This window comes from Synchiropus splendidus, chromosome 10 (genome assembly GCF_027744825.2).
Source record: "Synchiropus splendidus isolate RoL2022-P1 chromosome 10, RoL_Sspl_1.0, whole genome shotgun sequence".
Taxonomy (NCBI): Eukaryota; Metazoa; Chordata; class Actinopteri; order Syngnathiformes; family Callionymidae; genus Synchiropus; species Synchiropus splendidus.
This window is the reverse complement of record NC_071343.1, coordinates 14809462-14881037: the sequence shown is the minus strand read 5'-3', so window position 1 is coordinate 14881037 and position 71576 is coordinate 14809462. Positions and strand designations below refer to the sequence as shown.

General features: G+C 43.0%; 4 protein-coding genes across 6 annotated transcripts in view; 1 reads left to right on the top strand and 3 right to left on the bottom strand.

The window, feature by feature from the left end:
• Window positions 1-26561: 26561 nt before the first annotated feature.
• On the bottom strand, window positions 26562-53248 carry zgc:162707 (UPF0524 protein C3orf70 homolog B). Its single transcript, XM_053877306.1, has 2 exons — window positions 52752-53248; window positions 26562-31052 (listed from the first exon to the last, which is right to left on the bottom strand). Exons 1-2 carry the CDS (start codon window positions 52933-52935, stop codon window positions 30391-30393), a joined length of 846 nt encoding a protein of 281 aa, XP_053733281.1. The 5' UTR covers window positions 52936-53248; the 3' UTR covers window positions 26562-30390.
• Window positions 53249-54516: 1268 nt separating this feature from the next.
• ehhadh (enoyl-CoA, hydratase/3-hydroxyacyl CoA dehydrogenase) lies at window positions 54517-63222 on the bottom strand. Its single transcript, XM_053878115.1, has 7 exons — window positions 63026-63222; window positions 62183-62286; window positions 61605-61774; window positions 61405-61516; window positions 60578-60682; window positions 56326-56667; window positions 54517-56238 (listed from the first exon to the last, which is right to left on the bottom strand). Exons 1-7 carry the CDS (start codon window positions 63097-63099, stop codon window positions 54989-54991), a joined length of 2157 nt encoding a protein of 718 aa, XP_053734090.1. The 5' UTR covers window positions 63100-63222; the 3' UTR covers window positions 54517-54988.
• A 1080-nt stretch (window positions 63223-64302) lies between these two features.
• tmem41aa (transmembrane protein 41aa) lies at window positions 64303-66199 on the top strand. The gene is made up of 5 exons (XM_053877404.1): window positions 64303-64496; window positions 64746-64896; window positions 65006-65167; window positions 65263-65401; window positions 65466-66199. Exons 1-5 carry the CDS (start codon window positions 64330-64332, stop codon window positions 65687-65689), a joined length of 843 nt encoding a protein of 280 aa, XP_053733379.1. The 5' UTR covers window positions 64303-64329; the 3' UTR covers window positions 65690-66199.
• Window positions 66200-66501: 302 nt separating this feature from the next.
• The window catches only part of igf2bp2a (insulin-like growth factor 2 mRNA binding protein 2a), a 53280-nt gene continuing 48205 nt past the window's right edge, over window positions 66502-71576 (bottom strand). For all 3 annotated transcript variants that reach the window (XM_053876831.1, XM_053876830.1, XM_053876832.1), the window contains 2 exons: window positions 70483-70596; window positions 66502-70282 (listed from right to left, as the gene is read on the bottom strand). In XM_053876831.1, coding sequence (XP_053732806.1) covers window positions 70184-70282; window positions 70483-70596 — 213 coding nt within the window. In that variant the 3' untranslated portion in view covers window positions 66502-70183. The remainder of the gene's footprint in view (window positions 70283-70482; window positions 70597-71576) is intronic.

Genomic DNA, 71576 nt, shown 5'->3' with positions numbered 1-71576 from the left:
GCGTAGCCTGGGGATGTCAGGGGCCGTGGGTGGCAGCTCACACTCTTCAGAGCTCCAGCACTCGTGTCATATCTCATGTTGGAAAGGGCATTCAAATGAGTTGTTGAGGGGTGAGTGATTTTTCTGCCATGAAGTTCCGTACGATGTGTTTAAGTTTATGTGTATGTGTGCTTACCTGGTAGTCTTGTTGCACCAGGGTCAAATGACAACATGAATTTCCTCCCGTCAATGTGGCTTAGAATGGAGCGCATGCTCAATATTAACATTGGAACATGGCAAAAATTTATGTCAGAAACAGATCGAATTCAAATGGCTCCTCACATCCTTTTCTCTGCCAGTGCTCATGCTGTTGAAACGTGTCGTTTCGTGGGAACATATGTGTCAGATCAGCCAGACATCTGCTCCCTGATCACGGACGATGATTGCTTTTCAACCCAATTCCCTACAGAGACCCTCCGTACTGGAGATCCATGCAGTCCTGGTGAGAAGCCAGAGATTCCAGTTGTGTTTGCATTTTAGTGAATCAAAATGTCGCACAGAGAAGATGTCTTACGTCACGCATCAGGTTCAGTGAAATGGTGTCGCAGTGAATTTATCTCAATTATAAACTTAATAAAAGTGACATCAATCTAGTTTGCGCGAGTGAGCAGAATTCCCCAGGTGAGTTTTATCTATGAGCTCTAAATAAATAAAAGAGTGGTTAAATAACACGCTTATAAATGTTGACTTTGGTAGTGTTTCTGCTAGAAATGTTCCTGAGGAAGATGGTGCGTTTTCCTGTCCAGCTTTGGGTCTTGTTCAGGAGTGAAAGAACCAGTATTCGTATTTGATGCCCCATGTGTCATGAGGATGCTGCTTCACTCTGTCCTGGTGAATCCACCCGTTGATCAATCCGCTCTGCTACAAGTGTTCAAAATGGCATTAAGCTACTGGCCTGTCTGGAGTCTCACCTTGCTCCAAATCTTCTTCGGAGGTACAGATTTTTTTTGCTGCTTCCCAGACATCGCTTGATGTTCTGTAATATACCCGACGGTCAGCTCAAACATCAAATAGCTCTCTCATGTATAGATCACCCCAATTTGCCATCTGTTTTCAGCAAGATATTGACGCATAAATGTCGCCACTAATCTGTGATCGAAATCCGCTTTGGTCACACAGTCAAGGGGCTTTACTTGCAGCATCCTGTCTTTCACGCCTGCTGCCGCTTCTCGTACTTGTCAAATGAATCTCTGTCTTCTGCCATCACGTCATGTTGTTTGGGTGATTTGAGCATATGTGTCAGCTCAGCCACAGCGAGCCGGTACATCTGCTCTCTGATCGCACCCGATTTATGCTTTTCAATCCGCAGCCTTCGTGGGTGAGTCTGTGAAGCCGAGTACTGAGATTGCAGTGAACTTCCTTCACACTCATCTGTTTCATTTTGGCCACAAACCCGACTACAGAAGTTTTTCCGTGTGGATTTGTCTCGCTCGGATACATTTTTAGGAACAGAGAGACAGGATGGAGTAGGTTTTTTTTTTTCTAGTGTGTTCTCTCAGGCATTATTGGAGTGAGGCAAGCAGAAGGCCTGAGTGGAAAACTGTGTAGTGAGTCATGCAGTTGCCAGGAAAACTCCCACCGGGACTCTGCCAGGTGCTTTTTAAAGGCAGGTGTTTGGAACATCCTCAGATGTTCCACTGGGGCGTCTTTTACATTGATTTTCCTGCAGCGGAGAAATGTTTCTAATTGACTTCATCTCGGGTTTTTCCTTGTGGCGCATAAAAAACGTGCTGCTGCTGGTGGCAAACATCGGAGTAATTTGATTTCCCTGGAGGTCTGCGACGGGAAAACAAAGAATCTTAGGCACATACTTCTGTTAAAAATGAATGGATCAGACGGCTGTTTGTTGACTTTGGAAAACACAATGACCTGCAATTGTAAACAGAAGAGATGAGTCATTTCTCTCTGCAGCGCTGTGTTCCACTTGTTCCTGATGAGGATTTATTTATAACTTCAATATTCACAGCATCCCACTGGAATTAACCCTTTTTTGATAAACAAATACTGTTTAATGAAAAATTTATCGAAAGATTTGACATCAAACCTGTTTATTTGTTTAATATCCGACACAATTTAATAGCTTAGTATAAGGTCTTGCAGTGCAGCTTGGGTCTGGAAGTGGTCAATCTGTAATAAAGCTGGTATGGATTGGTTGCACGCACTGAGGAGGTAAGATACATTACTATTGTGGTGCTGATGCAAACTTGATGATGTAAGTGATTTAAAATACAGGGATCCTTCCTGTTGAAGGGTAGAAATATCACTGATATGTTCAGAGAATTGTTTTTCAAGGTCAAGTCAAGGTAGCTATATTGTCAATTCTGCGATATGTGGAACATACAGAGGACTGAAATTGCAATACTTAACAGTAAGATAGTAAAAAAAATTAAATGTAAAAATAAAATGCAAGGTTGTGTTTGCTGCTGCTTTTTCCATTATTTAAAACAATGAGAACAATCTCCTAAAGTGTTCTTCTGGATTTCAGAATTGAACATTTAAATAGCTACAATGTTTACTGGTGGAAAAAGGAAGGTGAAATGAAGACACTATATAGCTGAAAGTATTCGCCTACATGCCTTGACTCGGAGATGAACTTGCATGTTCCATTCTTAAAGGGTTTCATATGACGTTGAAGCACACTTGAGCTTCAATTCCTCAGGGAAGCCTGTTCACAAGGTTAAGGAGTGAGTTGACGCTTCCTGACACACGTTTGTAAGGTCTCCTCTGATGCTGTACAAGAAGACTCTCAGACTCTAGTCAGTGTTCAGTCAGGTTGAGGTCAGGACTGAGGTGCAGGCCGGTCCAGTACTTTCTCCCCAAACTCTCACATCCATTTTATTATTTATCTGCAAACTGTTTCCACAAAGTTCGGAGCATGGATTGGCCAACATCTCTTCGTATGCTGAAGTTATTTTCACTGGATTTAAGGGGCCAAAGTCAGCTCCTGCAAAACAACCCAAACACTAATACCTGCTCCACCGAGCTTTGCTCCTGGCACAGTGCAGTCCGACTTTTCTCCTCGTAGCCGCCTAACCCAGGATTATCTATTGGCTCGGCAGATGGAGAACAGCAATTGATGATCAGAAGTGTCTCCTCTCGTCTGCCATTGCTCTGGAGCAGATCTGAAGGCCACATTGGAGGTCTGTAGCAAATGAGTTGGTGGCCTCTGCCTCTCATCCAGCTCGGTCACATGGTCAACCATGAGTTGCTGTCATTCCCAATCACGCCGGAGTTCACTGGGCTCCTGACAGTCTGCATGCCTAGGGACATAGTGTCATAAAGCTGTGTGTATGTCAGCTAGCTAACCAGCAGTCCTCAATATATGAAGATAATTTGACTCTGCTCCCATAAAATGCAATTTCTACCATAAGGAATAATGCGAACTGTCCCGATCCATTACCGACCCAAATATATACAATATATACAGTACCTCAGAAAAAAAAACAATGCAGAGATTATTTTGGTTTATAGTTTCAGTACACCTTCCCACACTTTAAAACATATTCAGACATGAATAAAACATCTTCACCAGTGTAGCAGAAATGGTTCAGCTCCTACACAGCTGCCTCTAACCCAGAGCACTGAGGCGCCACCGTGTTTATATGTGACCTGACCTGGTCAATGGAATTACTTTATTTTTTCACACCAAGTTGTCGAACAGTTTTCTTTATCAGAATATCATAATATATTTTTTCTGTCCAAGTGGATTGGACGAATCATGAGTGTCAATGTCACGCTTTGCGTTCACACCTGATGACCTTTACTCGGCGCAGAATTGAATCTTCTTATCGTCTTCCTTCCTCCAGGGAATGAAGCACAACTGAAATGTCGAGCCCAGTCACCGAATGGAGCTGTAAGATAAAATATTAATCACAGGACTCATATTTATCTGCTTTTTACCAGTGTATTTCACCTGAGCCTCGCGCCTGACACCTGAATATTCCTTCACGTTTTTGCATTTGTACGGTTCAGCCGCATAATTTGGTTTGCCTCCCCAGATTTTTACACTCCACTTGTGTTAAGAGCAGCCCGGCGACACAGCAGCTGGTAGTTATCCTTGCTCACTCATTCATGCAAAATACCTCCTCTCTCTGCTGACTTTCACGTCTCCCAGCATCACTCCTCCTCGCCTTCCGCTCCCATTCTCTCTCCGAGCCCACTCTTATCTGCCATTCATCTATTGCTGCCGCGACAGTGGCTGTAATGTTCCAGTGCCTGTTGCTCATAGGCTGCTGTCAGAGCCCCGTCTCCCCCCTGAGCAACAGCACAGATTAAATACTTAACTTTATTCATTTTTTTCCCCTCCTCCTCTCACACTCCCTTGCATGGCATTAAATTTTCATCCACTCAGTGTTGTGTTAAAAGCACATTACGCAAGACTCTAAATATACCCCCACCCAGGCCGGAACTGCTTGTCCCTTGCTGCCTTTACATCTGTGTGTGTGAGTGTGTGTGTCTGTGTGTGTGCAGTCTGCGCATGATTGTGCATGGATGTAGGGCTTGTGTAGTGCTCTGATGATGCATCTCTCACACACACATCAAACCTCAAGAGAAGGGCTTCCACAGTCCTCAGGAAACTCCCTCAGGTCGTAACCGGAGACGAACAATGGTGGTGGGTAAAACAAGGACATAAAGACTTCTTCCTGCTTTGCTTCCTTTTCACATTGTGGGTAAACAGATGTTGCTTTAAATTATTCCTTCCCTGGATCTAATCTGTGACACACAAGTAGCCAAAAACCATCATATGATGTTATTGAGTTATTACTGTGTTATTATGATTCAGTAAGTTTTTTTTTGTAATTAATTTGTTTGGCATGAAGAATTCAGGAGACATTTGTTGGTCGATCTGTTTCCCAACTGTCAAGTAAGGTTACATGCTTTGGGTTCAGGTGTTCTAAATCTCTCCCACCACTGATCTAGAAGCTCAGCTTCCGCGTAATCTCATGTGATGGAATGAAGGAACCATGCTGGAACATACAAGGTGCAGCATGGAGGTGTTCTCCCCCAAGACGTCAGGATCAAAAGTGAAAGTGCTGGATGACACCTGAAGGAACGGACCAATTCGGGATGGAGGGAGATGAGATGTGCTCCTCAGGATTAAATCCTGAATTCCATGGGTCTCTCACTCGCCGTGCTTGTTTTCAGTTGGGCAGCTGTTGGCTCTGTCCACATCACTGAAGACCTTTGACTGAACTGCGTCAACATCTCAGCCCCAACTGTTTTCTGAGCCGATTATCAGGACAAATTCCCTCTCCACACTTCGGAGACGACAGGATTCTTTTATTGGATGATCTTATAAGTGATAACTTTTGACTCCTATAACATTAACCATTATTAAAGATTGAACAGACACAGTGCATCATGGGACTTGCAGTACAGGGGGAGTGGTGTTTACCCACAGCCCATTCATAATAGATGTAATGAAATTTTGGCTCCAATTATGTTCCATTCCGGATGTGGCTCACTGGATTTGAGCTTGACTCCCTGGAGTTCGAGCTGCAGCTGTATTTTGTTTGTTAGAGCTTCACCCCATTCCTGGTGACTGACCTTCACTGACAGACAATGTCTGTTTTGGGGAACCTTGGATGGGGCTTTTACAGTAAGTGGACATTTGTAATCTTTAAGGTAAAAGCACAGATTTTTCTTTAAATGTGACCATGCACCGTGAAGGAGCTTCACACCGCAAAGGCAGGAATTCAATTTTTGCAGTCATAACGGTGGAAAGAAGTTTCCACAAATGTTTCTTCTCACTTTCGTTGACATTCATTTCAAGCCCTTTATAGTTTATGAGTATTTTTCTGCTTTGAACTGCAGTTATTTACAAAACTCAGCCAGCCTTCAACAGAGGCTTCGAGTCTTGCATTCGTGAAAGATTTACTGCGACAACCACTGCCACCTACTGAGTGACTCAACAGTGCAGCAGAGGTTATATTGTTTACTCCTCATGGCAGACTTTCCATCAGTTTGATCCAGCTGTGTCCATTTCCCGTGAAAACAAAAACTTCTCCGGGAAGCTTCAATGTGATTACTGAGGGCTCTGGTGTATTCTGCACCCATCACTCGCGGTCGTATTGATCGTATTAGATAATGCTTGGGTAGAGTGGTGCGTCAGAGCGGGAGGAACTTACTGGCCCGTCTGCTCCGTCTCTGCACATGCTGGCTTCTGTCAGTAGCCTGCAACAAACGCTGACAACTGAAGCATTTGATGTAGCCTTGTGGATGAAAAGCGTCAGTAATTGGCTGCTGTTACATGCGATGTGCCACTCTGACAGTGGATGTGAGATAAAGGGAGTTGGCTGTCATCGCGGAAAATCTCTGCCAAAGACCAATTACGTTTATTGTTATACAAACAGACTCTGCCCATGTTTATAAACAACGTCGTGTCGTGTTTTTCAATTTGTATTTATTACAAAATGTTCACTGATAATTAAGACCAAGGACGATGAATTTTCAAGTTGTTTTTCAATATTTTTTTTAAATTTTTGTTGTCATCCCAAGTGAGTAGAAAGTGTTGATGGTAGACTCAGGACTGTAGACTGTCTCTCACCGTCAAAAGTAGTACTTGTAGCCATAGAATATTTTCACACTGTTTCTTTCTGTTATGAGTTTGTTCTATTGCCACATGGCACCAGTGACATCTGACAAGTGGCGCCGTGTTCCAGTGCTGCCTCTGCAGGGCCTCTCCTCTCTTCTGAGCAGGAAACTACACGGTCCCTGTGATGAATACTGACAATGTTAAGGTTGGATTTTCAAACAGTTATAGCTTTGACAGATCAATACTACGCCTGCCATGCAGAATTGTCCGATCTCAAATGTTTTATTTCATTTACCCCTAATAGACGCCTATCCCCATCCAAGCATTTTATGTTCAGTTGTCAAGGCTTGTTTTTTTTTTTTTGTCCCGCCTTCATTGTTGTGTTGTTTGAGGCCTGGATTCTGCCTGATTTTCTGAGATTTCTTTGTGACTTATTCCCTGCTGTGAGGGACTTTCTTCCCCAAATAGCGAGTGTCAGAAAGATTCTGCAGACAGGTTTAGCAGAGTCAGCTGCTCCTCTAAGGCCAGTGGAAACTCTGGATCAGTCCCCAACTGGCTGTGTGATGTTGACCTGTGGCTGGGATCATGGGGGTCGTGTCATGACTCCGCTTCCAGGCTCCGAGTCCTGGTTTTGCTTCTCTCCCTCTGTTCCTTTGGCACACGGCTGGAGCCGATTACCCCCTGATTACGGTCTTCAAGAACACCTGGGCTCCAGCAACGTGTGCCAGATCGTTGTGTCTTTGTTTCCTGCCACTTCTCCTAGTCCCTGTGTGTTTCCACGTTCCCTATGGTGATTCCTGTGATTTTGGACTCCTCTCGATCCCCTGTGGTAACTCCCGGTTCTCGTGTGTCTCCCTGTGTTCGGCTTCTGCGGTTCTCGTGTCTCTCCCTGTGTTCGGCTTCTGCGGTTCTCGTGTCTCTCCCTGTGTTCGGCTTCTGCGGTTCTTGTGTCTCTCTCCCTGTGTTCGGCTTTTACTTCTGTGCTCTTGCTAGTTCTTTTGTTACATTGTTTAACCCTGCTGTCCTGAGTTAGTGTTTTTGGTTTCTTGCTGTTTGCCGCGTGTTTCTTGGTTTCCTTTTGTAGTTTATTCTCAGTTTTCATTTGTGATTCAAGTTCATTTATCTCCCGGTTCGGTGACGCTTTCTGTTTTGACCTTTTAGTCATGTTTGTGCACTTCTGTTAGTTTTGTTACTGCTTTTACATTCTGCGTTTGCTCTGTTTCTTCCCGGTTCGGTGACGCTTTCTGTTCTGTTCTTGTTTGTTTAATTATTAAATATCTAATTTTTACTCCGTCCTGCCTCCAGTGCCTTTCACCACTCGCACTTGGGTCTTGGTCACGTCCTCCTACGTGGCTTTAGCTCCCTCGTCCCTTCGTATCCGTGACAGGTCGTGCTGTTGAAAACAGTGTGACCATGTATCTGAGAGTAAAATCCAAATTTTGACCTCACAATTTAAAGTCAATGTATGTTCTTCATATGTGCATTGATGATGTGTTGAAGTAACCAGGGCAAAGTGCGGCCCGATGCCAGTATTTTTGTGGCCCGTTTGACATCGACTAAAACTATAACTAATATGTCGGAATTTTTCTGCCTTTTTTTCTTCTTACACTTTTAGTCACCAACACTACTTCAGCATATAGCATGTTCTTGTTTAAAGACCACATTTTTCTTCTTTCTATTGGCCATTTTTGTGTTTATCTTGTTCATCAAAATAAATTGAAGGAATACTGAAAATATATTTTGAAATAAATTGCCCTGTTATCTTGAACATCTAGTTGCTTTATATTCAAATTAAGTGCATATTAAATGAATATTTCAATAGGTTTCATGGTATATTTACACTTGTCAATATTCTTAGTAACATTTCATCTTTTTAGGTTCATTTTGTCCTTGTTACTAGTAGTATTACTAGTAATAGTATTAGTAGTATTAGTAGTAGTACTACTAGTAGTATATATTTCGTATATTTCTCCGTCATGGTTTGCACTCATCACTGTCATCGATGATGGCCCCTCACAACAGTTACAGTTTCTAGTGTGGCCCTTTAGGAAATTTAATCTCATCTCTGTCGTCAGTGGTTTCATTCTGGCAGTTCTTGGGTGAGGAGCGTGACCGTTGCTGCGCAGTTCGGATTGTTGAACTGGATGACTTGGTCAATAACTTCACTTTACTAACTTCTGAGTTTTTATATCGGCCGACATTGCCATGATTTATGGCCAGAAAACAAATATTCATTCAAACTAGGTTTTAATGTGGTGTACAACTGTTAAACTGCTGCTGTGCATTATGGGACTTGATAATTCATGAGGGAATTTAAGCAACGCAACAAAACGCTGTTGTAGAGAGTGCAATGTGAACTCACGGGTGAAATGAAAAGTTTGACCTTCCTGCAACACTTATCCTCTAGATGCAACCTGAAATGCGAGCACTCAACTGTATGTGGTAGGGCTGGCACTCCTTGTATATAAAAGTGATAAGGGGCTACTATATAGACGAGTGTGGTCTCCCCTGTGGCTAATTCTTCTGCTTGAGCACCTTGCGTATCCAGTGTACCCCTCTCCTCTTCCCTCCGTCGCTGAGTGACAGTAGTTTGGAGCACGCTGGTCTGTTATCTCTCCCCACGGGTCTAATTTGTGCAAGCTGCTTTTGAATTGTTGCAGTGGAGATGCAGGAACAAAGCCAGCTGAGGAGGCTGAGGCGTGTAAGACCTGCTGTTCCTCAGTTCTGTTGTCGATTCATCTGCATTCTTCTGTTCTTCTCCACACGTCTTCCTCTTCCACCTTAACGGTCGGTTTGTGTTATGACGCATGGAGGAAAGGCGAGGACAGGAAAACGGTCAGTGGGGTGAATCCCAAAACAATTTCGGGGGCATGATGTGTGAGGATCGGACCAATAGCATCGCCACCACCGCAGCATTTCTCTGTTCATTATTACTTATTCATTTTCTGCTTTTTATCCTAAGGCTGAACATATTTTCATAATGCGGGAGGAAACCGGAGACACCCAAGGGAAAAAAATTTGCAAGGAAAAAAACCATAAAAAGTGAGTAGCAAGCTGGACTTGAACTTAGAACTTTGTAGCTGCCAAAGAGTTTATTGAGTTTTTACTTTTCCTCAATAGTTACGGCAGCAGCCTTGAAACAGCCATGACTCAGTTGTTTATCATGTTGAGAGCCAGAGCTCAGAACAAAACATCTTAAGAGTCTCGCGTAAATGTGACATCGTCCTGTTTTTGCGGCACACTCTCCGCCCATGGCTTTTCTGTCCCAAAGTGAGTCACTCACTCTCAGTGCCAGGTGCGACCGGGACCAGCAGATTTAAGGTTTGCTTTGACCTTGCAGCTCAGTCACCATTTCTCCTACATTAGATTACATTACAAACTTGACTATTTATTGTATTATATACACCATCATGGAACTAGTTGAACATCACCTTGACAAAATCTAGTGCAGTGATTCTTAACCATAGGGCCGGGGCCTATGGTTGGGCCGTGAGCGCCTCCTAGAGGGCCACTAAAAGTTTATTTGTTTTACACCTTGGCGCCTCCAGGGCCGCGAGACGCTCAGCTCTAATACATTATGGTGGCAGTAGTGTGGCGCTGAATTGACTTGACAGCTGCAAATCTGTGACAGTTGCCAACTATGGAGAAGTTCTTGAAAAGAAAATAAGATAAAGAAAGTGATGCCGCCCCCAACAGTAAAAACTGTTCATGAAAGCACCTGTTGAAGCACTTTTGAAAATTAATTGGAACATTTTATAGCGATACTTTCATTTACACTTTACTTATATCTTCTCTGAAGTTTAAATAAAATTTATTATTTTTTTAATATTTAGGCATGGTTTTATTACATTTATTTTATTTAGAATTGTATTCAGTTTTTCTAATATTCTCAACTGTTAGTGTATTTTTTTTTTCTTTTTTTTATTTCGTAAATTTGATGAATATGATTTGCACCTAGTACTGCTGCTGGTTGGACTTTTCGATGTCAAATACTTGCAACGACCACATGGTTTCATGTCATTTCACAAGGTTTTGGTTTGTTTACGTGTAAATAGGTTAAATATGGTAATTGATCCCAAATGAAATCAAGAGTAATGAATCAGTTCTATCACTTGAATGGGCCCCCTGGCCCATTTGTTCGGGGAAAGGTGGGTCCCGAGATCAAAAAGACTAACAACCCCTGACCTAGTGGACACACTATACTTACCGGGATCTACATTGGAAAAGGGACACATTCTGATCTTGTAAACACACTTGAACTTTAGCGTCGTTTCATTCAGTTAAAAGTGGATTTCACTGTCCTTCAGATGTCTCCAACAGAAACATGGGTCGGTTTTCTTCTCAGGTTTTACTGCCTGAAACGCTTCCCTCAGCGCAGCTCTCATTCATACACCTAAGCCACCATGACATGCCAATTCAAGACTCCCAGGATGATGAATTAGGAGCGTAAGAGGGAAAGCAAATTGCAGCTGTGACCACGCTCAGCATCTCAAATCCAGAAACACAGGGACATCAAACAGAGAAGCCGCTCACACTTGTCTCTTTTTGTTGCTCGGTAATGGCGTCTAATTCAGTGTGAGAAACGTAAATGTGTGTCTCTCATCTCCACCTGTGGCGTCCTCCATTTTGGAAACGCTGAATGACCCCAGGCTTGTCTCGTCTAATGTCTTGCTGACCGTGATCAGACGCAGGCGTCTTTCGCTGCGCATCCGTCATGTCAAATGCCAACAAGCATACTGAATGTCATTCCTCATCCTTGTGCCTGGGGAATGGGTGAACGGATTAGTTTGTTGTGGACCACAGACGTCGGTGGATAAGTGGAGCCCAGAATTAGATCATCTCTGAATGTGGTTACTTTTTCAGTGGTGGGTTCTCATGCAATGTTTGCGATGCCATCATACCTTCATATCAACTTTCATATGTTTGATATGTTCATAGGTCAAAACTTTGCAAGCTTTCTATTCTCCATTCCATGTCCCAGCCAAAAACAATGTTTTAATAATATTTTAAAAAAGGAGAGTTTGTCTGTTTGTCTACGTTTATGTGGCTGTCATGAGGTCAGTGTGGTACTAAGAAATGGACTTTATATTCCACAAAATAAGATTACATGAATGTGTTAAACAATCTATAAATTTGTAATGGAATTACATTTTTTTATATTTATATTTATTTATATTTATATTTTTGCTAACATTACAGTTGAAATATTGAAGTATTTAAAGACGCTATATCATGTTTTCAGAATCTTAGGCATATGAGGTAATTTACTGTTCAGTTATATTTGAAAAAAAAATGCTAACACATTTCAGTTTAAAACACCTTTGCAACAGCTTTCTTTTTTTACCGTCTATGTTTACATGAGAATTTGTGTGATGTATTTGAACCAAGTTGAAGTGACAGCTCCTTACGGCAGTGAAACTCCCTGTTCGATGTGATGTTAAACATAAGTCATAGACAAAGACAGAGATGTGTATGGTGTCAGATTTTTCCTCCCCTGCTGCGGCTAGTTCAGATTCTGCATCCTGTCCTCACAATCTCAGTCAGTGCTGCTGTACTTGTTGTAAAATACGACACACATTATACACACCCCCTGCTGTCTAGCTATCCTTTTACCTCTTTCGATGACTGAAACAGCTGGAACTTAATGAGAAGTTTGAATTTATCAGGCTAAAAACACACCTCGTTCTTGGAGCCATGGGAGAGAACGTAAATGAAAGCCAGAGAGATACCAGGAGGTCCATTACGTCTCTTGTAATGATCCGTAATCGTGCAGAATAAAGCATAAATCATAGAGACATCCAGCAGTAGAACAATCGGAAATTAAATTGGGTAATGGAGTGTAGTGGGGGAGACAAAAACAGTGTGGAAAAGCTGGCATCAAATTTCACCATCCTGGCAGCGCTGTTGACAGTAACAGCAGACGTCACACTGCGAGGCTGAAGTGAGGCTTTCCTCTTCTGCTGCCATGGGCTTTATTAAGGAGGAAAAGATGTGACATGGGTTGGATTTCAAAACAACACGGTATCATGTGTCAAGTCCTCTACTCCATGCAGAAAAGTTTACCAGTCACATTGACTCAACCCCTTGCATGTCCTCCTCCTGTGGAGCTGAGCAGATGTTGAGGGCATCATCATCATCTTGCATCACTTCTTCTCTGCTTCTTGTCTCAGCATGTGCTCCTCTGTTAACACTTAACGTCCATTACGCTTTTAGAATCTCTGAAAACTCTCTTTGCATTTCCTCTCAGACCACTATTGTGAACACCTCCTTCGAACAACATCGTGAGTCAGAGCCAACGGAAGCAGTCTGCTCTTTAGAATATCATGCAGTGATTCATAGAAAATCTTTACAGCAATTATGAAAAACACAAAAGCGCGTGATGATGGACTGGAGGGGTAATGAACAAACATGGTGCTGATACTTTAAGAGACGAAAGTGGAGTGCAGGGTTTTTATTTTGCTCGGAAGATCGATGTCGAGTGAGAAGGATGACGGCGGCTCCCCGGCGGTCACCAGACATGCCGTGACTTGACATTTTGTTAGCTTGAAAGGACAGACTGTGTGTGTGTGTGTGTGTGTGTGTGTGCGCGCGTCTGTGGAAGTGTGTATTTATCTCCACACCAAGACCGCAGGTACTTGATGTCATGTGTGGCGATAAGCTCCATGTGTAGCCCGAGCCATGAGGGTGGAAATACCCTGGAGAGATCCCATTACACACACACACACATATACGTTTGTATTGCTAACCTGTGGGGATATTATGTGGTAATGCTTTCCCCTGTCTCCTACCCAGAAACCATGCAAAACACATGGCTAACCTTAACCAGGACTCTGAACCTAACTTAAACACACCGACAATGCCCTAGCTATTTTGACGTCTTCATTCTTAAATTCAGGCTTGTGAGGTCCAGCCAAATGGTCCTCACATAACACCCCCACAAGGAAAGTGTCAAGAATCCCCACAAGGTGGGATAAACAAGTACCCACACACACACACCTTCACACACACTTTAGTCATCACTGTAGTAAGTGCTCGATGGTGGAATTAAACACACACACACAAGGAATAACAATGACGAGAGGAAAAGCAAAAGGTGAGTCAAACAAAGCACTCACTCACAATATAATCGAGAGAAACGAGAATGCAGAAAACAGAGCAAAGAGAAACAGCTAAGGAAGCGGCAGAAAGAAGATCAAGCACGCAGGGAATTTAGAAATATATAACAGAGGGCCGAGAGAGAGTTTACCGTGAGGATGAGAAGCAACCACCTGGCAGCGCAGACTGGAACCCAGGTGTAGAAATCAGTGGAGTCTGATCAGTGGAATGGGATCCAGCTGCGCTGCTGTGAATCTGATGAAAGAGAAGAACAGGAAACGACAAACAGGAACACAGGAAATAACAAAATAAAAGCACAAGAGAAACGAAATGTGACACTATTGAATATATTGTGAGAATTTTCCTACAGTGCTGTTTTTGCATTGTTTCCTTCTGACTTCATAATTTCAATGTCCGTTCTGTTATTTTATAACTCATTCGTCAGTCAAAAACTGTGTACTAGTTACTCTTGTAGTCCTTTTGTATCTTATTTTGAGAGTAGTTATGTTAGTTATGTCCTTACAATGACTGGGTTACTGAGTTCAGCATCTCAGCTGAAGTGCTGTGAAGTCTGTACGTGGCAACATGAGTGACAGAGTCATTGTCCGTCACTTGTCACAGCGCTGACCGCTCATGCCTGCAGACACAGCAAGATGGACTGTCAAGATGGACTAGTGAAAGTCTACAGTCGGAAATCTTCCTCCGCCTGAAGTTGGTCTCTTTTCCAATATCAGCTCCTCTGCCGACACTTGTAGGCGCTTGAATCTCAGATCCAGATAGCTGCAGTGTGTTGTAACCTTCTACCTCTGCCATGCTATTTGGGGCAGCAGTGCCCTCGAAAGGCTCGGGGGACTCGGAGGAGAGCCTGGTGGGTTCCCTCACAGATGACTGCTGTCTCTTAAATAATTCACAGAATCCACAGGAGGCTCACAGCAGTGAAGGACAGAGACACTCACCGAGCAAAACTCTCACTGCTGTCTAAACCTCGAAACCTTCACAAACTTCTGGAAGAAAAAACATGCATGTGTGATATTCTTGTATTTCAGATTCCACCCGAAACCATGCAGGATTCACTTTAAATTCAGCAGCATGAGTGTTGAATAATAATCATTTGATACTGAATATGGACATAGTGATGAGACTGTTGTCCATATGTGACTCTTCCTTTTCACATTAGAGGCGCTTATTACGTCCATGTTTGCACATTTGTGATGGGAACTCTCCAGAGGCTCGCAGGCGCTGTTTTGGATGAAGTCACAGAGAGGTGAACGATGGGCAGCATTTTCACCTAAATATCTGTCGATGTCTCTCTCCGACACAGCGGGGAAGATTTGTTTACTTCTGACATTGATTCAGTTAAACAGCCTCAGCTGCAGTGGTGCATGATTTATGCTTCCCCCCCGCCATGCATGACTCATTGTTACTGTTAATTGTGACAGTCCTGCACCTCACTTTTATGAATGGTAGCTAGCCTCTTCTTCCCAACAGACCCTTTAATGCGTGAAAGAAGAAAACTAATGTGATTGTGGTGCAATGCATCCTTGTGATCAAAAGAAAATATTTCATCATTTATTTACATCCACTACAGTCAAACACTTCTCTACTGCGTTTTACGGTTTCCTATAAAATGTTTTATAAATTAGGGGATAAATATTTCATTTATTTATTGAAGTACGGAAGACTTATCCAAATGGTAGTAGTAGTAGTAGCAGGAGTAGAATAATACACATTACATTAGGGCACTGGTAGTTGTTGCAGCCATAGCAGTACAAGCATTTGTTGATGATGGTTGAAGAAGTCATAGTATAGTGGAGGTATTTGTCATTGCGATGGAAGTCAGATTGTTAAAGTATTTGTATCCGATCTATGTTGTGGATCCCATCCTAGTTACTATTGCAGTATTAGCATTACTTGTGGCATTTGTTGTAGTAGCAGTATTTCAAATTGATGTGGTAGTTGTTACACTGTTGGTGGTTGAAGTAATACTTATAATAGTAGCAGTAGATGTGCTTCCAGATGGTCATTATGTTCTATAATGCTATAGTAGCATATTGCAGTAATATTATTTTAAGTACTAGTAGACGTATGATATATGCATAGCATATATGGAGCCATGCATTGGTTTGTGATCTCTATTTACTCCAAACTTTGATAGTAGCCCACAAATCTTACTGAGTCACAGGTGTCACCATCTGCTTGTGCGATTTTATTTATTTCTTTTTCTCTCTTTCTGACTTCTGGCATAGGCTAAGTACAAAATAAAAAAACATATGCAGTGGAAATTTATTTGTGTGCCATAAAAAATGTCCCAAATAGCAAAGTATATTAATTCACCATTGTATTTTGGTCAGAATGGTAATGTTTGGTGGGAGTTGAAAGATGAACATTGAAATGATGTTCCTGTTACAACACTACATACGTTTAATTATGGTCAGAATTGGAATTTCAACGTTGCATCACTGTTAATCTTGACAAGCACTTTCGGCATTGATTCAATGTCTTTTTGTTATCTGGTGTAGGATCACTACAAGAAGCAGCGGAAGTATTAGTATAGTATTAGTAGAGCAGTACTAGTTACAAAAGTCGCCTTATTATAAATAAACAGAATTGTATTTTATCTTTGACACGTCAGCAGCAGCGGTACTAGCCGGATGTGCACTATTATATAATAGGTTTATTTGCAGTTTAATAGCTGGTGCTGTTTGGAAGTTGTTGCAGTAGCGTTGGTAGTATTAGTACTAGGTGAAGAAGGGTGCTCGATGGTGGAAACAGTTTTCTTAGCTGTCATGAAGGAAGGTTAGTGAGGAAGTAGCAGTTCTGGCAATAGCAGTGGCCTCAATAGAAGCAGGGGAAGGAGGAAGAGGAGAGATGCTGGAGGTGGCAGTGGAAGCCAGCGCAGTTATAGCAGCGGATAAAAAAGACGTGTCATGTCACGGTGAGTTCCACTTCACCGATAAGAGCTGTGACATCTGAGTTCAGTTGGTTGAAGACGATTTGAGTCGAAAAACCTTGTGAACTGGTCTTCTCGACTCTGACTGCCGCCCAGCAGCACCTGGCCTCTCATAATCCCACAACAAAGAAGAAAATGATATTCATGCAGGGTCTGCTGCAGCCCATCAGCCCCCTCCAGCGAGGGGCTCAGCTGTCATTTGCATGCTAATAGTGTTAGAGGAGGAAGCCAGACAGGGCCCGGGCGGGGGGCCCCGGTCTAGTTAATGATAGGAGCAAGGGATATACAGTATAAATATATACAAACCTGCTGTGAGGAGAAACCATCTGCCACTCCTCATCTGGCCCAGACAGCAGGTTCATGTACACACACTTTGAATTCACCAACATGGACTCAGACACCCCAGTCTGCTTTTGAAAGAAACATTACTGCTATTTCCCAGCGCTCAGGTGGGGTTTTCACACTATGTACTTCAAGTGTTACGCTAAAAAGTAGTGATACTGCAGACATTTGTAGTGATATTGGATGTGAAATATTCATCTCACCAGCGATGCGTGTGTCATGAATAAGTGATTCCAGCACTCAGACGGATATCTAGGCCTCACATCAGCGTTGTCAGAAAAACACACAAAACCAGCCAAATGTGTTTCCGTCCCTCACCGAGACAGACAACACAACATCATCACACTTACAGTAACAAGAACTGTCATAATAAAAAGGCATTTCATGACACACAATGCTACATCAAGTGCAGAATGAAAATACGAGGAGCAAACACGAGGAAGATAAACAGAGCAGTCACACTTCAAAACACACACCTATTTGCACACGCCACACTGTCACCCATAGATTTACTCTGAGCTTTACCGGAGACTGACAAATACATGCATGTAAAGACTCACAAACACAGGGTGACACACACAGGAAAACACAACCAGAGAGCCATGAAGATGGACAGACAAACAGAGAGATATCGCAGGATCTTCGATCAGAACAGCACCAAGAGCCCACTCCGAGAGTCTAATGCTTTGTTGTCGTTCCTCGCCGACATCCCTCTCCTGGATCTTTTGTCATTCATGGAATCCCAAATCTGATCCCGCGGCTCGCTCCCCGCTCAGCTGCTAGATAATGGAACAACCCTCCTCAAGCGACACCTTTTAAGGTTGACAGGCAGCAGGCAGACGCTCAGCGGCGAACGCTGAAAGCTTCTGTCCTATATTTCTCTTATTAGCTGCAAGCAATCTAGGTCCATGTCCGCCCCACTTCTGCTCCTCTATTTTGGGAATTCTGTTGGAAAAGTTTTCAAAAGAACAATGTTGGTTGACTTCACTTGGCACCTGCGGTTGTGGCGCAGAATTTGTTTTTCTTTGGGTTCACGACTGAGAGAGGGAATAAATGTGATTCGCTATATATATATATATATATATTATATATAGGAGGATTCTGGGCTCAGTGCGTTACATTGCGCCCACAGTGACCTGAACTCACCTTGATGGAGGAAAATGAATAAGTTGCAAGACTGAATTGATACTTACATTTGTAGGACTCTGTTTATGGATCAGAGTCCAAAATTCAGTCAGTTCTCTTCAGGAGCAGCAGCCTTAATTCCAAACCAACATAGGTCTTTTGTATTGTGTGGCAAATCTGTGTGTGAACGACAGTGTGTGCTCATTTGTCTTCCACTGGAAGGTAGCAGATATTGACACATTATTAAAATGACATTACCGCCTGCCTCAGTAGTAATGAGTTCTGACAACCACATGCTGAGAATGGCTGAACGTGTTTGCCCGAACACACACACACACACATTTCTTCTTCACACTATTTCTGTGAGGACCTCTCATTGCCATAACCCTTTCCCCAGCCGCTCACCCTAAACTTAACCATCCAAAACAAATGGTTAACATTAACCAGGACTATGAAACAAACTTGCACCCAATTATGATAAACTACTTTTAGTGAGGTTTTAACCCTCTAAACCTTGTGAGGACAGGCCTGATGCCTGCACGCGTTCTCACCATAAACCTAACCATCCAAATGTCTATCCTTAACCAGGACTATTAACCAAACTTAAACCCAATGATATTATTATATTGAAATTTTAATCCTCAAATTGAGGATTGAGGGACAAAATGTCCCCAGAAGGATAGCTATACAAGTACACACTTGTTTGTTGCCCCATCTTTGTGAGGACCACTCATTGCCATAATGCTTTCCCCAGCCTCTCGCCCTAAACCTAACCATCTAAAACCCAAGGCTTAACCAGGAAAACACACCTGAGGACCCCACAAGGGGGTGTTTTTCCCAAAACTAAAGTATACACCAGAGCAACCTAGTATGGTAGTGAACTATAAATGATGTCACCTTGATGCACTGCACTGATGTTGCGTAACACACAAATATTATTGATACGAATAGCTTTACTGGAGCTGCTGAATGGAGCTGATGAAAAACAGATGTGAGTTAGAAAGTCATTACCTGCATCAGCAGATAACTACATCATCGTTGTGGCCGCACTAATTAAAAAACCCGACGATCTGTTTTCACTTTTAATGAGACTGGAGAAGAATAGTGTGAAAAGTTCCCTCTCACACAAGCTTGCTTATCTGATTAAAAAAACAGCTTTAAAAAAAAAGGCTGTTAAATTCTGTAGTGGCCTCAGGAGTTGGAGTTTGACCTGCGATTCAAAAAAGTGAGGCGTCAAATAATCATGGTGTTTTGCTGACATATAGTGAAACCTTGCCAGCTGCTGCTGAACTGCTGTCTAAGTGTTTCCGCTGCTTCGACAGCGTCCACATCAAAAGTCACGTCATATTTTCTCTGCGCTGGTCGAGCGCAGACTTAAGTGTGAGATCAGCTGTATTTATAGTGTTGAATGCAGTGATGGCCTCAGTATCGGGGAGCAGGACAGGAGCGGGAATGGTAAAGAGGACTGGGGAATCCCAAGATAGAGAGCCGAGAAGAGAGGACGGATCAATGTTTATTTTCAGACTCAGTAAAAGGAGGTACTCCAAGTGAAACTGACTCTTCATTTTTATGGGCAAAGAGCGGCACAAGGACATATAGATCTCCTTCTTGGCCTTTTCCGCTCTTGGGCTGCTCTGAAGTCCTTCTGCCCCCAGGTCAGACTTCGGTGGATCCAGCCATCTGTGCTTGGTCTGCCGTTCTTCCCCCGGGAAAAGGCAAAGGGAGGGAATCCAGATTATACAGGAACCAGCAATTACATCATACATTTTGTCATTGAAATCAAAGCACTGAAGCACCAACATGGTGTTTAACCCTGTTGTAAATACAATGTACTGTAAACAGACCGTTGACTTGACTGACACTTTACTATGTCAAAAAGTAACCCTGTAAATGTGAGAAATTATAACCGAAAATGAAGGTGAAAAGACTTTTATAGTAAATCTAGTATACAGAAACTGGTCGATGGGTTGGTGAGGCTTCATGAAACAGGGTCCTCATTTTCAGAGTCCACTCTGCTCTAAAATCTCTAGATTTGAACAAACATTTCAAAGAAGCCTTTTATCATTTTTTTAAAAGCAAGAGCACCACCTTCTGAGCATTTAAAATGAGCACACTGTTTTATGGAGCTTCACAAAGCATCACGAAACCTAATAGTCCTTCAAAAAATTCCAGGATCCAATGTGTGATCCAGATCACTCCCAGAAGTGAATCATTTGTTCCTTGTATCATGTCACATATTTCCTGAAAATGTAATCAAAATGGTTCAATCACTTTTCACGTTTTGACAACCCAACGCTGTTGTGAACACCACCATCTTGGTGGAGGTGAGAATGTGAGAAATGAACAGAAAAATGAAAGCAACACACAGTAGTCTAAAAAAGTTCGCTTTTATCTGTGAACTTTTTACACTGCTAAAAATTAATAGTGAATTATTAATGACACTGTTAAAAATCAACTCCACCAACGAGCTAAAAAATTAAGAAAGCAAATGTAACTCTGACCCTGTGAGACTTACATAAACTTGGGGAAAGTGATTGTAAGTGTGGTTCTGTCTTTTCTTTTCCAAAACACTCTTCAACATGGAAGTCGAACATGTAGTTGACACGTGCCTTCCAAGGCAAGAAAATGAGCGGCTCCTTTTGACTGGGTTTATTGAGATCCTTTTTCTGACAACAAAATAACTGTGCAGTAAAACAAAAACAGCAATAACACGGTCAAAAACTAGTATGCTTCCCTGGCTTTCATAACACTGCTAACGTCAACACGCACACGTCACATTGCGTACGCCTTCTTCAGCCAATGAGAAGAGCTGTCACACCAACCAATAGACACTCCTGTAAGACAAACCTAACATTGCACACCACTCATCCACTGTGCATGACACACAGAATGACTCCATCCGTGATCAGTTTATCACTAGAGGGGTTGAAGTTACACGTGTGATTTCACTGTGTTGTACCGTAGTCCTCCACTGGCTAAGAACATATTTTGCTTCTTGTTTTGGTTGTGCTTGTTTTAACCACCAACTGACATCAAATGTACAGTAATATCTGCGGCAACATTTTGGGCACAGGTTTCTCTCATGCTGTTTTCTGCGGCGGATGTTCACCTTAACATCACTCCTAGCGGCGAAACATTAACATATGGTTCCACTCTGCTCTGTCTGGTGCTCTTGAAGCGGATCATTAAAACCCTAATTTTTGGGAGGGGAACCCCTGAGAAAAGCTGCTTTAAACATGCAACAGCCCTCCTAACATCCCAAGCACAACAGAAGCACGAGCTAATACAAGCTAATCCACGGCAACAAAGGCAACTAATCACATTAAGATGCACCAGAGTGAGCTATTCTAGCTCGACACAAAAGGCACTCGCGAGCTGTTGACCATGATCAGCGGCGGAGGATTCACTCTGCTGCCTTCAGCGACAATAACCTGCGCACAGACGGAACGTGCTTAAGCTGAAGCCCGGCCCCGGGTTTGCCGTCACGCTGTCACTAAAAGGAGGAAAAATGGCTCTAATCCATTTTGACGTGGAGCGCGGACAGTGTCGGAGGAAAAGTAATGAATATTTCAGAGGCGGCGAGTGTGGAGCTGCACTCCTGGTGACACTAGTGTTTATGAGGCTTAACAGAGGGCCATTGATCATCCGCTACAGCCACCGATTTTCACTCTCACCTGCATCAGCCCTGCTGGAGAGACACAGTCCAGGAAATTGGTCCAACAAGTGGGTTTGGTTCCACACATCAGATCAGAGAGGGAGATGATGAAGAACAGGAGAGCGCATTGGTGCTGCTTGGTTCAGAAGTAGATTTAATTCAGCTTCCACCAGCTACAGGTGAGTCCTGACTTGTTCAGGTCATTGAGAGGCTTTCCACACCTTTGTAGTTCACAAGCAAACTCACTGGACGGACTTCGGTTTCAGTGGTCTCCTTCCTCAAGTTTCTGGTCCTAGTCGATCAAAGGCCCATTTACCTTTTTTTTCCCTTTTTAAATTATAATCATACATTTCAAACAATGTTACTGTGACTGATCACATGCCTCCCTGCGTTCTTTGCATTTGTATTGCTGTTCACCAATATATCCAGCAGGGGGAGCAGCCCAGAGTCAAAGGTTTATGAGAACACAAACTCCTAAACAAACATGGCCACTGTGGAAGAAGAACTGATCATGTTCCTCTTGCACAAAAGAGGAAACGGAGGCGGTGGTCGGTGAGGCCAGTAAATATATCGAGACTGGAGGAGAGAGAATTTCCTCCATTGTTATGTCTTTTTTGTGTCTCATTTGATCTACGTATCAGGTAGTAACAGCAACACTGCCCCCCACGGTTTCCAGTGGTACTGCTCCGTAAGCGTTGTAGAAACATGCAGAAACACAGACGGAATGAACGCAGAGCACGGACAGAAGTCTGCATCCAGATCTGAATGCATATGTAACGTTGAGGAATAATTGGCCCTAAATAATGCACTGATATTTCGGAAGTCTCTCTGAATGGCACTTAAAGGTTTTTGTCCCTTTCAAGGTGTTACATTGTTGCTTCTCACACCTAAGCTTTCTTTGCATTTATGGGAAAAAAACGTCATACTTTGACAGCATATACTCCTATACGTATACATAGCCATTCTAAACTTGGACTCTCCGGGAAGGTTTGAGCCTGTCAGGTAGCAAACAGGAAATGAGATGAGCGCGCAGAGAAGGACGGGTAATAAAAGAAAGGAATATCATTCTGCAGCTGCAGATAAAAGCTATAACTCAGTTCTCTTGCTGCCTTTAATGAAATAATATATTAACGGTTGGCACAGAGCGGGTCAGAAAAGTTTGTTTATTGGATGATTTTTGTGACACAGAAGGTTGAAATGGATTCCAGGAGAGTTAGTACAATGGGTTTTGTCAGATACCTATTTCATTAAGAACTTGACTACCTGAAAGCATGTGTGCACCGAACTCACTCTGGTGGCTAGAATTGAATCGCTATTTAACCGAACATCCTTTTCCTGTCTAAAATGAAACTTCATCACCTCTATACCAGTTTATTTTGCGACCAACAGTCAGGACAGTTACCTGGTCAATGCTTTTTATTCTATAGAAAAATCAGCTTTACTTAAAATATTGTCATTTTTGAGATGAAAAAACATATTTCTCATGCCATTTTATCAAGTCCATTCAAGTCTCTTGAGAATCTAATGAAGCCACTTTGTTTGCCAAAAGATTTCAGTTGAGTATTTTTCCAAATCATTTTCACAAGTAAGCATTTGTTGTTTCACTATAATTATCATAGCCAAGCTTTATTTTGTTTCATTTTTTGCTCCACATGAACTAATAATACTTGGCTCATTGACTGTAAATGAATTAATAATTGCTTGCTACCGTTGAGGTTGTCAAGAAAAACAGAGCGATGGCACTGCTGAATATTTCATCCGTATTTGTTTGGGAACAAAGATTTAAAGTCTCATTCATGAAAAAGAATGATTCACACATTGCATCAAAATGTGTCGGGCACGAGGCCACGTCGCTGCAAACCAGTCTGGAGAGCCAAGATGGGTCCTCTCCAACAATGAGCATGGGAATTACTGTCGGAAGAGACAGAAGACGGAAGCCTGCTCTGGTGAATCACTGCTGTTATGAAGTGTGTGTCTGATACAGGATTCCTATTTTTGATCCATATTATCCACCGCACGACAGATGGCCACGCTAGAGACTATTGCTTCTTTCTATCTCTATCTCTATTTTACTTTGCAACACTGAACTTGTGCTGACTTTCAGAATAAACATCACAATATAGTGACGCCTTTGTTGTGCTGCAAAGTCAATATGAGTGGCTTAAATGGCTGAGCATCTTTACCGGAAATATCCAGATTAATAATTCATACTCATATTGATAATAAGTGCGTCATCTCGCCAGCAGACACCGCACTTTTTGTTTTTCATCTCTCCATCCTCACGTTCTCAAATAGACCTTGCAAATCAATGTATCAGTCATGACAGACTGCCGGGCTTGTTTTCCCATCCTGTCTTTACCTGGGGTTTTTGATTCAATTCTTCTTTCAATCATTTACTTTTATTTCACCAGCAAAGTTCAAACGAAATATTAATTCCACGCCTTCTCCAGCCCTTCAATCTGGACCTTTAGAAAAGTTTGAATATTGAGCCTCACAGCGCAGCAGCTGCCAGCGTACTCGCACCCTGTCCTGCAGACGCTTGCGTGTGCTTGCATCATCGTGTTTCTAATCGCGCCGTCCTCACTCCGTCTCCTCTTTTTTACGGAGCGTGTGTTCACGTCGCCTGATTAGCATCTCACTCCGGCAGGGTTTTGTGCTGTACAAGCAGAAAAGAAAAATGCGAGAGAAACAAGGGGATAAAAGTGTGAGGAGAGCTGGTCGGCTGGAAGTCAAGGTGAGGACAGCGTTCACAGGTAATGGAGCGAGATAGAGAGGAGCTGCGGAGTCCAGAGGGCACGGAAGGTCTTTTAGAGTCTCAGCAAATCAATGTCGGGAAGTGAGGCAGCGCTGTATTGTATTTCTCTAGATATACAGTAAGTAGATACATCACAATCCACAGCAGAGATGCTTTTTCAGTCCTCCGCCTAAACACGTCTGGAAATACATGTATTTACCCTATCAAATGATGTATTTTAGCAGTAGAAGAAACAGGAATCAATCACACCAGGGGCCATTTCTAACTGAGACCAGAGTGCAAAAGCAGTGGTAGTAGTCTAAAAGCAATGTGCAAGCAGTGACCCTTTCAGTTATTGAAATTTTTAGCACAAGTGTCTCTGTAGTTTGCTTCAAAATACATATATTGCCCTCCTTCTGAAGTACCAACATTGCTTTCCCGTCTTTCATCAAATTCCTGTTGACCAGCATCAATTTTAAGTATTCTCCATATGAACTCTTGACATCTATAGGCTGTGTCTCATTTCTCACTACACGTGTTTACGTGTAAGTGTAGTGTGTCCCAATACTTGCTGTTCACCACTTGAAATGATCCCTTCAAAGCGGGGGGAGCTCCGGGGCTGACTTGAAACAAAGTGGGAATATGAAGTGTGCATAGATTCCCAGGATGCCAAAGTACTTTATTTCAAAACTGTGTTGGATATTTTTATTTCAAAAATGTTGGATAGGACAACAGGGACATTTTAGTTAAGAGGACTACTCTTCCGTTTGTTTACTTTCTCTCATATCATATTTTAGCGCCCCAAATGGTCTACCGTGTCCGACGACATGAACAGTACAACATATACGTACAACAGTATGTTTTCATTTCTTCTTAACAAACAACAGTGGGCTAGCATCCAGGCTAACGTTCCTCAATCCTCATACCTCTTACAGATCTATCACCGCAACATAGCCGCGAAGCTGGCCTCAGCTCTGCCCATTTCTTCTCCGTTGGTTCACCAAACCAAGTGAGATTATCAGCGCCGATGCGCCGAAGAGCTTGCAAAAACACTGGAGCTGGCATTTCCAAAACGGCTCCAACACCCAATATGCAGGAAACAAAACAGCCAATGACATACGAGTGACGTCATCTAGTGTTGTCCCAATTCTTAGGGACGTCAGTCACTTCACTTCGTCGTCTGAGGGCACTTCATAGTGGAGGGCGCTGAAAACCAAGTGCTAGTGTTAGGGTGAGAAATGGGACGCAGCCCTTGCTAGCCTGTCGAAGAACAAAGCCTGTGCTAATCTTTATATGTCATGATATCAACAGTTCCAAAGACTTTAATGTTTGATTTCAACTGCATGTAACACTAACAGGCTGCATTCGGCAAATTGACCCTTGGACCTTGAGTTAGCTGCAACATACGACAGATAGCATTTGGCGCCAAGGTCCTTGAAAGCATAACCATAGATGCGCTCAGTTTATTTTAACAGGCTTTTGAGTGAGTGAAAAACTTCTGTTTCTAATGCCATTCCGGCTTGATATTACTGCTTGTTATTTTACGTGATGAGTCAGATATTAATATCATTCATGTTTTGTCATCGATTCATGAAAAGGGCTGAAAATCGTTGAGCCGCACCCCTCACGTAAACGTCAATAGCAACTGAACATGATCGCACCTTTTCCTGCCTGGCCTTCCCCTTAAAGCCGCAGTAAAATGTTTACAAGGCTGTTAAAGATTCTGGTATTACTTCCTGTGCGTAATTAAGCGGCATCGATGCCGGAGGAGCTCCACTTGAATTATCGCACTTACTCGCACTGCTGTGATTGATTAAAGATCTTCGCGCTTGGATAAATGACGGCACGCCTGCTGTCCACTCTTTACTCGTGTAGCATGACACTTCACTAAAGGTTTCTGGATTTGACCCATAAAAAACAAGCAAAAAGAGAAACAACATTTTGTGTCTTACATACATATATAGTATATAGTATATACATATATAGTCCAGTCCACCCACAACTCATGGTTAAGATCCTTCACTTTTTGTCCAAATCAAATTTTCCTGGCAACAAACCTTCGAAACTCCGCTGGACTCCGCTTTCTTTTGTTTGTTTCTTTTCCTTGTCTGGCCTTGTTGGGATCAATCATTTTCTGTGCTGCTGCAGGTAATTCTGCCAGGATCATCAGCCAAAGAATGACGCTCGCGCTCCTTTAAAAATGTTCCCTTCATCACTTGGCGCTGGGCTACAAACCACAGGCGAATACTCTGAGGCAGAGAGATTTCTGCTCAATAGCTTTTCACTTCTATGGTCTTGGATGATCACTCTTTCTCCCGGCAACTGACAACACACAGTTGAGGAGTTCATTTTGGATTGATATTGACGTGAAATATAAAAACGTGGCCTTGTCTAAGTGTCTAATTGAGGTTATACTTCCGTCTGTCGTCTCATCAGTTTTTCAGCACTGGTGACGCCAGAGATTAAACGCGTGACAATATTCACCATCTAACGCATCTTCCTAACGTGGAGCTCAGTGCGACAGCCGCACACTTTTTTCCAATGACTCAACCAGAGTAGATTAAACAACATCAGCAGACGAGCAGTGCCTGCGGTCACATGCTTGCCTGCACATCCACAGAGAGACGTGTCTTTATGCAAGTGACGTTTTGAATTTTAACTTAGTGTCGTAATGTTTTCCCACTGAAACAGTTTTAGAATAACCTTTATTTCCTTTTGCAGCTGGACTACCTGAAGTTGCCATGATGTTTCAGTTTGTGTTCCATACTTTTCACGATCAAAATAGCCACTTTACAAACATAAAATGAAAAAAAAAACAATGGAGTTTCTTTTTTTTCATCTTGGTACTGTTACAAATCCCTTTTGCCTACGTTCACATTATATGTGTATCCGTCGCAGGAGCTTCTTTGCTGTGCATATTTAATTCACACTTATTTCTTTGTTTCTTTGAGCTTTTTAAAATTTTGACATCATTGCCTGCGAGAGCTGAGCAAATGAGCAAAACAATTCACAATATTCACAATATATTTAAAACATTGTTTTCAATATGCTGTTTTGGAACAGCTGTAAAGAAAATTATAGAAACTACAATTTCCCACAGGTTGACACAACTTTAAAAAAGAACATAAGAATACTTTACATTCAACACGTAGAAAAACATAACAGTGCTCTCGGGTCCCAGGTATCAGCGTTATGCTTTGTGGGAACCAGTTAGCTTGGTAGCTAATGCGACAAACAGACTGTGATCCGCGGCAAATGTTGCCGAAACATATTCCAGCATCAAACATGAGAGCTCACTCCTGCGACAACAGAATGCATACACTGTATTTTGAAGCGGAATTTTCCAGTCTTTGCTGTCATCAGTCAAATTCAGAACATGGCGACCTCTGGTGGTCATGGAGGAGAGGTGTATCCAAGCGATCGATCAGTCCGCGTTTAATATAAGAAACAGGGCAACAGCCAATAATCAATACTGAGCAGAAATTATTAAGCCCCACTGCCTGCTACTATTACTCTGCGCTCTGCTAGCAACACCAACAGTGTTGCGGTTGATGAGCTCTTTGTTGTTCAACTCCATTGTGCCAAAATCAATTTTAATATCCTGGGAAAGAGCTCTGTGCACTTGCCGACCTCTCTGTTTCGAAAAAAAAAACAAAACAAAACAAAACAACTGAAGGCGAGAAGGTCAGTTTGCCAACCCTTTCCTGTTTTGGGTTGCAACCAAATGTCATTCAGCATTTCCACGCTGTCATCTAACCTGAGCCAAGGTCTCTATTTTGTCAGCCCGGACACCAGAAGGTCGCTGCAGCGACTGGATAAACCTGCCCTTTACGGCTCATGTGAAATGACATTTATTTAAACAAAGAATTCAGGTTGATCATGGCTCTGAAAAATGAGCTTGGTAACCTTATTATGGCATGATGGAGCTACACGCTGCCTTAAACTGGTTACGGAGTCTGGCACGTCGGGCACCATTTAGCTGATTTAGGAGAATCGCACTGAACACGTCTCTGGGTTTCTGTTTTGACAGCTGCAAAATGTTGTACATCCTGGACAGTTATTTTTACCCAGACCAGACGCGCGGCTAAAACTTTAATGCCCCTCCCAACAGCAGCAGGCCGTATTCCCAACCAGATATGTTCACCACCGACATCAGTATATCAACGTCTTGATGCTTCCAAGAAAGACTCCAAGAGAAGAAGCAGTTTATCAATATTTATTTATATGAAAATAATATAACAGTAATAAGAACGTAATACAATAAGAGTAACAGTGTTGAGTGGCGTGTCTGGGGGGCGGGGGTGGGGAGGGAGCTGTCCCTGAATACGAAACATTTGTTTTGAACAGATGCAGGATTTGTTTACTCGCAGCTCAACCTCCAACAAACATTTCCTCACATCCACATCAGGGACTTGAACAGTTGTGTGAATTAATAAAACACATCCTGTTTATTTTGTTTTGTCATGAGAGTTGTTTATCGTAGACTGGAAAAGGTCAAAACAATTTCTCATAGCCACTATTATGTTGTATCTCTTCCACTTATGAACATCTTCCACAACATCACAACACCAATCGTCTGTCAGGTAATCTCTCGAAGCCGCGATACATTTATCACTGCAGCACAGAGCCGAGTCTGGCACCACAACACATTTCTCCATCGACCCTCAAATGCAATTTTACACTATATACTTGGATATCTTCCCGAACCACCTGAGCTGCCGTGCTCTTTGAACATCTGGGCTGCTGAGGGACGTAACCGTCTTGAGCTGGACGCCCAGTGATGTAGCAATACCGACTGCCCTCGGAGGCGACTTCAGTCGAGAAATGTGCTTGTGGGTAAATGATTGTCAAAGAGCGACCCTGCTGCCTACCTGTCGCCTGTGCTCGTGTCGGTAAAGTGCAGACAAACTGTGGGAAAAACAGCCTTAGAAAAGGTGATAAGTGTGAGTGTCGGCTGCTCCAGGCGGGAAAACCCGACGCGAGAGTAAGCGCCCGTGTCCTGATTCTGGCGTGTTTTGTAAGTATTACTCAAGTGTGTGGGCGCAGACCAGAAAGACACGAGTCTCCGCCTGAGCGATTCACTCGACACTTCATTCACTTTTGGGCTTGAAATAGAGGAAACAGAGTGCCTATGCTCATGATGTTTAACTTCTACAGTTTCACTTCCGAGAGCGAGCAAGCCAGTCTGGCAGCCTGGCAACGGTTCGGCTCCCTTACATCCTGCGCCCTATTTTTCTTGAAGCTACAGTCGAAATTTGATGATGGAGCCCAAGGAAACTCGCAACTGTTAATTGACTTCTTGGAGTCATTACGCTTTACATGTTAAAACATGTAAAACTAATAAGAGTAAGTGCTTTTCCGACACTTCTCAGCATTGTTGCTACAAATCGATTTGTAAGTCCCAAAAAAATGAATGACACTATTTCTAAAACCCAAATATAATATAAAACGACATAAGATGACAGAATAAAATGCATTTTTAATCTGAATGTCACGCAACATTCTGTAAACAACACATACGTTTTCTATTTTTGGAGGCAATTTAAAACTGCTGTTTTTGGTTTTCTTAAGTTTAAATGGCCACAACTACATCACTGAACGACTCCATGTTTTGGACGGGAGCGACCATCCCTCACAGATTTGTCAAGCAGAGGCGCAAGTGTTTCTGTTTCCAGTCAAAGTTTCTTCTGGTTGTCTTGTGCTTCCTTGTTTTCTTGACTAGTCAGTTGTGTGATCCATGCAGGGTGGGAAGAGGCCGAGTGTGTGAGTGAGTGTGTGCAGGCGTGCAGTCGTTTCCCACCTGCAGGTAAACATAATGAAGACGACCAATCACAGCCCCGCTGAGGCCTTCCTGGTTCCGCAGTTTCCTTCCATCATCGGTGCTGCGCTCAGTCATTTGAGCAGACGTGTCTGGGTTACACAGTTGTTTCAATCTTTTCGATGATCTCTATCATGGACTTGGACGGGGAAAGCAGGGAACAGTCGTCCTGATCCCAGAGGCTGCCCGGACTGGAGTTCCCGTCGGTGCTCAGCTCGTCGTCCTCCTCTTCGCTGCCCTCTTCGCAGGACTCCAGGTAGTGAAGACCCAAGGCGTTGATGCCGGAGTCCTCAGAGCTAGACGGGGACGAGCAGTGGTCCATTTTCGGGCCTTTTACTTTGTCCACGAGGGAAGGTTTCTTCAGCTCGGCCTGGACTGGGGGTGGTGACGTGGTCTGAGGGCCAGGCGGCGTCGGCTTCACGGGTGGTCTGGGCTGAGCTGGAGCCTGGGGTTTTTGAGGAGTAGCAGGAGGAGTGGGATGGTGGGGAGGGTCCGGGAGTGCAGGCAGGGGGCGCTGTACGTAACACATCTTCCCGTTGATGCGTTTGACAATGTAGTCGTCCACAAACAAGTCGGCAATGACGCAGTATTTGGGCGACTCTAGGTGAGGCGGGGACTGAAAGCATGGCGCCAGCTTCAGAAAGCGCTCGGCCAAAGAGGCAGACAGGTCAATGGTGTCGCTGTACTCAGTGGCGGCCGACGGGACGGCTGTGCTGGGCAGCTGGCACACGTTGGTCATGGGCTGGTAGACGTACTTGCCTGTGAAAAGTGACGAGGAAAACAAGAGTTAAAAAGAGCTTCTAGTCAAGTCAAGTCAAATGAGAAATATTTAGTGACCATGGATTTACATTTGATAATGGAGGTTGTAGTCACCAATAGCTTGGCAGGAGAACCAAGCACAAGTGACTCAACCAAACCTGTCTAGACCTGTTGTCTGATCCACTCATGTTGCCCAGTCTTGGTAGCAACTAAAACATGGAGTGGACGAAGTAGAAAAATTCCACTAAATGTCTTCTTTTAAGGATCTGGGCTCCGTGGTGATGACGGTGCCAACCAGTACGCACCGCGCACGAAGCTCATGATCATATGAGGTCAACATACTCCAGAGTGACATGACATTGTATTTCAAGAATGAAAGCCTGAGAAACGCCATCTTTGCTTTGACTGCTGCCCCCGCAACCCGATCACAAGGGAAGCCAGATCTAGTTGACCCTTGAAAAGATCATTATTCTCAGACATCCTCAGGTGTTTGAGACAAATACAATTCAGGCTTATTTTGGATAGATGCAAGGTAGCTGAGCAGAGGAGGTCAATGTCAGAGAAATATTTTAGATTTTACAGCCTAATACGACCTTTCTGAAGCTACAGTTGGCAAGTGCAAATAGAAATTCCTCCAGCCTGAAGAGATGAAGGACAGCCAGTCCGCAAAGGTTTCTCATGAAGGTAGACATTACAGACGTCAGTACGCTGACCTACATGTATAACAGCGAGAGGTGAACAATGCGTTCATCAGCTCTGGAAGGACGAGTCTTCTGTGGACGTTGGGAAGTGGGCAGAAGAAGGACAGGAGTGGAGTGACTAATCATCAGTTCTGTCTTGGAGATGGAAGCAATTTTCACATCAAAAGCTTTGGAGGGTGCTGGCGGCAGAAGCGTTCCCCTCATCAGAGGTGTAGCTAGCTCCAACGCCGGGAATAATTTCAAACCGTCGACAGCAAGTGAGACGAAGTTTTGACATGATGAAATAACAAATTGGATTGAGCCGACATCAGCGAGCGGCAGCAGAGACGGGAAGGCAGTTTCAGGTGCATTTGCAAATATAGAAATGACTCTCGACTCACATCTCTGTCTGAGCAGCGCTTGATCCGCTGACGATTGTTGCTAACAAACAGCTGAACCTCCAGGTAGCAGGCTGCCGACTGCAGCTCAGGAGTCTTTAGGAGTCTCTCCGGAGAGACAAGAACTACACAGGCTGAGAAGCCCATACATTACGTCCTGCCTGTCAGTGTCCTTGACTTTCTCCGACTGAGTGGGCGACTCATTCAATCAATTCTTCTCGGTGACACCAGAAACGTGGCTTCAAAAGCAGAGAAGAGTCTTTGTCTTTGCAAGCAAACAGGCCCAGTTAGTTTCAGGAGGAGAAGCCGCATCTTTCCTCCAGGCCTGAAAGTGCTAGAGAAGCACAGTTGGTGAAGGAATGGAAGAGTGACGCCGTTGCAGCAGAATACCACACGGTGATACTTCAGCAACACTGGTGGGACGTGGCTTAGTGGGCCTCCCTCAAGAGGGATTCATTTTTATCTCCCACTGAAGTGAAGGGAGCTTGGCAGTGACACAGATGAGGCGCTTTATTCTAGGATAATGTTAATGTTAAAAAACTCATATAAAGGCAAATATACTCCAAAGAATGGCAGTATGGTGTTCAGTAAAGTACATGGAGAAAGTTTGCGGGTATTGAGGGTTTTTTTACGTTCAAAATAAACAGGTTGACTGATGACTCTAAGCAGTCTGTGGATGTGAAAAGATGAATACAAGTTTTGCCAGCGTACTTGTTTATCTAACCCTGAAACTTGCAGTCTAGAGTCTGACGTTCAGCAACCTGGATCAATGAGTGGCGCAGATTAACTAACATATTCATGAGACAATCCCTCTGGCCCCGCAGCCTCTCCGCTAATGGAAGATAGAGAGGTTTAACGGAGGATTTAGTCATTTTGCCAACAATGGGGGGTTGGCTTCCTGCAGAAGAACATGATTATTCCACATTCCGCTCAGTTAGACCGAGAGGGAACGTTGTCGGAGCGGCACATTAAAAAGTTGTCTTTTTCTTGGACCAACGAATGCTCCATCTTGTCGATACTTGGGCGCCTTATTGTTCCCGTTTTTTTTTTTGTCACATTAACACAAATGTGTCTACTGAGAAAGATGAGAGCAACAATACTGAGCGTACTGTAGCAAAACAGAAGATTCTTCTGGGGTAGTGTTCAGACCGAGGATCATCGGAAGTGACAGCCAGTAAACTCTGCCAATGCAGCAATATTGATATTCAGCTGAACTCAACTCTCTGGTGCTCAAGGCCGAACATGACATTGTCAGCGTGTCACAGTCTGGTAAGTGTGTGAGTGTGTGTGTGCATACACAGTGAAAAAAAAAACAGAAGTCCAAAAAAAAAAAACATGACAGGCTAATGCACAATCCCTGCGGCTCGGGACATTCTTGCAAACTCACTTCTCTATTCAGGGAATATGCTCAGTTCAAGAGAAAGAAAAGAACAAGAAAAGAGGAATAAAGCTTCTGAGTCAAGATGGACTCAGTGACCTGAACACTCACTGCTGCCCACTACACAAGGGACAGGAGAATTTTCAGAGGATCTTTTCTTCTTGAGCATTTATTCACCAATAAATAAATAAAAAATCACCCTGTTTTAGCAAACAAAGCTTAGCTTTGGCTGACGTTGTGGGAGGTGATCACAGTGGAATTTAAATAGAGATCGAAAAAGAAAAGAAAAGTATGTTAAGGAGAAAAGCTGAATTTACGGAGGTGTATCCATAGTTTTCAGATTTACAGGGTTCAGACAGTCATAAGAGAGTACTTAAAGTGCAATACATAATAAAACATATTGATTTTATCATTTTGAAAAGACCATTTTAATATTTAGAAATAACTGATTCCGGGGGGGTTGTGGACATTTCACATTGTCCTCAGTCTAAAGTCCCAAACCAATTGTCACTCCGCAGGTGTTGCAGGAGACCATGACCTTCAGTGCCACTCTCACTTGTTTACCCAATAAGGCCAAAATCTCATCTCAACACAACACAGGTCTGAGAGTTGTTGTCCCCACAAGGGTTTCTACCAGTTTTGTATCTAAATTCAGGTCAGAACTAAACAGTCACCTTGTTTTTCACCCCAAAGCCTGAAGTACCGTCAGTACGACAACTTGAATTTTGGAAGAAAAACAACCACAAATAATTTCTGCATTCTGCAGCCGTGAAAAGTGTTAAAAGCAGATGGCAATGTACATTTTTTATTGATAAATGAAAACCAATTAATTGTTATTGTTATTATTACTATCATTAACAATAATAATTATAGACAAAAAATCTAATTTCTGCTTGGAAAAAACATGGATGTTTGAGAAAAAACATGAAAACAAGATTTAATACTATTTCCTGTCCTGTTCTTTAAAATACTAAATAAATAAAACCCATCAATATAGAGAGAGACAAAGATCGATTCAGTGAACACTTGAAACTCAAGGAGGTAGTGCTGATAAGTAACTGTGATTTTAGCTATTGTGAAACAGTTTCATTCAGAGATCTTCACCCTAAAAGAACAAGGGGTTGTGACGTCAAACATCTTTGAAGCCTGAACATCAATATTATATAAAGCAACAAGAGATCCTTTGTTCTGCATTCCACTTTTTATTCCCCACAAATCAGTTATCAAGTTTTCCTAAAATAAGAAAAGTTTTTACACCTGTTTTTCCCGTGAGACCCTGAGGGAAAATTAGTCTTGCGTCTCTGGTCTGGTGGTTTGTTTTGCTGCAGCTGAAACAAAGTACAACAGAAAGTACTGATGACTAAAGTCATCGTTTTGCAGGGTCTTTAGTGCTGCAAACCTGAACCACACCGAGCTGCCTTCAGAGGAAAAGTAAAGCATGTTTTATTCTAAAGGTTACCAGCTATAAATAGAAGCTGTCATGAGGCACTGAAGACTCAATCGGGTCAATCACGACATAAAAGAAAAAGTCTTCCATTTAAAATGCAAAGATCTGAAGGGAATAATCAACCGTGGAAACCGTGGGAAGCAGGAGCCATAACTCTGGGCGTTGTTGGTGACATCCGCGCCAGGAAATGACAGCTCTTAACTTTATAATAAACACAGGACGTGGACAAACTCTGGGGGCGGCAGGTAATTATACGTCAGCAGCTCAGACACAAATATACCCAGATAAAGAAACACTGAGCACTGACATGAAATACAAAGCACTTACGGGAGTCTTCCGCAGCGTGTTTCTACATCAACATTAAAGTGAACTGACATGACGGGGAGGACTGATGAGGAGGTTGTGCAGTCATCACGACTCACACTTGACGAGAAATAAATAAATAAATAAAACTGAAAACACCCACGATGCAAGGCTTCTCCAAGCACGGTTGTCGAATAGCAGCATTGCAGATCAAAATACTAGAGTAGTGGTTGCTAAGCATGATACACTAATATGAGATCACCTTCATGGTCCTCGGTATATCACAGATATTTTTGTGTTATAGTAACACAAGGTATTTCACAGTGGGTGTAGTTTAGATTAGGGGTGGGGTCACAATTCAATAGCGTGGCGATATTTGGCCCACGATCACGATCACATCACCATGCACGATCAGATATATTGCAAGAAATTTCATCACCTATATATCATGATATATGTGACTTAAACAGAATAAAATGCTCGAATAAGCTCAAAGAAATGAGCATCTGCATAGCAGCTCACTGCCTCCAGTCTGGTGGTTATAAGCACTGTACAGATGGACAAGTTAAAGTGCATGAACATTGATAACATGACAAAGGTGGGTGCCGCTCGTGTTAGTAAAGCTAATGTCCAAGTATCATTTCATTTCATTTCCTTTTCAAAAAGGAGCGTGACTATGAGGCGTCTTTGAAAACATAACTACTACTATACGTTGGTGAACAGGAAATACAGATATTAAGTTTGAACAACTAAAAATGCTGGGTAACACTATGTAACACTATGCACTATGTACTAATAAAATAATGTATTTATTTGCCGTCAGTGTATCGATTATTTATTGCGACAGAGAGTGCAACAATACGTTAATATATTATAGATTTTTCCCTCACCTCTTAGATGTTTGGATGCAGTTTATAATTTTTCTGGCATAAAAAAAAATGAATATTTTTTCAACCAAAACACAATAACAATGCACATGAAAATAAAATACACTAGAAGAAGTGGAAGTCAGGAAAGCTAGGAGGAAGAACATGTTTTCAGACTATAAATTGAGCTTCAATTTTTACTAAAATCACCTTTCTACAGCAGCACAAGCTTGAAGAAAACCATCTTCACTCTTTCAATTATTTAAAAAAACCCAAACATCACTTTCTGTTGAGACAATCAGCCGCGAGTGTGGCGTGGGCCCATCATTTTTGCCCGACGTGCTGGGAAGGAGGGCTGCTGTGCATTTCCCGCGCCTTCAGCATTGACCGCTAATTGCCTCCGCTGGCGGCGGCTTTCCTCTCATTAAGAGGAATATACGTTAAATCTCACCAGTTCAAAAGGTTAATTAGAAAGTGAAAGCTCAAGAAGTTCATTCCTTCACAGCTCAAGATGAGTTCTTGCGGTTTGAAGGCGGCCACATCTGAGGGCAGCTTTAATTCCAGGATGACTCAACACACTGTTTTTTCAGAGACGCCGTTCAGACTAGTTTAAGATGAAGAACACTGAATCCATCACGAACAGATCGGCTCGGTCGTCTTCAGAGCAGCTCTCTAACAAGCCTCGACTGAGAACGACTGTCAAATGGCTCGACCCATTTCCACTTCTTCATACCAGGGAGGTGTGGAAAGGAATATATGATGATCCGAAAATGTGACGCCACAGCCAGAGTGTGATGGAGGAGGAGGAGGAGTGGAGAGCTTTCACCATTTCCGACGGCTTCTTTGCTCTCTCTGGGCGAGGGCTGCCCGCCGGTGATGCTATTTTGAACCGAGGTCTGGTTTGATAGTCACTGAATAATGTAGCAGTGCTTATTCGTGTGTTTTATGCTTCTCGCAGAGATCAGCGTGTATCTGCTCCACTCCACATGAAGGATGAGCCCACATGTAAAGCTTGATAATCAGCTGTAAATCTGATTTGGTCACTAAACTCTGGCAGTTTCACACAAGCTTATCGATCATCTGCTGATAATGTTGTATTTGCATTTGAACTTGGCGCTTGTGACGACAGTCTTATATAGAACACCACTGCCTTTGATCTAACTGCGATGGAAGACTTTCTGTCTTGGAGAGTTCTGAAGTTCTGGGACTGGGCCTGAATCGTTGGCAGTAGGGGTCAAAGTCTACAGTTAAAACCACAAACACTATTATTTTCAGCAATAATAGATAAAATCTTGATTATGAATCACCATTCCTGTGAGGGAAGACATCTTTTGTGTATTGCGTTACTTAAAAAAGTATTAATAGTAAGGATGCACTGGTACTGGTATCAGGTATGTCTGATATCAGACTTGAGTACTTCATAGAAAGGCCACCGATACCACGAAACTGATACCACTTTATGGCAGCACAACAATTTTGTAAGTAGGAAAGTTGAAAAAAAGCTTTATTGTGTTCTAGTAAAATTAGAAATTTGTCTTCAGTCACCGCTGTTGACAAGTTTAAAACCACACTCACACATTAAAAGCAACACTAACATGTTAAACATCAGATGACACCTGAACGAGGTAAAATGACTAAAATCTAAAAAACATATTGTAGTCTTTCTTGTTTTGTTGAGTGCAGCTATTGCAGAGGGGATGAAGGATCTTTTGTATGGGTTTTTCCTGGCCAGTGGGGTTCTGTAGCGTCTGCCTGATGGCAGCAGCATGAGTTGCTGGGAAAATTGTTTGTACTGCAGTGAAACCTGTGACCGTCAGCCATGTACAAGAAAAACATAGAGAGGAAATACTGATATATATGGAAAAACAAAAAAAACTCAAAGTAAGTTTACGTGTAATGGCATAAAGTACTCATACAATAATTGTTATCCTTGCATACCTAGTTAATAATAATAATAAACAAAACTTCAGACATGAATAAATGATGATTAATGACAAAAAAAAAAACAAGACGGTACGAGGTGCGCATGGACCTGTGCAATAAATCAACTATCACTGCCTTGAGTGCAACTCAGACACATAAGAATGAACACAGTTCTAATTCATGTCCGTCTCCAATTCCCCAGGACTATGGTGCTATTACAACCATTTCGCATGAGTATTTTTCGAGCATGGTTATGACTAATAATAGAGTAGCTCGGGTGGGATTGGGACTCGCAGGATCCGAGCTATCGTTCACTGACACGGCAGCGTGCCGGCATGTTTGCTGACTTCAGACACAAAGTGGATCACTCGACAGGTCTGTCTGTTTAGCCATGTTAAATGTGAAACCTTGGCGAACTGAGCTGTCACACACATGGGAACATGCGAGAATAGACATTTACTGGTGATGGTAACCTTGTGATTGGTCGCAGTCTCGAGCCTGTGAAGGTGGAAACGATCAGCAATTGTAAAATAATTAATTGTACTGTGTGCTGAGAAATATTCGTCAGCTACACGAAGTATGGTTGACACATGGGGTCAAGAAAAAAAGCACTGAGACAGCCCACACCTCTGGTAAGAAGCTTATTTCACATGGACCTCCCTGCTCCATAACATGTCGAATATCCATTTTGTTTGTGTTGTGAATGGAGCTGGACCCGCTAACAGCAGTCGTGAGAAGCCACACGTGGAACACCCAACTCACCACTCCTGAAATGTTCATGACAAACCATCGAGAATAGTTAGTTATGTGTTTATCGTATCGAGCTCTCGGTTACGAAGAGGGACTGACACTTTCAATCCAGAAAAGAACTACACACTGTCCTCCAGGCGTTGGCACATAGGAAGCTTGATGGCATTCAGACTTTTATCTAGGTGGTGATGAGTCTCTGACTGAAGGTCCATCTGCCACACTTCATCATAGAAAGGGTGAGAGTCATGATGCTTTCAATTTCTTCCTGCTCCTCCTCTCCATCACCTCCTCCACACAGTCCTCTTTGGGTCTAATGATAGAGCCAGGCTTCCTGTGGAGCCTTCGTGCCCATCCCCTGCAAAGCTCGCCTGGAGGGGAGAGATGCCGCACATGCTGAAGGACCTCCTCTTCCTAAAGGACAGCCGCCTCTTGTTATGATCAGAGCTGAATGTGCGGCCCAGGAAGGTGGGAGGAGAGGATGTAGGGTTTCTGCAGACCAGTTGATGAACCAGCTGCTCTGTCCAGAACAAACATTTACTATCGTACTTACACACCTGGCGATTCTCTCTCAAAACAACCTCCAAATCAGATCCCTCCCTGTCAGGCACATTAATCCATCCTCTTATTCAAAATCAATTTTGGCAAAGCCCGAACGGAAGCAGCGATTTCATCAGGTCTGTGTTCGCGTTTGTGAGCAAGCACGTTCCAGCAGGGAGGGAATTCCGATCCTTCCTGTGGAGCGCCTCTGACGGAAACAGCTGTTCAGCCCAACGTGGCATCAGAGCTTTACATTTAGGGTGTAAACACGCTTCTCCATACGTCCATTAGTGATAAATTACGGGTAATGAAAAACAGCTTGAACTCAAATCAACTATTTTCTGGCTGCTCTCTTCTCCCCAACACAGCTCCGAGCAAGAGATCGTGTGACGTTGCCAATGCAGTAGCCAAAAGATTAAACATGTCTTACATAAGAGAAACATCCCTTGTTACTGAAACCATACAAATACCCTCTGCTTTCAAGCGCCAAAGTAATACAAGTACAGATGTGGGTGGACACACACACACACACAGACTTTTTTATTAATTTAATCCAGATCTGAACGCTACACTGAGTCAGAGATTTTCATCTGACTGCTCCTCAGTCCTCCAGCAGCAGAGAAATAACATGTAAATTGTGTTTGTTAAAAAGTTTTTGGGAACAGTCCTCCATGCCTCATCCACACAGAGATTCATCTTTTCCCCTGCTGGTTTGAAAAGTGAGTTTGTCAGGCTTCCACATGAATCCACTGAAAATGACAGAAAGCTATGCTGTACACATTCCAGGCCTGTGGGTGGCGTTGGAATGCTGAAGCTACAAAGAAGACGCAGAGCTAAATGCTACATTAGCATAACAACCCCAACATGGAAACAGAGAAGCTAGTGTGGTCTGATGTGCAGTTATTATGATCAAACAGGTCTGTGGTCACCCACGACACGCTCCATCGAATCGTATTTAAATCTATCAATTCTCAAAGCCATATAATATGGCTTTTGACTGGCTTCTCAGTGGAGCATGAACTCTTCAACTGTCTGCAACGAACCTGTGTACGATTGTTTTCTTCTCATGAGAAGGAAAGAGTGGCCATTGAGCGCTACTCTGCAAGTTTTGGGGAGAGTGTTTTCAAACTTATCCATACTGGCACCTGGTTTCAAAAACAATGGGATACAGTGAAGAGGAGAAGAAGAGCTAGAAGTGGTCATCATGCTCAGTTGGGAGTGACTCTTAAGAGCGAAGGTGGTTTTGACAGATGGAGAGGAAAGACAGTAGAATGATGGAGATAGAGGTAGCAATGAGGAGGCGATGCATGAGGAAGTGAAGAGGCTTGGTCCGACTAGGGAGGATGGTGATGATAAAGGTGGAGGAGGCTAGCTTACTGCAGCAACCTCAGACAGAGGGGCAAAATATCACTAGCTCTTTGAGTAAAATGTGATCTTCTTCTTCTCTTTCGGCTTCTCTCTTCAGGGGTCTCCACAGCAGATCATCTTCCTCCATCTCACCCTGTCCTCTGCTTCCTCTTCTCTCAAACCTACAACCCTCATGACCGTTTGGCCTTCCTCTCCACCTTCTACCTGGCAGTTCCAACCTCATGTACTGGCTCTCTCTCCTCTGTACATGTCCAAACCATCTCCATCTAGCCTCTCTGACCTTGTCTCCTAAACACCTGACCCACATGTGCTGTCCCTCTGATCTACTGCTTCCTGATCCTATCCATCCAGCTCACTCCCAGAGAGAACCTCAGCATCTTCATCTCTGATACCTCCAGCTCTGCCTCCTGTCTTTTCCTCAGTGCCACTGTTTCCAAACCATACAACATTGCTGGCCTCCTCACCACCCTTTTGTACACTTTCCCTTTCATCCTTGCCGACACCCTTTTGTCACACATCACACCTGACACTTTTCTCAGATTTTTCCATCCTGCCTGCACCCGTTTCTTCACCTCTTTCTCACACTCTCCATTACCCTGGACAGTTGAGCCCAAGCACTTACAATCCCCCCCCTTCTTTATCTCTGCATCCAGTAATTTCACATTTTGAGTAAAATGTGACCAAGGGTCACAGTTAGCCCCAAGGCCAGGCCGCTGACGTGAAAGCCATAAATAGCCAGGTGACTCTCACTTTTGAACAACCTCAACAGTCCTAATCCAATACATTTCTTTGTCACTGGAAAATTGGACGAGAGCTAAATCCATTTCTAGGATCCATTTTCTATTTCTCACAACACACAGATGAACCCTCACAGACAGAACAAGAGTTCACTCCATCATCGCTGCAGCTTCCAGATGGACCATCAATCCACACGTTGGCCCTCAGGCCAGCACCGACGCCTGACTGATCCTTCAATAAAACTCCAGGCTCTTTATGAACCAGCAACGTGGGGAATTTGGTAATCACCACTGAATCAGTGGAGGAGCTTCCCTGAGCAGCAGCAGCTGCGGCGCGACACGTCTCCCAGGTCACAGAGACAGCGGCGGAATGCCATGGACATAAAGGTGGACAGGACGCGCTTTCAATACATTTTGTTCTTGGCGAGTAATTGATGCTTCGCCAGGTGAAAAGGCGAAAAGGAGGGGGAAAAAAAACACACAGAAAGCAGGCGGTGGAAAGTAAACTCTCTGATCGGAGCGACGCGCTGGCAGTGACACTAAACACTGTTAATTACCTCTAATGAGAGGTTTGGGCCGAGCCTGTCACCCGCTGCTCTTACTTACATCACGGCAGCAGCCTATCGACCCGCACACCGAGAGACTGGACTCAGACGGAACAACCACCATCGGCTGTTGTTGACAAGAGGAGAATATTTTGCTTATTATCGACCACACAAGCTTTAGTTCACGTGCACCAACACAGTGGAACAGAGGTGATGTTCCAACATGGCACTCTGAATCTGTAACGTCGCGTTGAATCCGTGCGTCCGTCAACACTATCGCCTATGTTTTATACATCTATTGATGTCCTCCTCTTCTGTTTCATGCTGTCACTTTTTTTTCTTGCATTTTACATTTCACAAAGGACATGCATCCAATTTGATTCTGCTTTCACCTATACGATGGGAAAATACCAGCAGCAGCATCCTTAAACTCCGACACATGTCACCTATCATCCCCTCAGAGACAGCGGAAAAATTCCAGAGGAGGACTTTGGATACATACAGTAACTAATACTTTTGTCAAAGTGTTGTATCACCCCCATGAAATACGAGTAGTTCACCCCAAACATTTAGCCAAATTTCCACCCATTATTAGTCAAGAGAAGATCCAGGCAGAGCGAGGGCGGAAGGGCAAAGCAGCCCTTGTGAGGCTCATGAGGCAAGAGTGTAACTGCAAAAGTGTCGTATTTAAACAGTGTTACTGTCACCAATTTCAATTCTCATTATTAATTTATTTAGCAACATTAATTCTAAAGTTATTTTTTCCGTAGTAAGTCTTTTTTTTAGCATTTTTTTATGCTCTATAGAGGCTTGGAAGAATATCGAATAATTTTATTATTATTATTTAGTCTATTTCAATGATCATCTTTGTTTGCTCATTTTTTAATCATTTAAAAATACAATTTATTAAAACTTTTTTTAATGGTTTTCATTTATTTTTATTGTCTCTACTCTAATTCTCTACTTTGCACAAAGAATTGGTTGGCAGACATTCAGAAGAACAGTTTCTAATTGTGTAAATGGCTTCAGGTTTAATCCTCTCCTTCTCACCTCGGCATCCAAAGAAATTCAAAATGTCAAAATATAGGTGAGAAAGCGCTTTCCTCCACTCGGGTCAAATAGAGCACAAGTGTTGAGCTGCCCGGCTCGGCTTATGTAACACGGACAGGAAGAACGAAGGATGACACTAAATGAAAGCACTGAGTGGAAGTGCTCACTCTTCGGTTGCAATCGTACCTTGCAATGATAAATGCTGTTGACTGGATTGTCAACAGCATCGTGTCACATTTGCTTTTCCTCGCGCGCATCACCGTCACTCGCAGTGAAAAGTGCTTTGTGAGTTAGGCATGAGTGACTGACGGCAGGACGTTGGCATGTTATATCAAAAGCATCGTAACAGCAAGCGTTGCCATTGTTCCATCTTCCTCACTGATGCGTCCTTGTCATCTGACGACAACCGACAATCGGCTCGTTCTCGGATGTCACTGTACGACACACAACAATAACCAGTGAATATGACTCTAATACACACTCAGTGCTTTGACTTTCATTGATCTCTGTCTTTTTTTGTTGTTGTCTTAATATGATAGTCACAACATGCTGAACTGCCAACAGCTGGACTGAGACACAGTCATGTGTTTCTCTCCAGTCTCTTCTGCAACATGTTCCAACACACATTCTCAAACTAGTTCAGCCACCGCGACTTCTCCCTCCACTTCTCTCATTCACAGAGTGAATTTCCCTCATTCAAAAACATGAACAGCATTTGTATTCCCAGCTGAAATGTTATTTACAAGAGCTAATTGCAAACCCTGTTCCCTCTCAAGAGGATAAACTGTGTCCCTGCAAACTCCCACATTGTCGTCCTTGGATTGATTTCGCCAATTAGCATACATATAGCTTTTCTATATTTCCAAAAAAGCAAAAACCTTTACCCAAAGAAAAGTGCTTCGGAGTCGAGTCATGCCAATAAAGGAAGCTTATAAGCCGACCATCCAAGCTTTTAAGCGAGCACTGTGCCTTGTACTGTAAAACAGTGAGGAGGTTTAGTTGCAGATCAAGTCGCAAGAATCATATTCATTGGTGCGATAACAGTGACACTAACAATCAGGGCTTCAACAACTTTTGAGTTGTCGACCAAAATCTCACAACCACGGATGCATTTCATCAGACACATCGAAGGACACATACCTTTAACACCACATATTGAGCAGTTTGATTTCAAATATATATTTTCAAAACAACATTTAACAGAATGCAAATATTAACAATCATTTAAATACATTTCCCATTACTATTTACAGCACTACTATCGGACATCTTGGCCTCAATCTGTACATGTCGTATGCTGACTAGTCGACTGTCAAAATGTGTGAAGTGTGAAGAGTGTGTGAAGGTGAGAACTAAATGCATTATACTTAAATTCTAGACTCTCTTGGCTCACAGTTTTAAATATGAATAGCTGATTCTTTGCAACAGCTTGAAATGGCCAACAACACGGTGAGAATACATAGTACATGCACCACACTTCCTTCCTTTCCCTCGCTGCATTTTAGTGTAGTTAACATTCGGTGGTATCATCTAACACTATCAAAGTCAGACAAACTAATAGCTGTGGCCCAGTCAAATCATTTCTAGTCATTTGAAATGAGGCCAGGCATTTTCTGTGGTCATGAATTGACAAACACAACAAAAAAGGGACTTCAAGCACATCAGGCGTGGTACGAGGATGTAAAGCGAAAGCTTTGTAGAGCGACTCCAGCACTCAGGAGACAGGCCCCTCAGGATCAAGATCTGGCACACATTTTAGCTAAAATAAGGAGATGAAATATTCAAATGTTTAACAAATGGGACCCTAGATGGAGGCTAATATTGCAGTCAGCTTGACTATGATTATGTCACAAACAAATGGAATATTGTATTAGGTTTCTTTTCCATTTGTCTGGCTCGGAATCAGGTTTCAAATCAGATATGTATTACACGACAAACGCTTAAGGCGAAGAAAGTTTGCTTCAGCGAAGTGCTAGTTAATCCTTATGCTCCGCATTATTGTTTTATTCTGTACCACTTGTTTTGGCTTCAGTTGAGTGGCCTTTAGAGGAATCTCTCAGCTCAACCAACCAGCGTGTTTTGTGGGATTTAGCGAAGGTTTTTAAAGTAACAGTGCAAGAGCGACACTGCAGATAAAAAAGATTGAAAATGACAAAGATTGCTGTATTTCACAACAATTTCTCAGCCACTGAGCCGCTGAGACCCAAAACATTGGAAGTTATGGGACCACTTCACAAAGAACACATCAGGACACATAACGTTCACTCCACATTCTGAGCAATCGAAATTGAAATCTTAAATTTCAAAACAGACACTACAAGTCTTAGCAATATTTTACAATTTTTTTCATTTGTATTTATTTAAATTCTACTGTATTTACAACACCACACCCAGCCATGTTGGCGTGTTCCTCTACTTGTGTATGACGTATAATAATTTGTCGACTAATTCTTATGGTATTCGGTGACTAGCCGACTACCAAAATATTTGTTAGCTGCAGAGCTACTTTTCAATTGGGTGGGACCCAACTCTCTCTACTCTTAGTTGAAGATGTGGTCTTGCTGCATCCATTGATCAAAGCACAACACACGCGTAGAAAGCAGTGACCATTATTTCAGTGAGAAATGAACCAGATGCTCGCCGTGGAGGAGTTCCTGCATCTTAAGGTTTTGTTCACAAGTGAAGGAAGGATGGAGTGCAACCTGACGAAGAAAGAACTGAGCCAAAAGATGTTGTCAATCTCTGTTCCTGCCAGTGCTCACAAATTTTGGTGAGCATATTTCTAAAAAACACCGCCGCTATGATACAGCTGAAACATATTGAAATATAAGAAGGTTTTGTTTATGAGTGAAGGAAGGATGGAGTGCAACCTGAAGAAAGAGCTATAAATGAAGATGTTGTCAATCTCTGTTCCTGCTAGTGGTCACAAATTTTGGTGAGCATTTTTCTAAAATCTAAAAAAAATATGATACAGTTGAAACATATATTGAAATATAAGAAGGTTTTGTTTATGAGTGAAGGAAGGATGGAGTGCAACCTGATGAAGAAAGAGCTGAGCCAAAAGATAAAGATGTGATCTCTGTTCCTGCGAGTGGTCACAAATTTTGGTGAGCATTTTTCTAAAATCTAAAAAAAATATGATACAGTTGAAACATATATTGAAATATAAGAAGGTTTTGTTTATGAGTGAGGGAAGGATGGAGTGCAACCTGATGAAGAAAGAGCTGAGCCAAAAGATAAAGATGTGATCTCTGTTCCTGCGAGTGGTCACAAATTTTGGTGAGCATGTTTCTAAAAAGCACCGTCGATATGATACAGCTGAAACATACATTGAAATATAAGAAAAGATGGAGAATATTCTGGGCACAGTATAAAAAGGCTTCAGAAAGGCTCCTCTCTGTAAAGCAAGTCTGAGCCGTAATAATAAAAAAGTCACAGAGAACATTCACTGCTCTCTATCCAGCATTATCACGGTTCACTAGAAAGAAGAGTGCAATTCCAGGCAGGCAGGGGGCTTCACATTCAGAGGTGAGCTGCTATACTCTTCTCTCTGGGTGTCCTGGTGCCGCCTGATTCAGCAGTCTAATCTGGTTTATTCTCACAGTGGTGCACGTTGCCCTGCGGGCGGGGACCTGTGAATTACCGTGGGCAGAAACGGCAAAGCATTGTGATGTTCCAGCTCTTTATTTTTCAAGCTCTTCGCCGCGTCTAAGCAGGACGTTCTCAGCCGCGCTGATGAATATTTCAGTGCAGATGGGCGGAGGAGGAGCGAGTGGAAGGCTGGGACATGAATAAACACTGGAAGGAGCTCTCATTTTCCCGGCACATCAGATCCTTAATATCTGGGCTCGCTCTGCACACGGGCAGGAATCTAAATCCAATGATTACATGGCAAAGATTACAATGCGACGTGTGCAGTTGAGCGCCATAAGCCTCGGCTGACGGCCGCTGGGAGGACGCTGATTGTGTTCAACACTGATCTGAGGATTTTCAGGGCGGCCAGAGGAAGGATAAATGAGGGCGCCACAAAGACACAGTCACCCTGTCACCACTACAGTGGTGTTAGAGTCAGGGCACTACAACACCAGTCTCAGTGGAGACACAGGGCAAGAGAGGGTGGATCACAATTCCTCCAGTCCATCGCTCAAGGAACGTCAACACTGAGCATCGGAACAGAGGCTTTAAAAGCGGTATTCAAGTTCTACTCCGAATGACTGTTGTACACGGCAAGAGAAAAGGCAAATAAATTGTCACAAAGATGAACAATATGGTCAAAAAGTGGTGAAACAAAACAGAACATTCAAACATTTAACCAACTCTGGTGATGTTTCTAATCCAGCATCTGAGGGAATCATTGACCGTCAGTTGTCAACACAGACTGACATGCAACTAAAGCAGAACTCGGCTAAGCGCGGTCCGGGGGCCATATGCGGCCCAATGCCTGTATTTTTGAGGCCCTTTTAACGTCAGACTAAAACTACAACTGATACATAGTCATTTCTCTGCCTTTTTTGTTCTCTTTTAGTCATCACCACCACTTCAGCATTAAAATAGCATGTTCTTGTTTCACAACTAAAACTTTCTCCTTTTAATTGGCCATTTTGTGTGTTTTTCTTGTTCCTCAATACATTGAAGGAATACTGAAAATATATTTTGAAATAAATTGCTTTTTTATCTTGGACATCTGGTCCATAGTTATCTTGATTTATATTCAAATTAAGTGCATATGAAATTAAATATTTCAATACTTTTCATCGCATATTTACACTTCTTACTATCGTTACTTTTTTTCTTTTTAGGTCAACTTATATTTTTCCGTCATGTTTTGTTGTCATCGCTGTCTTCCTTTTCATGATGGCCCCTCACAACAGTGACTGTTTCTAATGTGGAAATTTAATTGCCCACCTCTGAACTTCAGTAAGGCATCATTGGATTGTGGCGAGTTTTAAATTGGAAATGGAGAAAATCTTTTATCATCAAACTCCATCTAGTCGCTCCCCCTTTCAGAAGGAAGACAACGTGCGTGATCGTCATGGTCAGCCATGGAATTTCACTGTGCTGCACAGCAGCTTTGAAGCTATTTCTCCATGCGTTTGACTCTCGCAGCACCACATCTATCTGGATGTAAACAAAGATTAAAAATAGCGACGCAATGTCCTGCAAGGTCATATGCCCTTTTGAGCCCTACACAGAGTTGTCGGTTGCTGCGCTAGTCTATTCCCTGCGACCTTGAAAACTTTGTTTGTATGACTCGCTCCAGTTGCTAACTACTTCTGAAATGGCTTCCATTGGACTAGAAGTGCTATTGAGTGTTGTGATATTTGATATTTTCTAACACCACTCGATCCATGTTTCTAATTACTCAAATCAAACATACTTTGTACATACAAGTTTTCATTCATGTTGTATATGTAAGTTTTCATTCTTGCCTTGAAACAATGACATTTTATATTTTAATGTAAGATGCAATACTGTCATTTTTGTAAATGTCAGAGTACACGGTCAATGATGAACTGATGCTTAATTTAAAGAAAACTATCAAATAGAAGTCGCAAAATCTTCAAGATCATCACAGTGTTTGTTAAAAAAAAAGGAGAAAAACAGATGAATGGATTTCAATTAAAAAAAACAAGGAAACCTTGACAATGGAGATGGACGAATGGCTACAGATTGCCAGTCTTCCGAATTATTATCAACGTTGACATTTCTTTTAAAGGTTACCGCCACCTCCTGTTCAATTGAGGTCATTGCAACCAATGATTTTTCAAATACCGAATTATGTAGATAACCTTAATGTGGGGCAATAATACTGGCAACAAAAATCACAGTGTGGGAGCTTGACTACTTTCATTCATCTTTCCTTATCAACCACCAACAAGACTGAGACTTCAGCATCCACTGAGCAACATACCTGTATAATGTCCACTGATATGAATTGGAAATGTGAGTTAAGTTTGAGTGTTTATGGGAAGTTTTTAGCAATGATGCCGTGGAAGGGTGATAGTAGAGATGACGGACAGAAGAAGGACAATAAAGAGGTGACAGAAAAAACACGAAACGATCGGTGGCGACTCGAGAATGATCCGTTACTAGGAAACTCTTTTCACACCACGTTTCTTAAGTAGCCCGTGATTGTGACTTACATTTGAACAGACTGGTTTTAGCGATCTGCTGTTGTGATTTGTCCACACACACACACAACTATTTTTAGTAGCAGAATAACACTGTGCTGGTGAGAGCTGCAGAGGCAGCATGGTGTAGGTGGGACTGACTCAAACTACCACGATAATATCAGAACGTTTGCAGGGTCATGGATTTGATTCAACAATGAAGCAATAACCGGGGAAGAGACGCCTTGCTGTTTAAATTGGGTGGACCGTTTCAGAGACTTTGAAGCATGCAAGAAAACCTACAGGGGCCCAAGCAAGAGAGAAGCAGTGAGTCAAGTGTGACAGGCTGTTGGCGACTGCTGTACATGAGGCTTGTCAAATGCTGCAGGGACAGCTACCAGAGATCATGGTGGAGCACGTGCATCCTCACAATGTGACCAAGATCAGATGTGTCCACATGAATTAGTTTGGCTACATAAACAGACACTTTCAAGGCCGGGGTGACCTCGAAAAAGTCATTTTCAAGGGACAGGGACTGATTTAGAATTTCTATTTCCCTTGTCAGATTTGAAAGCTAATGACGCCCAGGCAGTATTAATCCCAAACAGATCCGGTAAACACACAATCAAAAAGAATTCAGATATAATTTGGGAGCCAGCAGGAGGATTATTCAAGCTGGAACAGTGCGGTGTGCAATCTGAAAGGAAGCAGCGATTAGGAAATCTATGACTCCACATTTTCCTGCGTCGCCAAGGCGTCTAGCTAAGTGTTTTTTGGCATGAAATCGTTCATAATTGCATTTGATTTTCCTCATTTAACCGGATGATATGAGAAAGGAACTCGTGATGTTTCTTGAATATAGCCGTTAGCTTAATGAGGCTATCGAGCTAAATGCTCCAGTACGCTACACAAAAAAGATCAGACACTCGCGGGTCCAAAAAGGAAACGTTTTGTTTTATCTATTCATTCTAGTAACCACACAATAGCTGAAGATGAATTAGAACAGTTTCAGATAGAAAACATGGAGAGTCCAGATGGTTTCATTTCATCATAACAATAGCAAAAATCTAGATGGCGACTGAAATTTCTTGCTGAGGACACACACACAAATGAGTCAATGAAAAGTTTCATTCTTGTACTACAGTTACCTCGGAAGTGGGAAGTAGGATCTGGGAATAACATCACAGCCGAGTTCAGTGTCTTCCAGTTATCCACGTCGGAAAAGAAGACAGTGACCCAAACAATCTTTTGATACGTACGCACAGCGTTTGGAAGAAGAAAACAAGAATTCACAAATTGTGTTGGCTTCACTTTCTGTATTTCATTGCTTCAAAAAGTCTACTTCCTGTTTACATCCAGGGAAGCCACCTTAGCCTGTGTACTCAGGTTGGTGAGGAGGACCCTGTTTTTGGACAACTGGAACACACCGCAGGTTTCAGACATACAGGTGGTACATTCCAAGTGTTTACCAGAAAGAGCTATCGCTAGCTTGCCACTGAGCTAGGACTGCATGCACAAGGATTGGTTCATGCTGCAGTGTAGCATTATTATAGTAGCAAGAAATACTTGCCATCTACTGAGTCCATAAATAAGTTTCTTTTTTAAAAATAAGTTAACTTGGGAATAAATATTCCCAATCAGCGTTAACCTGATGTAATAAAATATTTTTCATCAAATTTTTAATCTTACGCAACGTGTAAACAATCGTTGCAATCGGAAAAAATGGCTCTTTCTTCTCTCATATGATCACAGATGATTCAACAAAGTGGAAAGAAACAAGCGGAAAACACAACATGCATTATGGAGGAGGATATGACTATGGATGTTTTCAGCGTGTTTTGTTTTTCCCATCGAAACATAATAACTAAATGTTACACCGCAGAACTAGAGTGGCCCATATAAAGAGACGGACCAGGTGAGGACAGCTGCATGTTGGAAAATCCTGGAGGAAACCCAGTCATAGCATGTGTCACTGAACTTAGATCTTGAATCAAAATAGTGAATAAGGCGATAAAGAACAAGAGAACCAAAACCCTGAGCCACGTTCGACCATGTGATGCATTTCTCCATTAATAACAGGGTTCAACAGTTCTACAGAGAGAGAGCCCGAGGTTAAGGTCAGCCATGTTTGAGGAGCTATTAAATCAAAACTTAGGAAGGAATTTATTTCCTACAAGTGCAGCAAGGCAAATTATTTTTCAACCTACTGAGCTACTGGGGGATCAGTCCAGCTTACACGGCTAAACCCCACTCCCCACTGCGAGGGGTCATCAAGTCACTCGACTAAGCTCTCGGCGACGTCTCCACAGCAGAAATGATTTCTCTGCCAAATGGATCTCCTATGACTTTGTCGCGGGGAAGAGGATAAATCAACAGCTTGATCTTCCATTTTCCAGTGTTTGCGGCGTGATGTTCAATACGGCTGCAGTCATATCCAAATGATGCGCAGCTTTAATAGCTAAACCATTTCAAGTGTGAGAAAAACTACATGCATTTCAGCGTTTACTAGTCGCTGCAGTTGAAGAACTGAAGTCACAGACCTCCATCATCCAATGGACTATTCCCAGATTGCACCCAGTTTAAAAGACATGTTTAAAAGATGTAGCTAGTCTTCAAACCTCTTTGCAAAACTGATACACATGAAGCAGGAGCTGGCATTGCAGCGTGCCATACTGTAGGTCACATTCATCCTCTGGCCGGACACTGTCAGCTTGTGTTGACTAGCCATTCGTTCTTCAACACCCGGAGCCACCGACTCATTTCAGAGCAAAGTCTGCCTCAGCCTCGACAACAGGTTTGGAGTTGAAAAATTGGGAGCAATTATTGAAAGATTTTCAACAATATGTCAGTACTTCTCACTACTTTGCATACAGGTGAATAGTACTGTCAATAATCAGGATTCATTTCATATTTGAAACTGAATTTTTTTATTAAAATATTTTAAATAGTATATGAGCGCAAACTGTAGCAGGGTATTATGTTACTGAGTAGCAGATGAGTGATGCTTATTTACTTAAAAGTGAGTATTTTTACTGTCATCAGCGCAATAAAATGTCAATTTCCCCCTTTGCTTCCTTGTTTCTCAGTCCACTCACCTCTTCATACATTCCGTCAGCTCAAGTCCGGAACAATGAATACAGAGGGCCGTTGTGGTGTTGCCGCGTCATGTCAAATACATTTCACACGAAATGCTACTCTTTTTTTTCTTCAAAATGCATTTTTTAATGGTACGATTTGTAGTCCGAAAAATGTAGACTATAATAATATAGAGACTGAATGAAAGACACAAAGTAAAGAAGGCTGCGAAAGCTGCCGTTTAGTCCGCCTAGTGGGGGGGCGGCTCCTGGTTATCAAGCTCTAAACAGCTGCGCTTAGTGGACGTATAGAAGCGGGGGCCAGCGCGCAGCCGCGGTGACCGAAGCCTGGTTTGGAGAAAAGAGACCCGCGTTTGTGTCAAGGCTCTTTTGCTCCCGCCGGTGTACAAAGGGCGTCCTTTGTGTTAGTGCGGCTGAAGGAGCGTCTCGCTCAAGTCAAGAACCAGGCGCGTCTTCAAGAGCCGAATGTGAAGTTGTCATGGAGATGGTGGCGGTGTGGGAGTGAAACTTACAGTGACACCAGCCCAAGTGGCAGCACCAGTGCAGCTTGAAGCACTTCCCGTGGCTGTGCGTGGCGCAGATGGAGAGTCCGTCGCACGGCAGGAAGTCCGGTCTCCCCGCGCAGCTCCTGGCTAGAGCCTGCGCCTCGTCCAACTTGTCACTCTTCGGACACTTCGGAGCTCCCGAGGCGGCCATGCCAACATTTCCCGGATCCGCTACTCACACACCCACGTCCGCGTCAACGAGAATGATGGAGGAGCTCAAACCACGACGTTCCCCGAAGTCCGCCCGCCGCCGTGAGGAAGGCGAGTTTCAGACGCAGAGCTCCATAGCAGAGGCGCCGCCGAGGCTCCGTCCTCCCCACTGTGACGAGAGGAACAACAGTGCCGAGCTCAACTTGAGGAGACGGGAGGAGCCACAGCTGCTCCCCGCTCGCCCCTCACACGGACACCGCGCATGGGCGCATTCCCGCTCCCCCTCTGCTACAACAAGAGTCAACATGAATAAGAAACGTCGCCCGCAAAAAGTCGGATTAAATTTCAGGAACGGTGATAACGGTGTAGCAGCGAACCTTGTTGCTGCGCCTCCACCGCTAGATGGCAGCAAAAGCATAAGCGCCATTTGAGCCATTTTTTAAAATATATTTCATGTCAAAACAAGCAATTAATGCGATTTGTTCATAATTTTTACAGGTTTACATATTGTACTCGATAACTTATTTATTTTTGTACCTCATTAGCTTTCAGACTTAAAAAAATCATTTTACTACAAAAATTAAAATTGATGCAACTTCAGGGTTCAAAATGTAATATGGAAAAATTAACTAAAAAACAGCTTTCACTGAGCAGTCACTTCATTCTTTAAAAAAAGAAAAATACAAAAATATTACAACTCATAAGTGTAAAAAGCACATTATTAGTGTGATTTATTATTATGTTTGATATTAGTGTGACATTATTATTTGTGAATGAACTTAATACAGTGGTGCCTTGGTTTTCGAACGTCCCGGACTTCGAACAAATCAGAGTTCAAACAAAAATTTCGAGATTTTTTTGCTTTGGATTTTTGAACGAAAATCCAGAACTCGAACGCCCCCGAAAAAAGCCGGAAAAAACATAACGTGCACGGACCGATCAGCTGACCCACAACGCCCTTGTTACTGTTTACTGACTGTTTCTTCTTCACATTGAGGTGTAAAACCTTTCCTGTCTCCACACTGGACCGTGGTAGAGTGTCACAGGGGAGGTGCTCGCTCTCCACACCTCCGAGGCTGGAGCTCACTCCAGGGTTTGATGTCCTGTTGTGGGCTGGAGCTGGGACGGGGATGAGGCGAGTCTGGGACAGAGTTAAGTTACTTGGTTTATGACTTTGTCACAGCCAAACTGCACAGAAGCGCACATTCAGAGCTGGACACGCACCGGGCACCTCTTCACTTCTGGAGAGACGTCACTCACTCGGCAACCCCTCCCACATGCAGCGGCCACACACATAGAGGAACAGCCACCTGCAGCAGACACTCGAAGAAATCGCTTCTCGCACGGCCGTCTGGAACGGATTGTGGTCGAGAACCGACACTGTATTATATTATTGAAGTGAATATTGACTCACAGTTGTCACTGGCGACCAGTCCACTTTAGAATTGACTTTTAGATTTTATTGACTTTTAACTATTGAAGCCCCTTTTGTCCTGACCCCTACAAGCCAGTCAGGACCCTCAGATCCTCGCCAATCTAAATTTAGGCAAAACAAAAAACATTAAAACACAAAGAACAAATATAAAAGATCAATGCTGCTTTATTTGGTAAATATTTCTGGTTAATGTGCTTGACCACTTCACCATGGTTTTGCAGAACATAATTATTCCTCAGATACATTCTTGTAGGTTAAATACAGATTTAAAGCGCGCATGTGTAATGAGGTTTATCATGCTGCAAAGCTGCAGTGTAATTAAAGCTGGGAAGATATTCTGAAGACAATAGCTGCGTCCGAAACAGACAGGCTTCTGTGCTGTCCTCATTTATTTCGGCTCAAATCACTTCAGAGCAAATCAGCCTCCGGTCTGCACCTGTCAGCTGCAGATTACTGTGGGCCACTGCCGGAGTCTCCGTGTAATCTTTCACATGTGATCATTGGATTTATTCCATCCAGAAAATCCCCAACATCATCATTAGTGTATGGAATGGGTTTGATTTTGGCGTCGCTCGATCAAAAGTGCTGAGAGTTTTGCTTGATCCTGTTTGACACGGCGCTACAGTTGACTGCGGACTTTCCTGATCACGTCCCTCCACGTGTTGATGGGGGGACTTCCACTGGCCACCAGCTTCCTCAGCAGGCGACAGGGCTCCAGATGAGGATTATCAGGGTGCAGCTGGTGGTAGTGCTCCAGCCTCTCCATCACCTTCGCCAATCCCACCATGTTGGCGTAGAACATTGGGCCTCCGCGGTGTCTGGGCCAGCCGTACCCGAACAGGTAGATGATATCGATGTCTTCAGGGCCGGCAGCGATCCCTTCATCCAGGATGCGGAAGGCCTCGTTGATCATGGTGTAGAGGCATCGCTCCTGAACTTCCTGGTGGTCGATGCGGCGTGCGACTAAACCGTGGCGAGATCTGTAAGCTTCGAGAAAACGTTGCACCCAAGGGTCAGGTTTGGCGTCCGTACTCCCGGCTTCGTAGCGATACCATCCCAGGCCGGTTTTCTGGCCAAACCTCCCTTCCTCACAGAGCAGGTCTTCCACTGGACAGTACCTCTGGCCCATTCGAGCTCTGGTTCCATGCTCTGGACCAGTGCCACGCTTTACCAGACCCTTACCCATCCTGACTCTCCAGCCCACATCAAGCCCAGCAAGGTCACTCATCCTGAAGACTCCCATAGCAAAGCCAAACTCCTCCAGTGCCCGGTCCACCACCTCCGGCGTGGCTCCCTCCTCCACCAGGAACAGAGCATTGTCCTTATATGGACGCAACATTCGGTTTCCCACAAATCCCCAGCAGTTCCCAACTGCCACGCTGACTTTGCCCATCTGCTTTCCCAGATGCATCGCCGTGGCCACCGTTTCAGGCGAGGAGCGGGAGCCGTAGACGACCTCCAACAGCTTCATAACATGAGCCGGGGAGAAGAAGTGCATCCCGACCACCAACTCTGGGCTGCGAGTTTGCGCGGCCAGTTGGTCGATGTCAAGCGACGACGTGTTGCTGCAGAGCAAAGTTCCTGGTTTGCAGACATCAGACAGCTGCCTGAAGAGCTTCTTCTTCAGGTCCATGTCTTCAAACACAGCCTCGATGACCAGGTCCACGTCTGAGATGGCCTGCAGCTTGATGTTGTAAGAGATGGAGTCAAGTGGCGCGACAACCCCTCGTCTCTTAGCGCCGCGCTCCAACATGCCCGTTATCGCTTTTCTTGCTGCCGCCAGTTGCTTCTCATCCATCTCCACGGCTACCACAGGCATTCCCATCTGAACTAAGGACACGGCTATGCCTCTTCCCATTGTGCCAAGACCTTCGAATAGACAAGCAGAACGTTTTGTCAAATTAAAATCAAAGGCGGACGATTTTCTCAAAGCCCAGTCTCCACTTCAATTCATACCAATGACGGCTGCTTTACGAACAACCTTGGGTTTGGTGGTGTCCCATCGCGCCCCGTTCGGAATGCTCCACCGGCCCACAGTTCTCTGCGCGAAGAAAGCGTACTGCAGGGCTTGGGCCTGGCCAGACGTCATGATGGTCGCCATCAGCTCCCTCTCTTTCTGCAGACCGTCGTGGTAAGGCAACCTCGTGGCTGCCCGCACCGCCTGCACACAAGCCACCGGGGCGATCGCTCCACGCGCACTTCTGCGCACCTTTTGCATCACCGCTTCAAACAGGCCGTCCATGTCAGGGTGGGGCGGGCACGTCATATCGCAGATTCGACGGTGATTGACAGATTTACCTGAAGTGACAAAAAAAATACTGCCCATTAAGTCCCAATAACAGAATATTGATATAGCAAAGAGACAGTATATTTAAGAAAGTCTAGTTTTAAGTCACTTTAATCGAGGGGTGGGTGATGAAATTATCCAAGGGGCCACATATAACCATTTTATTTAAATTTTCTCAGTGTACATCATAAGAACGATTTCAAAAAGGCACTTTGCAATGCACTTTTATTGATTTATTTTTGGAGACAAAAATACTGTTAAAACCAGCATTGCTCATAAATAATAATAAATGAAAAAACAAAAAAATATATATATTCCAGATTCAACTCAGTCTACGTTTCAACTCTCAGTACAAATATTTAAATTTAAAATACTTATATTTACCAAGGGTCCACCTAGAGTATTGCAGATTTTTACCAACTTTTTTTTTCCTTGACACTTTGGTACTGACTTTTGCCAATTTCACTGTAGCTACTAAAATACACATAAAAATTAACCCTTTCTATGAATGAAACAAATCTATGACATTTTTGTTGCTTCAACAACAGGGAAAGGACGTGAATACAGAGTGTCCACCAGAGCTTTCCTCCACTTGTTTCATGTTTCTTCAGCACATGAACATAAACGTGGCTAACAACGTGTGGCGGCAGTAGAACAGGTGGGTCTAGTCCTCTCTTCAGCAATGACTGTCTTCGCCAAGGCAGCCATGTTTTCTATGGCGTTGGTTTGTTCAAAATAATGTAAAAAGTTAGGAAAGGACATTTTCAGGAACTACATGGTACGAGGAAGAAATGATTCAACTTTGGGACTGATCCGGATAACCCTCTGGAAGGGTTCTTGAAGATTGGGAGATAGTGTTGGACCATTTTCGGCATTTGGCTTCAGGAATTAAGGATATTTTTAAGGACACTTTGTCAGCAGAAGATTGTGTTGGAGGTGGACTGAAGCTGCTTGGCAGAGCTTTGCGCTCTCTGAGTACTTTTCTATTTAACATTTATTTTCTCCTGCCTTTGGTTTATCCCGTATCACCACAAGTTTATTTGTGTTGAAAGGTCATAGGTCATAGTTAGGCGAGGTTGTGTTGATGGTGAATTTGATGGCGGCCACTTCGGTGTAAGGGTTAATAAAAAACAAAGTAATTCCTTCAGCTGCTTCCTCAGAGTCGGCTGCATGTTTGCTGTATTTCAGTGAAAACAAAAAGCCTTATTTATGCTCCACTTGGCCTAGAAAACAGGAGAAGTAGTGAAGTTATATTGTGACTAAAGATAGTTCAGTAAATCTCTTTCAACGTCTTCTTTGTTGTGATCAAAACTGCAACAGTTTCATGTGTAAATGATCAGTGATGCGTAACACGCACGTGTGGATGTGGAAGCTCCTTCATCTCATCTGACATTACTACGCGACAGAATCCACCACAGCTCGGCTGAGTTCCCTCTGCTGTGGTTCAGAGCCAGAAAGTGGGTCACCATGGCAAAGCTTAAAGGGACAGTGATTCAGTCTGATATTGAGTTGCCACCTTGTCCACCGAGCGTCAATTGTGAGTTAAGACAGCGGCAGTAGACAGACTTATAAACAAGGTCACCTGAGGTCGGGAGCAGTTAAGGAGATATAGGGTGTCCCGGCAGAGCCATGATGGCCGCTGAAATGATCCCCAGACACTTATGGTCGGCATTATTGCTGCAATTAATCTGTAAATGGTGGCGCCGTGTGCCTGGATTTGGTCTGCAGCGAGTGGGACGCATGCTTGTCCTGACAGATGTAATGGGCAGATGTTGGAACTGCAGGGCAAAAAGTTAATCTCACAGCAGCCGGGGACGAGCCGGATGGGAGCCACGCACTCGCACGCCGACGCACACCTTTGTCATGTTAAACAACATCACACCGTGATCAAAACAACATTAACTAGTTGCTCTAAATCACACGGAGCTTCACAATGAACTATCACTTGAGCCACACAGGAAGCTGTGGACTGGGGACAAACATATGTCCAACGCATCACACGTTACGTTGGTGTTGGTTACGTAACTAGTGCAGGAGCTAGAACCGCAGAGGCGCAGTGACAGAAGAAAAAATGGTTTGGCTTTTCAATGGCGAAGATCTGTTACAAACAATGAATATACATATGCTGGTGTGTTTGTTGAAACATGATGTCAACTCCAAAAAGAAGGTTTCAAATCTAGATAATCCTTTACGGAGATACTTCACTGCACAATATTTAATCTCTAATTTTCACTGCCCTAACATAACATTTCATAAACACCAGTCTGAACACATACACTTCCACAACGACAGCCAGGGTAACACAGGGACAGCACAGATCTCTGACCGCAGCCGTTACTGAAGGCAGCAGATAAGCCTCCAAACTCTTTTGTACGACATCTGTACGACTCAACGCCAGTGCATGTCAGAACATGTCTGACAATCCCCGTGTTGGAGTCCTCGGTTTAGAAATCCTGCCTCAGTTGCCATGGTGCTAACTCTTGGTGGAGAACTGAAGCTGCATGTGATCTGGACGGAGAAATGACGCTCAGTTCTGGTGCAGATGATCTTACGGAAATATGACCATTTTTCATTCTCTCTGCTTCACTTGGGAACAAAGACACACAACTGTGTTGAGTCAATCAAAGATCACCGCCCCATTTGACTGATCAGTGATGGAGAGACAAAGCTGAAATGGCCTTCCCCCCCACATTTAGGGAAAATACTGTTGTTTTTAGCAATAGAAATACACAAAGGTGAGTCACCGCGTGGGAGTTTCACCCTACTGCCAGACACGGGGGCCAAATGCGGCCCTTTGACTGTATTTATGTGGCCCTCCTGGAGACAGAGTGAAACTATAAAATTGAAATGGTTGTTGTCTCTTATGCATTGTTTTTGTTTACTACGATGCAACTGAAATATAACTTTCTCATTTGATTATTTTTCTCAATTGTTTGTATTTTCCGTTGGCTATTTTAGGAGTATTTCTTGTCCCTTAAAATACATCAGAACTGAAAGTGGATGTTGAGATGTATGAGACACATCGAGAATCTCTAAATTGCACATTTTCTGTGCATTTTTAAAGTGTAATTACACATGACGTCATCACTTGATTTTTATTTTCAAGTTTCTCTTACCCTCCTTTTTTTGGGTTTGACAGCCCCTCTCAACGTACACAATATATAACCTGGCCCCTTATTGCCCACATCTGCTCTACTGCTTCTTTAGTAAGAAATGTATGACTCTATTGGCTCAATAAATGAAGTGATCACCGATGGTGACGGTGCGCCAACCACAACCACGTGTGTGTCATAACCTATGGAGCACCGCTCAATGTCTTCTGACATTCATGCTCAAGACGGCAGCAGCGGACGAGTCTGCTCTGAAGTTTCACTCCAGGGGTCAAATTTAAATGTGTCCTGGCTGCATCTGCACAGTAGCTACCTGCTGTCACAGGTATCTGAAACAGCTAGAAATGAAGAAACAAACTGACCGCAAAAGCAGTCTATGGAAAATAAAGATTCAAGATTAAGATGCCCTTCGTGCACTTCCAGCTGAGCCTGAAGACACAATATGAAACCATCTGTGAGTTATAATAAAAACTATCATTACCAAACTAGGACCCGCGGAGGTCCTGGTATTATTGAGATTCTTGGAGCGTTTGTCCCTTTTCGCCCTTCTGAATAATACAGCAAATGCAGTGAAGACATCAGAGCACATCTGACAGAGCCATGAAACATTGATGCTGTCTGTGGTAGACGAACTGCTGGCCCTGTTTTCTGCTTCCTTTGACTTCCACTTGGTACATGGAGAGACTTCTTGATGTTGGAGTCACTCAGAAATAAAGGCTTCAAGTGAAGTATAAGTGGCCTCACCTTTTTAAATGATGAATGACGTTACAGAAACGTAACGACTTTCAAGAGTGGAAATGTTTTAGCTCACCGATGACGCTCTGGGCGAACCTCACAGCGGCGTCCACAGTGTTCCCATCTGTGACCTGATCCACGATCCCCAGTCTCAGCGCCTCGGCTGCTGTGATGTGGCGCCCTGCGGGGTGGTTAGAGCTCAACCAAAGTGGCTTGGAACCATCAACGATTGAAGAATGCTTCATTATTTAACACTGGTCTAGTAAAAGAAATTGAAGTGACAGAGTTATTGCCCATAAAATGCTATCACCGGCTGTTTATTTTTATGCAAATCAACTAGACTCAGGGAGAACTACATTCACAACCCAAATGAAAAAAAAAAAAAGTCGGGAAACAGCTTCCACGATCGTTGAAGCGTTTCGGTCCAGTAGTTTCCTGGTGAACACTGACCCCGTGTGGAACAAACTGTAAACTGCATAGTAGCTTCAGACGCGCTACAACTACAAATAATATTCAATTTAATTCGAATCAAATACCAGCCCGGAGTACTGGGCTTGCTCTTGTAAAAACTTGACTTAAGATTTTGTTCTGTAATCTAAGCAGAACAAAAGCAAACGGAGGAAATTAATAACGTTTTTACTGAGCAGTTACTAGATTTGTTTAAAAATATGTATTAAAAATAATCATGAACAATTGTGATTAAATATGCATTTTTTAAATGTATATCCATTTAATTTATAAATAAACATTTTTATATTTATTTTGAGGGCTCCTTCCAAAAGGATAGTTACTAGAAGATGGGAATTAAATAGTAAACATGAATTGTCTGCTAAAATTAATATACGTGCAGTGTAAAGTATTTTGTGGTTTGTGTGCAACAATGAGGCAGTTCAGGCGTGGTACCTGTAGTTATGAGATCCAAGGCGGCTGGGGCTCCGATGAGTCTTGGCAATCTCTGGGATCCTGTAGCAGCTGGGAGCAGGCCCAGCGTGACCTCGGGGAGACCCAGTTTGGCCTTATGTGCAGAAATGAATACCGTTTGGTGAAGTGATGATGAGCGTCAGCACGACCGCAATTTGGAGGAAATTCCCATTTGAACGTACTTTGGAGTGAGTGATTCGATAGTGACAGCCGAGCGCCAGCTCCAGCCCTCCACCCAGAGCGATTCCTTCTATCGCTGCAACCACAGGCTTGGAGGAGGCCTCGATGGCGTGGATCATGGGTATCAGATGAGGCCCGAGCATCGGCTTGCCGAACTCCTTGATGTCAGCACCTGAGACACAAAATCCTTAGATCACAGGTGCTTTTCTATCATCACCAAAGGTTTGTGTACATGCTGTACTTTTAGGAACTATTGGAAAAATATGAACAACAATATAAAAACAGAACAGTGGAACCTCACTTCTCGACCACAATCCGTTCCAGACGGCCGTTCGAGAAGCGATTTGTTCGGGGGCGTCCGAGTTCTGGATTTTTGTTCCAAATGCGAAGCAAAACAAAATCGCGAAATTTTTGTTCGAACTCCAGGAGGTTCGAAAACCGAGGTACCACTGTATTATTCATTACTTAAAAACCCACAACAAACAACATCAAGGACCATCCCACTGTAGACTAGATTAGCTAACCAGTGTATTTCAAAGACCCAATATAGATGTGAAGATGCATGATATAATGAACATACCACCACAAAACATTCCATTTTGTCCACAGATGACAAGAGACTTGACCTTTGGGTCACCGAGTGCTTGCTCCACCGTGTCGACGATGCCCCGCCTCACTGCGGCACTGTGAAACCATATGAATGCATTTCAATGAGGATACACTAGATTCACATTTGCGTGCACAGCATTATAAAACTCCAACATGAAATGTGCTTACTTTATCGCTGAACAAACACACATTTTGTGCTCGATTATTTGTTATTTAGCAAGTTTCAAAATCGGTTTAAGTTAGCAGTGTGTTTTATTTACCGAGAGATCAGCTAACTGAAACGCTGGAGGCAATCCGGGAGCAGAAGCATCAGGATCCACAAGGCATATGTTTGGAACTGAGCTAGACCTGACAAATACTGCAAGCATAACACATTTTGGCTTGTTCCCTTTTGTAAACTTTAAAATTCGATAAATATTTACAGAAGGTTGTGCAATACCAACTTGTACATTAACTCGATTTTTGTTTGATAGTTTCTGGGTCAAACTGTCACTAACTGTTATGAAACCCAAGTGATAAAAAGAATGCAGTTCACTTGAATAATGCTCTTGTGATTTCAAATAGCACAACCTGCGCAAGTATAGCATACTATATATATATATGTGTGTGTGTGTGTGTGTGTGTCACAGGTCACAAAAGAAATCGGTTTTTGCATCAAAAAGGACATAAGTTCAGGATTAACAAAAAGTGGATACACAAATAGACGAGACATGGCTGTATAAAAAAATTGAAATAAAAAATGTAATGTAATTTTAATGTAATTCTAGTTAACAACGCACCGGTAGTAATAGCTGTATAGTGTGATTCAACTTACCTGAGTGCATTCACCGGTGGGTTTTGCAAGGCGATTACACCTACAGATTTCGAGATACGTGAATACTGGGCCATAATGTCGACTACACACGACACACACGGGAGTAAGAGTTAAGATTTGGGTGCGCAGACTGAACTTTGATTCCCGTCCGCAACTAGTGTTGTTGTGAGGGGCGTGACCTCGTCTTCTTTGCTGGAGACGATTCATATACGACAGCGCCTCCTGTTGATATGGCACAAAAATAAAACACCCCGTAAACAATTTACACTGGACATTTTGTGACACTTGAATCACAGATCACCAAGATGTTGATATTTTAGGAACATTTGTATGAGTTTAAATTGAGGGCTGATTCATATGTGCCTATAAGAGACAGTGGAAAAATAGAAGGAGTTACTACATCATGGCTCACACGCCATATTGTCATCAAGATGTCCCCGTGAAAATGTATTTAAATTACTTTGATTAGAAGCTGAAATGTTGCCGACTAATACCTATAGTAGTAGTTATATATATTTTTAATTTTTATTAATGTCCATGTTGTTACAGTACATAAAGTCAATTTATTTCATAATACTACAGTAAAAACACTCCAACCTCACAGGGATAGTAGAGTAGAGCACCCTGAACAGGAATCCAGTGAAGGATTTCACCAACCTCTTGTGTTTTTTATTTATTTATTGATTTATTTTTATAATATCAATGTTGTTATACTACGTAAAGTCAATTTATTTCATAATACTACAGTAAAAACACTCCAACCTCACAGGGATAGTAGAGTAGAGCACCCTGAACAGGAATCCAGTGAAGGATTTCACCAACCTCTTGTGTTTTTTATTTATTTATTTATTTATTTTTATAATATCAATGTTGTTATACTACGTAAAGTCAATCTATTTTATAATACTACAGTAAAAACACTCCATACTCACAGGGACAGTAGAGTAGAGCACCCTGAACAGGAATCCAGTGAAAAATTTCACTAACCTCTTGTGTTTTTTTTTTTTTTTTATATATATATATTTTTAATAATATCCATATTATTACAGTATGTAAGGTGTATTGTTAAAAAAAAAAAAAAAACGTTGAATACACATTCTTACAATGCATAACGTCTATTATCTCAGTAACACAACAACACTTTACTGGAGCTTACGGCGTCGCTACCGTAACGGCACAAATAGACGCGCATGTTTTGTTTTGTATGTAGACCGCGGGCTAGTGCGATGCCGGTAAGGGAAATGACGTCACTTTGACGCAGCGCCGTACTTCCCCCTGTCAGCACTCAGGTGAAGCAGCCGAAGATGCGCTCGCTTGTTGGCTTGGTTTCTGTGGTGACCGCTGCCAGCCTTTACCTGTATTCACTGTCTCTGTACCTGCCTCCGGGACCCCGGAAACACTCGAACCGAACATCTGACACTAACAATGCGGATACAGAAGTGTCCGGAGAGGACGGCGATGAGCCCAGCAGGTCTGTTGTTGTTGTTAGCTAAAGCTACAGTGCTAGTTATCAACACGCCGTTCACTTCAATTATTTCTCTTAAGTGGCTTTTGTGGCAGTGAATGCGTATGCGTGTGTTCAGCCGTATTTCTCTGTTATTTATAGAGCGATTCACTGGATGTGTTTAACTTAATCCGCTGTTGACATGGAGCCACAGTGAGAGTCTGTTGTCTGTCTGGTTCAAATCACAACTGCTGTGACTGTCTTGTCTTGTGGCAGGTTAAAGTTCCCGTCAGACTTGGAGGAGCTGAGGGAGCTGGCTGATCTGCTGCAGTTCTACAAGACAGAGCACACCGGATACGTTCTGCTCCTCTTCTGCAGCGCTTATCTCTACAAACAGTCATTCGCCATTCCAGGCTCCTCTTTCCTGGTGAGATAACGTTTAAAATTGTGTTTATTCCTGTCTATATTCCAGCTATGACTATGACAGCCATGCCGTCCTTTGTTCATGTTTCTAACCAAGATCAATCTGCCTATAGAACATTTTGGCGGGGGCCATATTTGGGGCGTATGAAGGCCTGCTGCTGGCTTGTTTGCTCACCACCGTGGGCTCTACCATGTGCTATCTTCTGTCTAAAGCCTTTGGAAAGCACTACATCGAGAAGCGCTTCCCTGACAAAGTCTCCATGTTGCAGAGGAAGGTAAACTCGATGCTAGTTCTAAAGTCCCAGTCACAATCAGTCAATAAAGTTGCTCATTCTAAAGCAATTTAAATGAGCAAATCTCTCTCCTCCAGGTGGAGGAGAATCAGGATTGTTTGTTCTTCTTCCTGCTCTTCCTGAGGTTCTTCCCCATGACACCAAACTGGTTCCTAAATATGTCGGCACCAATTGTCAACATTCCGATCACCTTTTTCTTCGGCTCAGTTTTCATAGGTGAGTGCACATCGGTGACCCTTTACCAGTTTAACGGACAGTTTAAACCAGAATGTCTCCACAGGTCTTCTACCGTACAACTTCATCTGTGTCCAGACAGGAGTCATGCTCTCTGAAGTGTCCTCGCTTGACGACTTGTTCAGCTGGGAGAGACTCCTCCAGCTGCTGGCCATTGCCTGTGTGGCTCTGCTGCCTGGCGCGCTCATCCGTCGCTACAGTCGGCGCCGCCTGAAACTGGATGATGCAACAAGGAATGGCGTGATACCAAATGAGAAGAAAGACCAGTAGCAAAGTGGACTTCATGACAAGTTAAGTCAGATGAATGAGTGTTGTGTAAGTCAAATCTCTCTTTGAATGTTCTCTTGGATGATGAAAGGAACTGCTCGAGCTCTGTTTTAAGTGCCTGCGAGCAGCTATGGGCCTCACTTCTACCTCAGTCTTTCCAAGAAAACGTGTTGAAACTGAACAGTTGATTGTTTTTTTTGGAGGAGGGAGGGGGTTTCTTACAGTAAATCTGACCTGTTGTATTACAACACACATCTGATGATGATATTTTGTCAGGTGTATGTTTTTAAGATGTCACTTTCCATCCTCTTGCTCTGGTTATGACCTGAGGAAGAATGTTTAGTAAGGCCTTAAATGTCCCGTGTTCAAATGTCTTTCCATCTTCTTGTTGGTACCAAAGTGTTCATGAGATGTTTTTTGTGTCTTAAATGTTCTTTATCTTTCATTAAAATTGAAAGAATGAAAGGTTATACAGCAACATGTCTTTGTAGAGGCAGTTTGTTGGAATAAAAAAGTTATTTTATTTGAAATGCTTTGTGTGATTCATGTGTCTGTGGCTCTGCTGCGCTCCGAGATGGACTGGTGACCTGTCCAGGGGAATAGGCTCAAGCCTTCTGCGGAAAATCAATGCATGTTACCTTACACGACACATTCATCCAAAGTGACTCAAACTGCTTACTTCACTCGGGTACAAACCTATGACCTCCTGGTTGTCAACCTGCATATTTCTTTATAAAGGAATCCTTGCAGCATAGCTCTCCTCACTGTGAGGAACAGTGCGCTGTGTTCCACGGACTAGTGATGAACAACATGCAAAAACAGCACTTTAATCTTTCAAATTTTGTTTATTGCTCAGATCCAGGTTGCTCAGCAATACAGTTCACTCTTTACTCAAAACAATAGTATGCCTGTAACCAGAACGGTTCGGATCCACAACATGGATCTTTGAGGTGTTCTGGAACCTTCGTGTTTCGTGGGAAAACTTGAGGGTGGTGACCTAACAAGGGAACAAAAGGAAATCTGCAGAATTGTGAGATACTGTGAACAAACGGATCCTTGTTTCTCAAACTGAAAGTGTGTGAAGCGTAGAACATACTGGATGGACTACAAGCGGTTTCATGCTATGGTTTGTGTTTTCGCATTTCACAACAAGACAAGACAAAAACACTGGTTGGCTCCGGACCATGCTAAAACCCTTCCTCAAATAATCCACATAGATCTGATGATCGTCGAATGCCCCTTTCATTCCATGTTCAGTCAGGCAATATGCACATTTCAGACCTGGATACTTCTCATTTAGCATGACAAAGTATTTTTTTTTAGCCATTTTGATTCCCAAATCAGCTCAAACTCCTAGCATATTTTTTAAAACCACAATCTAACAGCTATTATTGGTAGTGATCTAATAGGAATGAATATTAAAGCAAAGAATCCCAGCTACGTCTCCAGACTACATCATTAAAACAGTGTAAATGACACCAGAAAACCAGATCAACAGAAAAACAAAATAAAGCCTAATAAAGTTTTCCAACCACCGTGTGATATGACTAACAACACTCTTAGTGATGTGTGTTTTCAGAGTTTGCCTGCTGCTGAGTGTTTTGAGTGAACAGCAACATCCCGCAAAAGCTAGAAACTCCAATCCTTGGAAGTAAAAAGAAAAAAAGGTCTATATTATTGACAAGAAGGATGCGGTGCTCGCCACGTCGCCACGGTGACGGACATCTTGAAGCAGTGACAGGTGAACCTGCACTTAGAAGGAGCCAAAAACACGAGAGGGCGCGAAGAGGAGACGGGCAAAAACACACCGTGAGCGACGCTTGAGAAGATCAAGCGGTACTGTGATGCACGCCGCCAAGAGGAGGGGGGCGCGACAGAGACGAAGCACTGTACTGCATTCATATGAGTAAGGTCACGGTACTTAAATGGGGTCTGGTGAGCGATCATCAGTGTGAGGTTCTGATGAAGTCGAGAGCAGCACGTCTGTGTTCACTGGGACGAAACCGGTCAGCTCTAATTGTAGGTAAAGCGCAACAAGATCTAGATAAACGCGCTGATAGAAAAAAAAAAGCGGCCAATGCGATCTGTGATTCTCACGATGCAGATGTGTGTGTGAGGAGACAGGAAGTGTGACTATTGTACATGTTTATACAGTTCTCCTGATGTACACAGTGACATTAAGTCTGCTCTACATTCTACACAAAAGTCCTGTCAGTGTCTTTTTGCAGCTTCAGTTTGACCCCGAGTGAGTTTTACAAAATAGGGCTGGTAAAGTTGTGTTGGTACAAAATAACCTCTGTCACAGGTAAATAAACTTCATTGTGTGTGTGTGTTTCTTTAGAGCTCTGGAAAAGCTGGAGGTACAGTTGGTTGGCTTCTATCGTGGGGTTGTTAATCTCCAGTGCCTCTGAGCGTGAAACCAGGACCCGACCAACAGAACCGCTTCAGGCAGGCCCGGATGCTGCCGTTTCACTTCGGGACAGTGGAATACGGTTTTAGAAAGTTTCACTTCTGGGCTGGACCTGAAGAGATTCACTATAGATATCTTGTCTCTTGTTTTTTTTTTTTTTCGTCATTAAAAAAAAGAAAATCAAAAACGCTCAAAATGATCAGTTAACAAGGCATACAAAATGTGAAAAAGGGGAAATGAAAGATTGGACTGAGGTACCCTGAAGCCTGAGGTAGATCACAATACTGACATGCGCACTGTTTACATCCTGACCAAAGTTAACGCGGTGGTTCACTTGACTGTTCTCGCCTTGTTTTTTCAGGTTTATTTATATTAGTATTCATAGTCTAGTTCTCAAGAAAATAAACACTTCCCTTCAAAATAATATGGCAGTGTCCCACTGAGGAAGAAAAGAAAAAGGACTTTGTTTTCTCTTGTTTTCTTATTTATAGCTCTCATCACAAAATAGGAAAAAATAGATTCATAAATATTACTCTGTTTTTATATATATACACACACACACATGCGCACACACACATACACACACGTGGAGGAAGCTGTGCGTATTGGCAATAACCTTTTGCGCCTGGAAGATGAAGCTGATGAAGTGATGGTGGCAAAATAAGGCAACAAGCTTCCAAAGATCTTGAAAGTAAAAAGGGAGACCAGGACCTGTGTACACTAGCGCCACCGGCAGGGCAGTCGGCCTGCCGAAACAATATCAGAGTGACAATCTGAGTGTCTGCGTGGCTGGTCTGGCCTGCTGGACAAGGCATGGGTGATTTTTCTGTTGTAAAAATAAAAAAAAACAAAGAAAAGAAAGAAAGAAAAGGCTGCATATTGTACATTCACAGCTGTCATGCCGTTTCGGAAACCTCCCTGACAAAAGGCGGTTAAAGCCAAGACGCGGCCGCGGTCACGTTTGCGGTTGTGTGTGTACCACAGGACATACAGTGCCCACCCCTTGCAACTTACTGTTCCTCAACCCACCCTACTCCAAAACCAGGCCCCTCCTTTCGTTTCCAGCTCTCGGTGGCAGTGCACATTCACATATTAACCTCAATTTTTGCGCCGATTACTATTATTCTCCAGACATAATTATTCATCAGGACAACAAGCACGATGTAGATCCACGTGTGGGGGAGGGATGGCGGCGCTTCAGCCATCCCTGTTTAACTCTAGTGGCAGTCAGTTCAATGTTATCAAAGAAAGGCGACGGAGGAGGAAAGTGTGGTGATGAAAACAGCGAGAGTGATGAGAGAGTGACAGCAGAGAGAGGCAGAAAAAGAAAGCGTAGCATCAGGTATGATCGGTGAGGGACGTGGGGACGTTATCTTTTGGGTTGGCACACACAGGCTTGTTACAAAAACTGAGAACCGTTCACCGCGTTCGCTCGTCGGGGGGGATTTTCTTTCACGTCAAGTATGGACTGTGAGGGAAGCGTCAATCTACGTCTCAAACAAGCGGTCAACGAACTACGCGCTCTACTGTCGTTCCGGTAGAAAAATAACAGCCTTCTGTCCGCGGATGGATATTCCACTCTACCCTGTATTAATACTGTTATTTCATCAGTCTGCATATGTCAAGCTAGTTTCCTCAGTTCTGTCAGAACTCAAAAATAATGCTTGTGTTGTTAGAGTTGCTTCATCTGTGTTAGGCCTATGTTAGTCCAACTAAAGAGATAACGTTACGCAGGGCGACATACTATTCTTCACCTTGTCAACTGTGAAGCGTCAGTTCTTATATTCTCAGCCATTTTCTCTTTTTTATATATTTTTTTGGTCTTTTTTTAAAACTTTTCTTTTTAAATTGATATCAGTACGGTTTCTCCTGTTCTATCTGCTCTCACAGGGCTGGCAGTGCACGCAATGCCCTCAGCCTTTGGCTCTCACTTGTATCTCCCCTCAGTGAAGTTCTTTGGTTTTGATCCCGGTGCTGCTGGTCTGCCCTGCATGTCCCCCTTGGCCTCGGCCTTTGTCTGGGTAGGTCTCTGTCCGTTCGGGAGGGCTACATTCATTGGCTGGTGCCCACTGGAGCCGCCCTGGTTGTCACTTGGAGTGGTGTGGTGACATGGCGGCGCCTTGCTGGTGCTTCTGTTCCTGATGTTTGACCTGCTGGATGATCTCCCGAATTCTTCTTTGTGCAGTCTGTGCGACAGAAACGCGATCAGAAGCAGCAAGCTTGAAAACGGTTGAACCAATTGTTTCCTCCTTTGTTTGGGTAAATAGGTAAATATAGTAAACATTACCATTGCAACACATTTGAAGAAGAAAGTATATGATAAAGATGAGTTTAAACTGTGGTACCCTTCACGCTCCCCATTCATCCTCGACAGTGGGCTGCTCACCTGGCTGGCATAGAAATGTCCACTAATCTTCACAAAGACCTCGTCGTTCTCGTCAGGGGTTTGGTCGCGAGGCACGATGACCTCAGCATTCGTCATGTTTTGCAGGTCAGTTACCTAGAGCAAAAACAGCAGTCTTCGAGTCTGATGGCACTTGAAAAGTCCAGCTGCTTCATGAAGACAATTGAACGGTTTGAGAGTCACACAGCGCCACATCTGGTGTGTAGGCCGTCCAAGTGTTTTTCAAATAACTCACAGTGAGTGGGTGTGGATTTTCATGGTCCCACCTGTTTGCCAAAATTCAGTTGTTTGTGTTGACCAACTCATCTTGAACAACAGTCTTTTTCATCATATACAGACGGACTTGGTCGGATTTTGACAATATGTTTATCATTTTCAGTTGACTTGAAAGCAATATTTACGTTTCGCTGTGTGCTTTAACATCCATTTAATATTGAACTTGTCTCCATTTTTGTTTTACTTACCGCATTTTAATGTTCTCTTTTTTATTCTTAATTACATTTGAAATATTTTGCATACATTCTCTTTTTCCTTGTGGTTTAAATTGATCACTTATTCCTGACAATCTTCCCCTTGATAATAATGTGCCTTTTTTAATCCTATTAAAAACATTTCCACATGGTCGTTATTTGGAATATTATTCTTTAGAATTATTTGGGTTACACATTGCTTCTAGTAAAAAAATAATTCAATTCAGTTCTATATATAATAATGTTACAGAGCCCTAGGGGGCCATAACAAAAAAAAAAAAAAAAAAAAAAAGTTTTGCGAGATGTCACAATACTTTGACGTTCTGGGTTTGTGCTACTGTTCCTTTAAGAGTTCAATGGTGACAAGTGAGTGAGGGTGGAGAGCTGAGAGCTGCAATTGTTTCTGTTTTCTGGAGACCACTAAACTACAGAACGTCTACTACCAGCAGATGCTACAATACTTTTGCAACATCTCACGCCGTTGAAATGTATTGATTCTGCTGCGAGAAGTAGAGGAGTCATGGAGGATGACCTGACACTGATATCAAAACCATGCTTGCGACAACGCACGGACTATAACTATTAAAAAAAGAGAGAAGTTTTGTG

What these genes read in the sequence shown, in the direction of transcription:
- tmem41aa (XM_053877404.1), top strand. Translation starts at nt 64,330, where the DNA reads ATGCGCTCGCTTGTTGGCTTGGTTTCTGTGGTGACCGCTGCCAGCCTT. An exon ending in TTCCAGGCTCCTCTTTCCTG is followed by an intron (nt 64,897 to 65,005) that starts GTGAGATAACGT and finishes ATCTGCCTATAG; the next exon opens with AACATTTTGGCGGGGGCCAT. An exon ending in CTTCGGCTCAGTTTTCATAG is followed by an intron (nt 65,402 to 65,465) that starts GTGAGTGCACAT and finishes ATGTCTCCACAG; the next exon opens with GTCTTCTACCGTACAACTTC.
- ehhadh (XM_053878115.1), bottom strand. Translation starts at nt 63,099, where the DNA reads ATGGCCCAGTATTCACGTATCTCGAAATCTGTAGGTGTAATCGCCTTG. An exon ending in ATCGAATCACTCACTCCAAA is followed by an intron (nt 61,517 to 61,604) that starts GTACGTTCAAAT and finishes TCTGCACATAAG; the next exon opens with GCCAAACTGGGTCTCCCCGA. An exon ending in TCGTAAAGCAGCCGTCATTG is followed by an intron (nt 56,239 to 56,325) that starts GTATGAATTGAA and finishes GTCTATTCGAAG; the next exon opens with GTCTTGGCACAATGGGAAGA.
- zgc:162707 (XM_053877306.1), bottom strand. Translation starts at nt 52,935, where the DNA reads ATGGCCGCCTCGGGAGCTCCGAAGTGTCCGAAGAGTGACAAGTTGGAC. An exon ending in CCACTTGGGCTGGTGTCACT is followed by an intron (nt 31,053 to 52,751) that starts GTAAGTTTCACT and finishes CACTTTTCACAG; the next exon opens with GCAAGTACGTCTACCAGCCC.